Source organism: Melospiza melodia (assembly GCF_035770615.1).
Source record: "Melospiza melodia melodia isolate bMelMel2 chromosome 7 unlocalized genomic scaffold, bMelMel2.pri SUPER_7_unloc_1, whole genome shotgun sequence".
NCBI lineage: Eukaryota > Metazoa > Chordata > Aves > Passeriformes > Passerellidae > Melospiza > Melospiza melodia.
Genome location: NW_026948497.1, coordinates 666,779 through 738,424, shown reverse-complemented (window position 1 = coordinate 738,424; position 71,646 = coordinate 666,779).

The following is a 71,646-nucleotide window of genomic DNA, read 5'->3' as shown; positions in this document are numbered from 1 at the left end:
CAGGGACATCGAGGCTATCCTGAACGGGACAAACAAGGTGTCCCCTGATGTCCTTAAGGCCTTGATGGCCAAAGTGGCCAAGTTTGAGCAGCTGTGGGAGGCCAGCACCCGCCTTGCCAAGGATCACCTGCTGGAGGCACTTGGGGTCATTGACAAAATCCTCTTGAGTCCCTGTGGTGACCATGGTGGCTCCAGTAGCGCCGGCAGCTGTGCGGTGCCTGAGTGGTGCCAAAAAGCCATTGAGGATATCCCAAGGCTGCTGCAAGAAAGTTTCACATAGGGGCAGTGACATCATCAGGGACATCGCTGCTGTCACCTCTGCCCTACTCGTGATGAATTTGAGACAGACTTGGGGAATTTTCTGGGAATTTTCAATGATACTGTCCCAAATCCTGATGAGAATTCCTGGGGTGATGTTACTGGGGATCTCAGAGGCACGCTGGGACAGTCTGGGGACACTCAGAGACACTCAGGGAGAGGGGACATGGCTGAATGAGTCCCCTCAAGAGCTTCCAGCTTTCCCCTGTGCCTGCAGCTCAGTCGAGTCTTTAATGACAATTTAATAATTGCCTTTTGCACAATATTATTGATAACCAGTAATTTGATATGGTGTTTGATAATGATATTGATTATTGGGGATTCCTTGTAGCTGCTGGTTGGTGCAATATAATCTATCAGTTCATGTGTGCAGCATAAATTAATTAATTAATTAATATCCTCTATATAAATCAGACTAGGCTGATCAAAGTCTGTGTCAGACACATCACTGACCCCATTGAGAGATGAGTGGTCAATAAATCCATCCCAACGTTCCTTGAGGGGAGAACAGCCAGGGAGCTGCTTCAAGGTGCTGTCGCTGAGATATTTTCCCTTGGAAACCCTGGGTGGGATGCAAATACACCCAAGCAGACGGCAAAATTAAAATGATATCAAAGCCTCGTGAAATGTGGGTTAAAACATGGGGTCTGGTCTCTAAAGCCATAAATTGGTCCAAGCTTTACCAAGTGAGGCAAAATGATGATGAATCACCCTCTGATTTTTTAAACAGGTGAAGAGAAACTGCCATCAAATATACAGATCCAGATCCTGAATCAGCACATGGTAAAGCATATCTGGTTTTGTTTTGTGTGGGCCAGGCTTCAAATGATGTAAGAAGAAACTATAAAGGGAGTTCAAGACTTGGATAAACTGCTGGAGGTATCCTGGAAGGTGTTTTGAGACAGGGGCCCAACTGAAAGAGTTAGCAAGAAGGCAACTCAGGAAAAGTGACCCAAGAAAGCTTCCCCTCCGGAGAAGGCTCAGAGTGCATCCTGTAAGAAATGGGAGCATTGGAAAAAGGACTGTCCAGTGCTGAAAGAAAAATCATCAGTCCCTCTTGTAGCAGCGGTGCCCAGCAGGGAATAATGAGCATTGACTCCATGATTGCAGCAGGATGATGAATCCGTTTGTTGTACCATCCTTTACTACTAAGAAAAACCCATGGCCCTTGCCAGATAGTCCCAACACACACGTGGATCCAATTGGCCAATCAAGCCAAGCAACCATCGCCAGTGGCCTGTTGTTCTGGTTTGAAAGTAAAACCAGTGAGAGATTCCAAGTCAGAAATACCGTTTATTAGGAAAAGGAAAAAACCTCAAAATACATGAAATACAAAAGAAAAAGATACATAAATGTATACTGCACATAATAATGTATATAAAAGATATATAGATGTATAGATATATATAAAATACAGAGTGAAACCTTACTATCAGATCCCACTTAAAATTAGGTCTCCTTGTGGTGCACAAGGGGTTTCCCTGTCCTTCTGCATTACCCACCAAGTGTAACCAGGTCCTTGAGCAAAAACCCTGTTGCCACACGTCGGGCGCCAAAAAAATGCTTTAGTTTGAAAGCAAAACTGGAGACTTAGATTCAGGAATGCAATTTATTAGGAAAAGGGGAAAAAACCCCCAAAAGACATGCAATAGTACAAAATAAAACCACTGTCAGAGTCAGAATACAACCTGAAACCCTGCTACTTAGCGTGGTGGTAGCAGTCCAGATGAAACGGTCTTGTTGAAGTGGTGATCCCGTAGAAAAGATCTGGTAGTGTTTGTCCTCTGGAAAGCAGTGGGTAAGGGCTACCTGTTCTGTCCCAAAGCCCAGATGACATCCAGGTAGGGATGCTGAGCTCCTCCCCCCTGGGTGAAGCGTCTCCTAATGGGCTGATATGGTTCTGAGTCATGATTGGTCCTTGGTTGCCCATCCAACAGAAATGGCTCCCGAGGGAGGTATCTCTGAGTCATGGGGCAAGGCATTGATGGGCCCATTAACAGGAGATAAGGAAAAAACAATGCTCTGTGGCACTGGTTTCATATGTTTTCTTAAGCCTTTTGATGTTTACATTCTTGTAACAAACTTTCTCACCCACTTTGTGTAAATACCTTATTGTTTTGCATTCTTCTATGGAGGAGGAGTGTTGCTGCCTGTACAGGGGGTATGGGTGTGGTTTCCCGGGTCAAGCATGGCTCTGTGGCAGCACCCCTGCCACAGGGACCAAGACACATGCTGACACCAATGTGGTGGACGGTGAAAAGGGGTTTATTAACTGCCAAGTGGGGCAATTTATTATAAGGGGTAACGGCAGGGCAACGGTGAAGGGAGACGGGTTAGGCATAATATCGTGAGATGTCCTAGATGACGTCATATCTTAAGCCCACATTTCCCCCCCCTCTTCATGACCTTATAAAAACGTAGAAAATGCTAAGGTTAAAACTGCCTAGTGGGACAGTAACAAACTTGTAACTGTAACAAAACAAACAACTGTAGTAAACTTGTAACAAACTTATGACTGTAGCTATTTAACAAATGAAAAGTTAAACAATGTAACGCACACCAAAAACTAACTATCTCTAACTGGTTTTCGATGAAAAAACAACACGGACTTATTAAAAATACAGGGCGATCAGCTGTGGGGCTGACTGAACCATGACTTCGGGCATTCTTGCAGGACTTTCTCAGCTTATCTGTTGACATCACAGCACCAAATTGTCCTCCCAGAATCTGCAATCTGTTTGACTTTAAAACCAGGGTGTTTTGGGGAGTCCATGTCCGGACCCATTTTCTCCCCAAAACACCCTTTTAGACCCCTTGGTGCAGGAAAAGTTCTGGGTTAACTGGTATTCCATCCAAGTAGAGTCAGAACTTGGCCAGAGTTCCAACTCCACCTGACGGATACCACTTAGAGCAAGTGCTGAGCTCTTTTTGTCTTTCCCCCAGTTCTTCTTTGCGCTGGCCTCTCACTGGGTTTTTTCACAACCCCGATGTAGTCGGCCATCAGGCTGCCTGATGACTCGGCACTGCCTTCTGGGAGTGGGGTATGCGGGCCATGGGGGTGTCTGAGGGTCCAGTCCTGCAAAAGAAGCCTTTCAGATTTCATTAGTTCTTGCCCTGAAGGTCTGGTTTTATTGATTTGAGCGGGCACCATTTAATTTTGCTATCTTTCTTTACAGCTGCATACCCTTGCCCCGTGAATATCAGCCTCCAACCTGCTTCCCACTTTCCTAACTCATTTTTGATTATTACTTGTGGGCCTGCCTCTAACGCCCGGATGGCCCAGTGCCTCTGGGCAGAACTTTTGATATCCTCTCCCCTTGGGAACTGAGTTAAAGCTAGTAGGGTGGTTGCTAGAATACGTGCTTGATCTCTTGGTGGGATGGAATTGGTGGCACCTTCTGCCTTTGTGAGCACCTCCAGTTTATTTTTTAGGGTTTGGATGGCCCGTTCGACTATGGCCTGTCCAGTGCTTTTATAGGGGATACCACGGTCTAACGTTATATCCCATTTTGACGCAAATGCTTGTATTGATTTTGAGGTGAAACTCGGACCATTATCTGTTTTAATTTGCCTCGGGATGCCTAGCCATGCCATGGCTGTTAACCAGTGATGGACCGTTGCTCTGGAATCAGCTCTTTGGTGTTGCGTGGCCATGATTATCCCACAATAAGTGTCTACTGTTACCACGAACCCCGCTTGGGGTCTCAGCAGCTGGCATAATGTAAAATCTGTCTGCCATATATCAGCGGCCTTGGTGCCGCTAGGATTGACACCGCTGGACCATAGTTGTGACCTCTGACAGTAGGGGCATGAGGCGACGACGTGCCTTGCATCAGGCACGGAGATCCCGCATTTTCTCGCGAGCGCTCTGGCTCCGACATGCAGGGATTCATGCAGCCAGCGGGCTTCTCTCAGGGTCCACAGCCCTCTCGCAGCGGCATCTGCTTTTTTGTTACCAACTTGAAAGAATCCTTTGACTGGACTGTGGTTGTTGACATGGATGATGGACACGGTGCCCTTTCACGAGTAAAGCACTTATTGCAGCATTGCTGCCACTGCGGACAGTGCCACACCAGCTCGGGTCATGGTTAGACGGAGTCAGGCCACGAATAATGAGTCTCTTACAATATTGAGGTGTTTGTCCGGGAACAGTCCACATGCCAGTGCCACGGCGGCTGGCTCGAGTTGTTGTACTGACAGCGCAAGATCTGTTGTTTTAATGCAATGCCACCACTCTCCTGTCTGCCACACTACCGCTGCAGTGGAAGTTAATGAAGATGTGTCGGTGAAAACTGTGGGTCCCTCGCGTGGCCAGTCAATTACCTTGGGTGGTAGGTCGATGTCGATGACCGCCAGCATCTGCGTCCACAGGGGTTTTGCCGCGTACCGAATCTCTCCCCCAAATCCAACGAGGGCCATGGCCAAGTGTTCTGATATCATTGGCGACCGTGCAGGAGGCAGTTTGCGGAAGGGTAGGTACACTCTGGTGGTTTCAGCGGCCCGGTGTCTCAGAGCGAGCTTCCTGCCTTTCATGATGAGGTTGCCAAGGCATTCAACTCCTGGGGAGAAGGCGCGCGATGGTTTACCCAGGACCACCCATTGTATTGGTTGGGCTTTATATGGGAGTCCCTGGGCTAGCACCACTACTCCCCCTCTCCTTGTGAGATGGACATATATTCAACCAGCACATTCGAGTCCCCACCTGTCGAGCATGGTTGCTGACATCTGATGCTTGATGAAGTCAAGTGAGCTCACTGCCTCTGGTGTCAGCACTTTGGTCTCCCATGGGTTCTTCCCTTTTAAGAGGTCGTTCAAGGCATCCACGATCTCAGGAGGAATCAGAATGATGTTGCGAAGTCACTGTAATGATCCCACTAGCTGCTGCATGTCATGCAGTGTTTTGATGTTCCAGTGAATTTTTATTTGGGGAGGGGTTATGTAAAGGTTCGAAATTCCCACTCCTAAAAAGTCACCCATGGTCCACTTTTTATCTTTGAGCTGGCAATTTCAAACCCATTTACTTTTAATACCTCTTAGACTGCAGATATTTGCCGGTCTACCTGGCTTGTCGATGTCGCAGTGATCACGATGTCATCCATTTATTGAATGATAGTTGCGGCGGAATCACTCTGCCCAAGTGGCGCTAGCACTCGGTCCACGGTTATCTGGCAAATGTCTGGGGAGTTGACCATTCCCTGAGGCAATACCCACCACTGGAAGTGCAAGTTTGATCACTGGCTGTTTGGGAAGGTAACCGAGAACGCAAACCGGTCTTTGTCCTCATCATATAAAGGGATGGAGAAGAAACAATCCTTGATATCCAGCACCACGCAAGTTTGCCCTTTTAGCACCATCGAATTAATCGGTAGTGATGTCTGCACAGGTCCCATCGGCTGGATTTTATTGTTTATCTCTCGCAGGTCATGCAGGTGGCGAAAAACTTCTCTGGATTGTTTGTGTATGACAAAAATTGGAGTATTCCACGGGCTTGTGGAGGGCTCAGTGTGGTTCTTCTGTAGCTCCCGGGTAATCAGTTCCAGGAGGGCAGTCATTCGAGGCTTCGACAGGGGCCACTGCTCAACCCACACTGGGTCTAGTGATTTCCATGTTAGTTTGATGGGCAGTTGTGGGTGTGTAGAGGTGGCCCTCAGAATAAATTTGTCATTTGGACATCTAACAGGGTTAGGGTATCCCTTCCTAGCAAAGGTGGGCATCCAGACGTCACATATGGGGATAGGGTGATGATTCTGCCTGGTCCCCTTTCAGTGCAGAGTGTTAGAGCCATGAGCTGTCTGCTTTTTTGGGCACGGGACAGCCCTCCAACCCCACCTACCATGGGGGCCTCTTCCAACATCCACTATGAAGGCCAGTGTATGTCGGGGATCACAGTGACATCTGACCCTGTATCAACCCAGAAAGGGATACAAACAGCAGAGCTATCAGAGCTGTTATGGAGAAGGCAGCCAGCCCACGCTATCAGTAGGTGCCTCCCCACCTTCGCAACGAACGCCACCTATGGGTCTTGCTCCCACACCTTCATGGCCAGGGCCACCCAGGGGCCTCATCCCCAGGGAGTCATTCTCGGCATTCCTGGGATGTGGATGGGCTTGTCTGGGCCATTGGCTGGGTTGGGAAGTTGACCGTGGGAGTGGGCAGCGGGTGCGGGAGTTCTGTGCCCCATTGACAGCTGGCACAACCAGGCCGCTTCGTGTTCCTGATAGGAGGAGCCTGTGCGCGGCCTGGGCGCCCCCTCTCCCTCCCGTTTCCTTGATCCTTTCTTTTGCACTCCCTAGCGAAATTCCCCTTCCTACCACATACCCAGCATGGCCATCTGGGTCCCGTCTGGCGTGGGGGAATGGCTGTCAGTGGGTATCCCGACTGAGGGCAGTTTGCTGCGATGTGCCCCTCCTGGCCACACCTAAAACAAGCCATCACATTGGTTATAGCAGCGTGGACAGCTGCTTGAATCAGGACTAGGTGTTCCGCTTTGACAACATGTCTTATCATATCTGCAGAAGTAGCGCCAGGAGGCAGCGACTGCAAAATGTCCTTTGTGGCGGTGTTACGCTGCTGGCGCAGGCACTCGGCCAGCACAGGGCCTTTTGCTTCTGACAGCGAAGTAGAAGATTGAATTGCTGCCTGTATGTGGTCCACAAACTGCGTGAAACCTCGCTTTGGTTCTGCTTTATAGTGGACCATGGCGATGGCCTGACAATGACTTTAGATGCAGAGCGAATAGCCTCTCTGGCAGCTCGGGTTGTTGCTACTACCTCGGGGGCCTGAAGGCCTTCTGCCTACGCCTGGGGGGTGATCGTAGTCAGGTCTGTGCCCATTAAATGCTGCAGGCTAGAGCCATGCAGCGGATGGTCTGTTCCAGACACCAAGGCTAGCTGCCTTGCACAGTTGTCCCCCCACTCTTGTTTAAAAACAATCATCCCTGCTCCACAAAAAATTAACCTGCATGTCTGCTTGATGTCAAAAGGGAGCATGTCGTCCCACCCAAAAACACTGTCAATAAGAGTGGAGACCATCACCAAATTAATTCCTCTGTCTGCAATTGCCTTCACAATTCCCTAGACATCCTTGGGGTCCACAGGTGTATAAGTTCTTTGATTCCCACCTGGCCCCCCACCCGGATGGGAAATGCTAGCTTGTCTGGAGGGGCCCACTCGGCACACGCTCTTATTATCTTCCTCCACTCCGTGAGAGGGGTTTGTTCCTTGACCCAAAGAGGAGGACTGTGGTGGATAGCCTTATGTGTCCTCACTCCCTCCTCCTCTGTCTCAGAAGAGCCAGAATAAGAATCGGGATCAGCAGTGGACCGCTTAGGAAACCACTCATCCCAGTCCGAGTCCGAGTCAGTCCCGGAACTCGACTGACTGGTGACTTCCAGGTTCCCGGACCTCCCTTCTGCCTTAGTCCTGGGCCGCTCTCTCCCTCTAAGCTCACCCCACCTCCTGCTGTAACGCAATCTCCGACACACACTCCGAGCAACGTCAGCCTTCCCTCCGTGCTCCTTCCCTCTGTAGTACCCACGCATGCCTGCGTTAACTTGCAGCCCTCCACTATCTCCGCCGATCACGGTCGCGTTGTCCCCTTTCAGGGGCGTGCCGCTCAGCGGCACGCAGGGCGGAGGCCCCTCCCAGTCTCCCCTGGAGCCCGAATCAATGATGGCCCCGCTCCCCGCTCCCAGCTTAATGGCCGGGCTCCACGCTCTTAGACTAACGGCCCCGCACGGCACTTCTGAATAAACAGCCGCCGCTTGAGCTTCCTCCAGCAGCCCGTCCCAAAAAGATCTTTTTTCTCTACTCGGGGGCATCCCCGCGGCTGCAAATCACCACCCTCTGTGGACTCACAATCACCCACATCCTGCCTGGGCCCCCTCCCGCAAGCAGTTCTGGGCGGCCCCCCACTCTCCCCACTCCTGCCCAAGAGCTCGCGTAACCCTGCCCCATAATTCAAAAATGACCTTGATAAGGGAGTCCATTCTCTCCCTCACTGGTACCGGTGCGAGCCCTCCGCTTTCGCTAGCCTGGTGTGAGCCTTTCTCCTTTGCCAATCATGACGCGACCCTTCCTCTTCTTTCGGCTGCGCTGTGAGCCCTCCTCCTTCGCCGATTTTCCAATGCAAGACTTCCTCTTCCACCACCCCGACATGAGCCTTCCTCCTTCGTCGCTCCTCTGGCACAAGACTTCCTCTTCCACCAGCCCTAGCGTGAGCCTTCCTCTTTCACTGATCTTCCAATGGGAGACTTTCCCACTTTCGTTGGTCTTCTGGGAGTGTCCTCCCTGTCGGAGACAGTCCTGCTGCTCCGGTTGCTGTTCCCTCGCCCAGGAGGTTCCCGCTTCCGGGTTTGATCCCGGGTTCTCGGCACCACTTGTTGCTGCCGCTACAGGGGCTATGGGTGTGGTGTCCAGGGTCGAGCATGGCTTGGTGGCAGCACCCCTGCTGCCTGTCCTGGTGTTTTGCATATGAAGCAAATGACATGTTGCAGTTGTTCTGGTGACACCTGTTGCTTCCTCCGTTCTGGAGATACAGCTGCCACCGTCTCTGGGTCTGTCAGCCTTGACCAAGCCTCCCGTGCAGCAAACAGTTCCGCCTTCCTAGCACAGGCTTCCATCATCTCTGCCAGTGTAGGTGGGGGCTTGAGAGGCAGTCCCAGGAGCACCCTGCTGCACACTTCATTGGCATTCCTCTGTGCCCTCACTTTCACTATCTCCTGTTGTATTCATATTGTTGTATAATTATATTTCCTGAGTCTCATACCTTCTGGGTGTTTTTCTCATGGCAGATCTTCACAGCAGTGGTGTTGTTGCTTCTTGGTCAGGGCTCCTCTCCCAGGCTCTCCCTGACCACCCCGCCCCCTTTTATCTCAGCTACCTCCATGGGCTACAGCTGCTGCCCAATCAAGGACATCACAGCTGCAGCCCATTTACAATAACCAGAATCAGGGCAGGGTCACTAATACAATAGAGAGATCTTTAACTGCCATACATATATTTACAATACATAAGTTAACTCAGGCCCCCACATTTCCCCCTTTACTTTTACCAATTTTACAATTACCATAGACATTTTTGTCCCAGCTCTCAGGCTGCCACAGCTCTCAGCTGTCTAGTCCCAGCTCTCAGGCTGCCACAGCTCATACATAGAATATATACATATCCTCCTTTTTTTTTTCTTTTTTTTTTTCTTTTTTCTTTTTTTCTCTTTTTTTCTTTTTTCTCTTTTACTTCTAGCAACCCTACAACTACAATACACATATCTGTCCCAACTCTCAGGCTGCCATACACATATCTGTCCCAGCTCTCAGGCTGCCACACACACATATCTGTCCCAGCTCTCAGGCTGCCACAGCTCGCAGCTGTCTTTACCTCTATAGTCCCAGCTCTCAGGCTGCCACAGCTCGCAGCTGTCCTTACTTCTATAGTCCCAGCTCTCAGGGTCCCAGCTCTCAGGCTGCCATACACATATCTGTCCCAGCTCTCAGGCTGCCACACACATATCTGTCCCAGCTCTCAGGCTGCCACAGCTCGCAGCTGTCCGGGGATTCCACACCTTTTTTCCTTGGCTGCATGTTCTTAATCACGTCGGGGTCACCAGATGTTGTATTCACATTGCTGTACAATTATATTTCCTGAGTCCCATACCTTCTCTCGATGGTCTTCTCACGGCAGATCTTCACAGCAGTGGTGTTGTTGCTTCTCGGTCAGGGCTCCTCTCCCAGGCTCTCCCTGACCACCCCGCCCCCTTTTATCTCAGCTACCTCCATGGGCTACAGCTGCTGCCCAATCAAGGACATCACAGCTGCAGCCCATTTACAATAACCAGAATCAGGGCAGGGTCACTAATACAATAGAGAGATCTTTAACTGCCATACATATATTTACAATACATAAGTTAACTCAGGCCCCCACATTTCCCCCTTTACTTTTACCAATTTTACAATTACCATAGACATTTTGTCCCAGCTCCCAGGCTGCCACAGCTCGCAGCTGTCTTTACTTCTATAGTCCCAGCTCTCAGGCTGCCACAGCTCTCAGCTGTCTAGTCCCAGCTCTCTGGCTGCCACAGCTCTCGGCTGTCCTATCTTCTATAGTCCCAGCTCTCAGGCTGCCACACACATATCTGTCCCAGCTCTCAGGCTGCCACAGCTCTCAGCTGTCTTTACTTCTATAGTCCCAGCTCTCAGGCTGCCACAGCTCTCAGCTGTCTAGTCCCAGCTCTCAGGCTGCCACAGCTCTCAGCTGTCTTTTCTTCTAGAGTCCCAGCTCTCAGGCTGCCACAGCTCTCAGCTGTCCTATCTTCTGTCCCAGCTCTCTGGCTGCCACAGCTCTCGGCTGTCCTATCTTCTGTCCCAGCTCTCTGGCTGCCACAGCTCTCGGCTGTCCTACCTTCTATCCCCCTTTTCTTTTAGCAACTTTACAATTACAATATACATATCTGTCCCAGCTCTCAGGCTGCCACAGCTCGCAGCTGTCTTTACTTCTATAGTCCCAGCTCTCAGGCTGCCATACACATATCTGTCCCAGCTCTCAGGCTGCCACAGCTCGCAGCTGTCTTTACTTCTATAGTCCCAGCTCTCAGCTGTCCAGGGGATTCCATACCTTCTTTCGATGTTTGTCCGCAGATCTTTACCACGTCGGGGTCACCAGATGTTGTATTCATATTGTTGCATAATTATATTTCCTGAGTCTCATACCTTCTGGGTGTTTTTCTCATGGCAGATCTTCACAGCAGTGGTGTTGTTGCTTCTCGGTCAGGGCTCCTCTCCCAGGCTCTCCCTGACCACCCCGCCCCCTTTTATCTCAGCTACCTCCATGGGCTACAGCTGCTGCCCAATCAAGGACATCACAGCTGCAGCCCATTTACAATAACCAGAATCAGGGCAGGGTCACTAATACAATAGAGAGATCTTTAACTGCCATACATATATTTACAATACATAAGTTAACTCAGGCCCCCACAATCTCCATCTGTGTCCTGGGGTCCCGTACTTGTCTCTCAACCTGTGCACAGAGCCAGGCAACAAATTGCTAGAAACTTTCTGAGGGAGACTGTTTAATGTTGAGGAAACTACCACTAGCTTCAGCAGTTGGTAGCTGGTGAAAAGCCTTATCTGCAGCATCTGAAATCTTATCTAGAATGAATTTTCACAACACCCAAGCTTGGTCCTCAGGCTTAGCCCACTCCCCCTCGCTGCACAAATGTTCATAAGTAATGTTATTATTTTCTAAATCTTTGGCACCTTGAGGGGTTTGTTTAAGTTCTTCCACAAGATCTCTGAGAGATCTCTTCCAGGAGCTTTCCCAGAGATCGAACTCTGACGGGGTAAGCAGGCACCGGAATAGATCTATGATGTCAGAAGGAACCAGTTCAAGGGATGTTAATGTAGCCTTCATCATGTTTCTAAAAATTTCACTATTTCTCCCCAATTCCAATTGACTTACATAGCTCCCACTTTGAATGACATAAGAAGGGTTGGTATGTTACAAGGCTTGCAAGGGTCTTTCAGGGTGAAGAGAGAGACGAGAATCTTGACCTCATGTTCAGAAGGTTTGATTTATTATTTTATGATATATATTACATTAAGACTGTACTAAAAGGAATAGAGAGAGAAGTTCTCAGAAATGCTAGCTAAGCTAAGAATAGAAAAGGAATGAATAACAAAGTTCTGTGTCCAGGCAGACGGCAAGAACAGCTCTGACGTGAGTGGTCAGTAAATCCAAACATTCACCCAAGACCAATCACGGATGCACCTGTTGCATTTCACAGCAGCACGTAACTATTGTTTACATTTTGTTTCTGTGGCCACAGCTTCTCAGAAAGGGGAAAAATCCTAAGGAAAGGATTTTTATGAAAAGATGTTGGTGACACTGGTAAGTTCTAGGACCAGTCCTACCACCCGTGTACTGAGTAGGGGCTACCAAGGGGATGACTTCTTCCTCCCTGTTTTGGACCCAGGATTCCTCCCTTCAGGCCCACCCCCATGGGACCCGGTGGGGGGACCACCACCTGCCCCAGCCCCCGTGCCTTGGGAAGCATGCGGGGAAACAGCCTTCACCCCACCCCCATGGAGAGTGGGAGGGGATACACCTCTTACCTCTGCCCCTCCCACCCTGGTGGCTTGGTGAGTGGGAGGAGAGACATCCCTTCCCCCTGCCCCACCCCTGTGAGAACCGTGCAGGGCCCCACTCCCCAGCCCTCAGCCCCACCCCCCAGCCTTCGGCCCCACTGTCTTGGGACCCAGGTAAGGCAGCGTGGGCTACAGGCAAGGGGGCGGGGCAACCATGGGAACCAGGGGTGAGGTTACAGGATGATGTAATGGGGGTGGGGACTCAAAGGGAGGGGGAGGAGCGTCCAAGGGAAGGAAGGGGTTGTGAGACCAGAAGGGGTTGGGGGAGGGGATAGGTGGGTGAAAGGGGTTGTGAGGAGAAGAAGGGCAGGTGGGGGGCTGAAACACGTGGCTGCCGCCTGTTTGGGCTCCAGCCATGTGGTCAGCCGTATCACAACTGCCAGGGCCGGGGTACTGGGAGAGAGGCAGAAGGCCAGGATAGCAACGGCAGTGCCCGGTACCCTGGAATTGCTGGGAAGCCTTGCTCAGTTCAGGGGCAGAGGGTTCTTGGGGAGGAGTATCGGAAACCGCAGGAGGGGTGATTTGCTCTGGCTGCCCTTTCAAATCCCTCTTGAGGAATTCTTCCCGAATTATCAGGAACACAGGGAAACATGTGGACACTGTCCCATCTCCCTGTTGAGCCTTTGCTGTTAACAAGGCCCCAATTTGGTCTTAGGCAGAGTCAGAGTTAACATTTATGTTGCCGCCGCTCAGGACGTGGTGTCCTGGGTTGAGGGCGACACAGTGGCAGCACCCTGCCACAGGATGAAGCACACGCTGACACCGATGTGCTGGGTGGTGAAATGGCCTTTATTAACAATTGAGCAGGGTAATTTATAGCAGGGGGTAACGGCAGGGCAACGGTGAAGGGAGAGGGGTTGGGCGTAATATCGCAAGATGCCCAAGATAACACTATATCTTGACCTCAAATTTGCCCCCCCTTTCATGACCTGTTAGAAACATAGAAAAACTTATGATTGTTGATATTTAACAAATGAAAGTTAAACAATGAAACGCAAACGAAAAGCTAACTATCTCTAACTGGTTTTCTAAAAAAGAAAACAACACGAATTTATTCACAATACAGGGCTTCTTGCTGACTAAAACGTGACAAAGTAGACAGAGGAAGGTGGAAGTCCAAAAGTTAATGTAATCCACAGATGGAAATACCAGCTACTTCGTGGCCGTCGCGGGAGATGAGACGTTGGGCGCCACCTGCGATATTCCATGGGTCTCTAGGCTTAATGCAATCCAGAGCTGGCTTGCTCAATACTCAAGTCCACACGAAATGGCATGAATGAGACAAAAGACGAGGAGCACTCTTCCCCACGTGGGAGCAAGTATCCTGTTTGTTGGCTCGTGTCAGGATACACCTGGAGATGGAGACCACCCAGGCAGGAAAGAGGCTGAACCTCACCTGTGGTAGGGTTTTATGCCCCAGGTGATGGCGGCGGAGAAAGGGGACCGCAGCCAATGGGATAACACTGGGGAGGGGCAAGGGGAGGGACCACCTGTGGGGCAGACCACCAGGGATACAGAGACCAGGAGGGTGAGGGAGGAACCACGTGAGGGGGAATACACCATCCATGTGACCCAATAACATTTTTTTCCAACACCCAGTGCAACCAAGTAAATAACTATCTAGTGCAATACAACAGAAGGGCTCTTGGTGACACAAGGAGCTGGTGGCAACTGAGTATCCACAAGTGTCCCCAGTGATACCTCATGACACATGACAGTAGTGACATCACTGTCCCCGCAGCAGCCTCGGGATATCCTTGATGGCTTTTCGGCACCGCTTGGCCACTGCGCGGCTGCAGGGGCCACCCGGGCCACCGGGGCCACCTGGGCCAGCGTAGGGACTCAACAGGAGGTTGTGGATATCCCACAGCGTCGGCAGCAGGTGATGCGAGGCCAGGCGAGCGCTGGCATCCCACAGCCGCTCAAACTCAGCCACGTCAGTCACCAAGGCCTCAAGGATATTGGGGGACATCTGCTTTGTCTTCAGGGTGTCCTCAATCTCTTCAAACTGGCATTGCATAACCCAGATGAACTCGATGGCTTTGTCACACGCATCCACCAAACGCTTCAGCGTCCCCACAGCCACCACTGCCCAGTGTCCCCTCCAGGTGGCCGCCCTCGCCCGGCTGGTGGCCACCACGGCCTCATCCATGGCCTCGCTGGTAGCTTCCTCTTCCTCAGTGACGGCTGCTGCCACCTGAGCATTGTGCATGGCCCCTGCCGAGGCCCCCTCGAGCCTGTCCAGGGTCACCGGCAGCCACCAGGGTGTGGCTACCAGGTTGTCCCCAGATCTCTCCCTGAAGGTGTTTAACCACAGGTCCTTGGCCCAGGAGGGGTTCGCATCCCAGCAGATGTTGCACATCTCATTGGCCTCCTTCTGCAGCCAGTCCCATCTCACCCTGAGCATGGCCAAAACCTCCTGCCAGGCCTTGGCCGCGGTGCTCACATCAGCCCAGGAGGTCCCAGGTGTGGCCCCAAGGGCGGCCAGGGCCCGGCCCAGGGATGGGACACCACGGTGGCCCAGGGAGGTGACATCCCCGTGGTCCAGGGTCTCACAGAGGCTCTGGGTGAATCTCCTCAGCACGGCATGCAGGAACTTTGGGGACACACGCTGCCGCACGTCCCTGTGTGACCCGGTCACGGCAGCCACCACCGTGCCCAGGGTGGCCACCACGGTGACTGGCCGATCCAGCAGCTGGAGAGAGGGCACCTGGGCAGGGGACAGGGGAGGTATCAGGGACCTGGTGGCATTTATGGCTTCCTCCGGTGGCCCCTGTGGCCTCCCGGGGTCCCCTTTGCTCCTCCCTGGAGGGCTCTGCTGTCCCCTCTGTCCTTCTGCCACCCCCCCCCTCCCCATCCCCTCTGCCATCCCCACCGTCCCCCCCCTCCATCCCCCACTGCCCCCTTTCACCACCCCGTGTTGTACCCCCCTTCCACCCCTCTGTCACCTCCCCCCTTCCTGCCACTCTCGCCTGCCCCCTTTGCCCCACCCTGTCCCCTCCCGCCACGTCCAGTGTCCCCCCCATCCCCCCCTGTTCCTTCTTCCCCATTATCTCCGCTACCGGCCGGGTCCCCTCCCCATCCCGTCCCTGCTGTCCTCTCCGTGTCCCCTCTCCCCTTTCCTGTCGCACCTCTTGGAGCTCCATCGTCACTGGGGACCCGGCCGGGACACCTCGGGGACGCTCGGGTGGGGAACGAGTCCCGGGACAGGCACCGGTCCAGGCACAGAACCGAACCCGCTGACGACGCGAGACGAAATGGCGGAGCCGCCTCACGAGGCGCGCCTAAAGCGGCGGGGCGGGGCCGAGGCTCGGGGGGAGGGGGCGGTGCGGGAATTTGCGGGCGCCGAGGGAGCCTCGGGCCACCCCCGGCAGCGCGGGATGGGCGACAGCGACCGCGGTCAGCACCGGGAGCGGGGGGGGAGGGACGGTGAGGAGGTGGTGGGGGGATTCAGGGGATTGGGGAGGGCTGAGGAGATGTGAGGGGATTTTGGGGGTCCTGAGGGGGTTTGGAGGGTGCGGAGGGTGAAACCGAGGGCGTGAGGGGATTTGGGGGATTCTGAGAGGGACTGGGGGGGTCCTGAGGGGATGTGAGGCGTTCCGACGGGATTTGGGGGATCTTGAGTGGGTTTGTGGGGTCCTGAGGGAGAGCCGGGGGTCCTGAGGGGTTTTTGGGGGATCTGAGAGGGCCTGGGGTGTCATGAGAGAGAATTTGGACTCCTGAGGAGAAATTGGGGGTCCTGAGGATATCTGGGGGATCCTGAGGGGGTTTGGGAGGCCCTGAAGGGGTCTCGGGGGTTGTGAGCAGGTTTAGGGATCTTGAGGGGATGTGAGGAGTCATGAGGGAGGATTTGGGCAATCCTGAGGGGTTTTGGAGGGGTTTTGGAGCGTTCTGAGAAAGTTTGAGGGATCCTGAGGGGGTGCTGGGGATCGTGAGGGGATTGGGGGAGGAACTGAGGTGTTTGGGAATCCTGAGGTGATCGGGGGAGGGGGGTTGTGGGGGCTCATGAGGGGATTTAGGAATTGCTGAGGGGATGTGGAGGCTTCTGAGGGGGTTTGGCAGGGGTCGTGAAGGGTTTTGGTGAGTCCTGAGGGAGAACTGATGGTCCTGAGGGGATGTGAGGGGTCATGAGGGGATTTGGGGAATCCTGAGGGGATTTGGGCGGTTTTGGAGAGTTCTGAGGGGAAATCGGGGGTCCTGAGTGGGTACACGGGGGGGGGGGCCGGTCCCAGTCCCGGTGCACAGGGGTGCTGGTGCCCGGGGGGTCCCGGTGCCCGGGCAGGTCCTGGCGTTCGAGAGGGGGTCCAGTCCCAGTCCCGGTGCTCGGTGAGTGGGGGGTCAATGTACGGGGGGTGTCCCGGTGCTCGTGCGTGAGGGGGGGTCCCGGTGCTCTGTGATTCGGGAGGGTCTCGGATGGTCTGGTGCCCGAGGCTGGCAAGGTTTGCGGGGGGGTCTGCTGGTCTCGGTGATTCGGGGTGGGGGTCTCCGGTTGTCCCAGTGCACGCAGGGGTTGTCCCGGTGCTTGGTGATATTCGGGAGGGGGTCTCTGGTGGTCCCGGTGCACGATGAGGGGGTCAATGCTCGAGAGGGGGGTCCCGTTGCTTGGTGATTTGGGGGGTCTCCGGTGGTCCTGGTGCTCAAGGGGGATCAATGCTCAAGGGCGGGTGGGAAGGGGGATGCGGTTTTTGGGGGTTTCCCAGTGCACTATGAGGGGAGGGTGCAGGTGCTCAAGGGGGTGTCAGGAGCACTGAAGGGGGTACAGGTGCGGTTTTTGGGGGATCGCAGTGCCCCCCCAGGGTGGGATCAGTGCTCAGAGGTGGGGACTGCCCAGGGACACTCCCAGACTCCCAAGTCCCAGCCGAGTCTGCTGCAAGGCACTGAGGGGGCTCACTCATTGAGACCTCTGCCCCAAGCTTGTCAAGAATGCCCTCAGAATGTCCCCAAGTCTCTGCGGTGGTGACACCGTAATGATGCCTTCATGGTGACAGGGGCATTCCTGCAGCAGCCTCGGGATTTCCTCCACGGCGCATTGGCACCGCTCACCCACCGTGCAGCCAGGGCCATCGTGGCCAGGAAGGGGACACAAGGAGAAGGGGTGCATGTCCCCAAGTGTCCACAGCAGGTGATGCGTGGCCAGGTGGCCGCTGGCATCCCACAGCCACTTGGCCTTGGCCACCACAGCCAGCAAGACTGCACAGAAATCAGGGGATGGCTCCTCTGTCCCCTTCATGGTGGCCTTGATGTGCTCAGCCTGATGCCGCAACTCCTGGAGGAACGCAGTGGCTTCTTCAAATGCGGGCGCCAAGGCCCTGGGGATATCGGGGGATGGCTCCTCTGTCCCCTCCAGGGCTAACTCGATGTCCCCGAGTTGGCGCTGCAGCTCCCGGGGGTACACTATGGCTCTGTCACACGTGGCCACCAAGTGCTCCAGCAGCCCCAGGGCCACCTCTGCCTGCTGTCCCCTCATGGTGACCTCCTCTGCCCAGGCATTGCGCAGCCTGCTGGCCTCCTCAGCCAGCCGGGACCAGATCTCCATGAAGGTGTCCACCGGCTCCTGCCAGGCCTTGGCTGCAGCTCTCACATCGGCCCAGGTGGTCCCGGGGTGGCCTCAAGGCTGGCCAGGGCCTGGCCCAGGGAGGGAACACGGCAGTGCCTCAGGGTGAGGACATCAAAGTCATCCAGGGAGAACGTGTAGGGGTCCGGAGAGGTGACCCTGCGGTGACACCAGAGGGTGACATCACTATGGGCCAGAAAGATGAAACTCTGGCCCACAGTGTCCTGGAGGTGATTGATGAAGGTCCTCAGGGACACGCGCAGGAAGGACCTTGGGGACACGGTCAGCAGCTGCCTGCCCCTGTATGGCCCAGTCACGGTGCCACCAGCTCGCCCAGGGTGGCCACTACGGCCACCAGAGCCTCCAGCAGCTGAGGAGGGGACAGGGGAGGCGTCAGGGACCTCGTAGCACTTGTGGCCTCCTGCAGTGGTGCCTGTGCCCTCCTGGGGTCCCCTATGTCCCCTCCCTGTAGGGCTGCGCTGTCCCCTCTGTCCCTTTTCCAGGCCCTCATCCCCTCTGCCACCCCCTGCCACCCTCCCACTGTCTCCTCTCTCTGCGAGTCTCAGTCCCGTCCACCCCTCTGTCACCTCACCACTTCCTGCCACACCCTCTTGTCCCCTCTGCCACCCCCATGTTCCCCCACGCCAGGATTGTCACACCCTGAGGGGCTCCGTGGCCACTGGGGAAATTCCGGGGACGCTCTGGGGACACTGAGGTAGTCCAGGTGACAAACACACCCAGGTGACAGTTTTGGACCCACAGGAATGGGGCACAGCCAGATGGAGGAAGCAGGAAGAGGTGACGTCACTGTCCCCTCTACCCCCCCCCCCCCACCTGTGGGGCCTGGGCAAGGCTCCCGAATGGGACCCCGATGTCCCTTGAGTGTCTCCACATGGCCCTGGTGTTGCCCCACTGTCCCCGACAAGGCTCAAGTGTCCCCCTGATGTCCAGCTGGGGACACCAGGGACTCACCGGGGCCCTGTTGGGGACTCTGGTGACACCCCCATGTACTTCCCTTCAGGATACCCCCATGCCCTTCCCTTGGGGACATCCCCATGTCCTTCCCTTGGGGACACCGGAGCCACCCTGACATCCCCTGTCCCGTTTTGGGTCACCACGATGTCCCCGATGTCCACACAGTGTTCCCAACAGGAGGGGGACACTGGGGCCCTGCCCTGGTTCCAGAGTGGGGGGAGGGAGGGCAGTGTCATCACCTCTTCCTGTTTCCTCCATCTGGCTGCGTCCCGTTCCTGCATGTCCCCAACCTTTACCCGGGCATGTTTGTCACCCGGAGAGTCCCAGGAGTGTCCCCAAGGCATCCCCGGAGTGTCTCTGGAGTGTCCCCAGCTGCCATGGAGACCCTCGAAGCCCGTCGAGGTGCGACAATCCCAGAGTGGGGGGGGGGGGAACAGAGGGGACACGCCAGTGACAGAGAGGACATGGGGAGGGTGGGGTGAAAGGAGGCAGTGGGGGACAGAGGGGACACAGGGGTGGCAGGGGTGACAGGAGGTCCCAAAAGGGACAGGAGGGCATAGGAGGAAGGGGGGAGGTGACACAGAGGTGAAGGGGGGAGACAAGAGTAGGTGGCAGGGGGGGAGCAGAGGGGTCGGGGGAGTGAAAAAGGGACAGAGAGCACAGCAGAGCCCTCCAGGGAGGGAAGAAAGGGGACCCCAGGAGGTCACATGGGCCAGCTTGGGCGGCCGTAAGTGCCACCAGGTCACTGACACCTCCCCTGTCCCCTCCCCAGCTGTCCCCGGCCCTGCTGCAGCCACAGGACAGCGCTGTGGCCATCCTGGGTGAGCTGCTGGCCGCCCTGCCCAGAGAGAACGAGATGCTGCTTGGGTCTGCAGTGAGCCTGCACCGGGACCTGGAGGAATTCACCAGGGAACTCCGTGCCACCCTGTACCGCACTGATGACACCTGGCGGCTCTGGAATGCCACCAACGATGATAATAACCCTCTCACCTCCCTGAGCCAGGACCTGGCTGCCTATGAGAGCACCTCAGGGACCCCCCAGAGGCGTGTGATATGGCCGTACATAAGCTGGTTCATGGCCCTGGATATTCTCAAGGACAGGTGGGCCAAGCTGGCCAGGAAAGCCACCAAGCTCCACAACAGCTGCAGGGAGGTGGCCACTGAGGCAGCCTCTGAGGAGGCCACGGGCACCACCTGGGCCAGGGAGCTGCAAGACGAGGCTGCCTGTTATGGGGCAGCTCAGGAAAACATGGTGGAGCTGGATCAGGCCCGGGGCAGGTAGGAGGGGGCCGAGGTGGTGGCTGGGCATGAAGGCCAGGTGAGGAGAGAGGCCATGGTGGCTGCCAGCGAGGCAACAAGGGCCAACATGGTGAGACAGCGGGTGGAGGCGTCCCTGGGGCATCTGGAGCGCTTGGTGGCCGCATGTGACGAAGACACGTCGTTCCCCCGGGAGCTTCAATGGCGGCTCAGGGAGACAGAGGCTGCACTGGAGGGGACAAATGAGACATCTCCTGATGTCCCTGAGGCCTTGGTGGCCCAGGTTGCCGTTGCAGAGCAGCTGTGGGCGGCCAACGCCTGCCTGGCCAAGGATCACCTGCTGAAGGCACTTGATGACATCTTCAAGTTCTATATCAATGATGATCCCACCAGCCCCAGTGTCTTTGGGGTGGCTGAGCAGTGCCAAAGAGCCACCAAGGACATCCCAAGGCACCTTCGACCCCCGGAGCGTTGCCAGAGCATGCCCAAGGTGTCCCCAGTGAGTGTAGAGCTCCAAAAGGTGCGACAGGGGGGTGGGGAGGGGGCATTGGGGGATGGAGAGGACACAGGGGCTGGCGGGGGGGCAGCGGGGACAAGACGCTGACAAAGGGGCAAAAGGGACCCGTCAGGGACAGGGGCCACCCCAGGAGGCCACTAGTGCCACCAGGTCCCTGACATCTCCCCTGTCCCCTCCTCAGGTGTCCCCTCCTCAGCTGCAGGTGCTGGTGGCCATGGTGAACGCCCTGGATGAGATGGTGGCCACCTTGATGGGGCCACACTGGGCCAAGTTCCCAGGCTCCCTGTATGAGGACCTGAATAACTTCACCCGGAGCCTCCGTTCGACCCTGAACAAAGGTGATGTCCGCTCGCTGGGCCACCATGGTGTCCCCTCCCTGGGCCAGGCCCTGGCCACCCTCTGGGCCACCCCCAGGACCACCCAGGCCAATGTGAGAGCCGCAGCCAGTGTCTGGCGGGAGTTGGTGGCCAAGCTCGTGGACAACTGGGACTGGCTGGCCAGGGAGGCCAACAAGCTCTGTGAGCAGCTGGTCACAGCCCAGCAGCTGATGGTGTCCCTAGACAAGGAGGAGGTGACCTTGGAAGTGGCCACTCACGGTGCCCCGGTGGTGGCAGCCAGCATTGAGGCCATGGGAGAGGCTGTGGTGGCCACCAGGAGGGGACATTGGGCAGATTTGGCCCTGGAGCCGCAGAAGCTCTTGGTGGCTGTTTGTCACAGCGCCACCTTGTTCAACTGGAACATGGAGTGGCAGCTCAGGGACATCGAGGCCATCCTGAAGGGGAGAAACAGGCGTCCCCTGATGTCCTTAAGGCCTTGATGGCCAAAGTGGCCAAGTTTGAGTAGCTGTGGGAGGCCAGCACCCGCCTTGCCAAGGATCACCTCCTGGAGGCACTTGGGGTCATTGACAAAATCCTCTTGAGTCCCTGTGGTGACCATGGTGTCCCCAGTAGCGCCGGCAGCTGTGCAATGGCTGAGCGGTGCCAAAAAGCCATTGAGGATATCCCCAGGCTGCTGCAGGAAGTTTCACATAGGGGCAGTGACATCATTAGGGACATCGTTCCTGTCATCTCTGCCCTACCCGTGATGTATTTGAGACAGATTTGTGGAATTTTCAGGGAGTTTTCAATGATATTGTCCCAAATCCTGATGGGAATTCCTGCGGTGACATCACTGGGGATCTCAGCAGCACGCTGGGACAGTCTGGGGACACTCAGGGACATTCAGAGACACTCAGGGAGAGGGGACATGGCTGAATGAGTCCCCTCAAGAGCTTCCAGCTTTCCACTGTGCCTGCAGCTCAGCCGGGTCTTAAATGACAATTTAATAATTGTCTTTTGCACAATATTATTGATCACCCGCAATTTGATATGTTGTTTGATACTGATATTGATTATTGGTGATTCCTTGTAGCTGCTGGTTGGTGCAATATAATCTATCAGTTCATGTGTGCAGCATACCACTATAAATTAATTAATTAATTAATATCCTCTATATAAATCAGACTGGGCTGATCAAACTCTGTCTCAGACATATTTCTGACCCCACTGAGAGACGAGTGGTTAATAACTCCATCCCAACGTTCCTTGAGGGGAGCACAGCCAGGGAGCTGCTTGAAGGCACTATCACTGAGATATTTCCCTTTAAAAACCCTGGGTGGGATGGAAATACACCTGAGCAGATGGCAAAATTCAAATGATATCAAAGCCTCGTGGAATGTGGGTTAAAACATGGGGTCTCTAAAGCTGTAAATTGGTCAAAGCTTTACCAAGTGAGGCAAAATTATGATGAATCACCCTCTGATTTTTTAAACAGGTGAAGAGAAACTGCCATCAAATATACTGATCTAGATCCTGAGTCAGCTGAGGGTAAAGCACATCTGGTTTTGTTTTGTGTGGGTCAGGCTTCAAATGATATAAGAAAAGATAAAGGGAGTTCATGACATGGATAAACTGCTGGAGGTTGCCTGGAAGGTGTTTTGAGACAGGGGCCCAACTGAAAGAGTTAATCCCAACCTAACAAGAAGGCATCTCGGGAAAAGTCACCCAAGAAAACTTCCCCTATGGAGAAGGCTCAGAGTGCATCCTGTAAGAAATGGGAGCATTGGAAAAAGGACTGTCCAGTGCTTAAAGAAAAATCATCAGTCCCTCTTGTAGCAGCGGTGCCCAGCAGGGAATAATGAGCATTGACTCCATGATTGCAGCAGGCTGATCAATCCCTTTGTTGTACCATCCTTTACTACTAAGAAAAACCCATGGCCCTTGCCAGACAGTCCCAACACACACGTGGATCCAATTGGCCAATCAAGCCAAGCAACCATTGCCAGTGGCCTGTTGTTCTGGTTTGAAAGTAAAACCAGTGAGAGATTCCAAGTCAGAAATACCATTTATTAGGAAAAGGAAAAAACCTCAAAATACATGAAATACAAAAGAAAAAGATACATAAATGTGTAATGTACAAAATAATGTATATAAAAGATATATGGATGTATAGATATATATAAAATAGAGAGTGAAACCTTACTATCAGATCCCACTTAAAATTAGGTCTCCTTGTGGTGCACAAGGGGTTTCCCCTTCCTTCTGCATTACCCACCAAGTGTAACCAGGTCCTTGAGCAAAAATCCTGTTGCCACACGTCGGGCGACAAAAAAATGCTTTAGTTTGAAAGCAAAACTGGAGACTTAGATTCAGGAATGCAATTTATTAGGAAAAGGGAAAAAAAAACCCCAAAAGACATGCAATAGTACAAAATAAAACCACTGACAGAGTCAGAATACAACCTGACACCCTGCTACTTAGTGTGGTGGTAGCAGTCCAGATGAAACGGTCTTGTTGAAGTGGTGATCCCATAGAAAAATCTGGTAGTGTTTGTCCCCTGGAAAGCAGTGGGTAAGGGCTGCCTGTTTTGTCCCAAAGCCCAGATGACATCCAGGTAGGGATGCTGAGCTCCTCCCCCCTGGGTGAATCATCTCCCAATGGGCTGATATGGTTCTGAGTCATGATTGGTCCTTGATTGCCCATCCAACAGAAATGGCTCCTGGAGGGAGTTATCTCTGAGTCATGGGGCAAGGCATTGATGGGCCCATTAACAGGAGATAAGGAAAAAACAATGCTCTGTGGCACTGGTTTTGTATATTTTCTTAAGCCTTTTGATGTTTACATTCTTGTAACAAACTTTCTCACCCACTTTATGTAACTACCTTATTGTTTTTCATTCTTTTATGCAGGAGGAGTGCTGCCGCCTCTACCGGGGCTATGGGTGTGGTGTCCCAGGTCGAGCAGGGCTCGGTGGCAGCAGCCCTGCCACGCAGACCAAGACACATGCTGACACCAATGTGGTGGACGGTGAAAAGGTGTTTATTAACTGCCAACAGGGGTAATTTATAACAGGGGGTAACAGCAGGGCAATGGTGAAGGGAGAGGGGTTAGGCCTAATGTCGCGAGATGTCCTAGATAATGTGATATCTTGACCCCAAATTTCCCCCCCCTCTTCATGACCTATTAAAAACGTAGAAAACGCTAAGGTTAAAACTGCCTAGTGGGACAGTAACAAACTTGTAACTGTAACAAAACAAACAACTGTAGCAAACTTGTAACAAACTTTTGACTGTAGATATTTAACAAATGAAAAGTTAAACAATGTAATGCATACAAAAAACTAACTATCTCTAACTGGTTTTCTATGAAAAAACAACACGAACTTATTTAAAATACAGGGCGATCAGCCGTGGGGCTGAGTGAACCATGACTTCGGGCATTCTTGCAGGACTTTCTCAGCTTATCTGTTGACATCACAGCACCAAATTGTCCTCCCAGAATCTGCAATCTGTTTGACTTTAAAACCAGGGTGTTTTGGAGAGTGCATGTCCGGACTCATTTTCTCCCCAAAACACCCTTTGGACCCCTTGGTGCAGGAAAAGTTCTGGGTTGACTGGTATTCCATCCAAGTAGAGTCAGAACTTGGCCAGAGTTTCAACTCCACCTGACGGATACCACTTAGAGCAAGCGCTGAGCTGTTTCTGTCTTTCCCCCAGTTCTTCTTTGCGCCGGCCTCTCACTGGGTTTTTTCACAACCCCGATGTAGTCGGCCATCAGGCTGCCTGATGACTCGGGACTGCCTTCTGGGAGTGGGGTATGCGGGCCATGGGTGTGTCTGAGGGTCCAGTTCTGCAAAAGAAGCTTTTCAGATTTCATTAGTTCTTGCCCTGAAGGTCTGGTTTTATTGATTTGAGCGGGCACCATTTAATTTCGCTATCTTTCTTTACAGTGCATACCCTTGCCCCGTGAATATCAGCCTCCAACCTGCTTCCCACTTTCCTAACTCATTTTTGATTATTACTTGTGGGCCTGCCTCTAACGCCCGGATGGCCCAGTGCCTCTGGGCAGGACTTTTGATTTCCTCTCCCCTTGGGAACTGAATTAAAGCTAGTAGGTTGGTTGCTAGAATACGTGCTTGATCTCTTGGTGGGATGGAATTGGTGACACCTTCTGCCTTTGCTAGCACCTCCAGTTTATTTTTTAGGGTTTGGATGGCCCGTTCGACTATGGCCTATCCAGTGCTTTTATAGGGGATACCATGGTCTAACGCTATATACCATGGTCTAACGTTATATCTCATTTTGATGTGAATGCTTGTATTGATTTTGAGGTGAAACTCGGACCATTATCTGTTTTAATTTGCTTAGGGATGCCTAGCCATGCCATGGCTGTTAACCAGTGATGGACTGTTGCTCTGGAATCAGCTCTTTCGTATTGCGTGGCCACGATTATCCCACTATAAGTGTCTACTGTTACCGCGAACCACGCTTCGGGTCTCAGCAGCTGGCATAACGTAAAATCTGTCTGCCATATATCAGCGGCCTTGGTGCCGCTAGGATTGACACCGCTGGACCATAGTTGTGACCTCCGACAGTAGGGGCATGAGGCGACGACGTGCCTTGCATCAGGCACGGAGATCCCGCATTTTCTTGCAACCACTCTGGCTCCGACATGCAGGGATTCATGCAGCCAGCGGGCTTCTCTCAGGGTCCACAGCCCTCTCGCAGCGGCGTCTGCTTTGTCGTTACCAACTTGAAAGAATCCTTTGAATGGACTGTGGCTGTTGACATGGATGATGGACACGGTGCCCTTTCACGAGTAAAGCGCTTCTTCCAGCATTGCTGCCACGGCGGACAGTGCCACATGGGGTCCGGCCATGGCTAGACAGAGTCGGGCCACGAATAATGAGTCTGTTACAATATTGAGGTGTTTGTCCAGGAACAGTCCGCATGCCAGTGCCACGGCAGCTGCCTCATATTGTTGTACTGACAGTGCAAGATCTGTTGTTTTAATGCAACGCCACCACTCTCCTGTCTGCCACACTACCGCTGCAGTGGAAATTAGTGAAGATGTGTCGGTGAAAACTGTGGGTCCCTCGCGTGGCCAGTCAATTACCTTGGGTGGTAGGTCGATGTCGATGACCGCCAGCATCTGTGTCCACAGGGGTTTTGCCACATATCAAATCTCTCCCCCAAATCCAGCGAGGGCCATGGCCAAGTGTTCTGATATCATTGGCGACCGTGCAGGAGGCAGTTTGCGGAAGGGTAGGTACACTCTGGTGGTTTCAGCGGCCAGGTGTCTCAGAGTGAGCTTCCTGCCTTTCATGATGAGTTTGCCAAGGCATTCAACTCCTGGGGAGAAGGCGCGCGATGGTTTTCCCAGGACCACCCATTGTATTGGTTGGGCTTTATCTGGGGGTCCCTGGGAAACGCTAGCTTGGCTGGAGGGGCCCACTCGGCACACGCTATTTTCATTTTCCTCCATTCCGTGAGAGGGGTTTGTTCCTTGAACCAAAGAGGAGGACTGTGGTGGCTAGCCTTATGTGTCCTCACTCCCTCCTCCTCTGTCTCAGAAGAGCCAGAATAAGAATCGGGATCAGCAGCGGACCGCTTAGGAAACCACTCATCCCAGTCCGAGCCCGAGTCCAAGTCAGTCCCGGAACTCGACTGACTGGTGACTTCCAGGTTCCCGGACCTTCCTTCTGACTTCCTGTGCAGCTCTCTCCCTCTAAGCTCACCCCACCTCCTGCTGTAACGCAATCTCCGACACACACTCCGAGCAACGTCAGCTTTCCCTCCGTGCTCCTTCCCTCTGTAGTACCCACGCATGCCTGCGTTAACTTGCAACCCTCCACTATCTCCACCGATCACAGCCGCATTGTCCCCTTTGAGGGGCTTGCCGCTCCACGGCACGCTCCACTGGGAGGGTGGAGGCCCCTCCCAGTCTCCCCTGGAGCCCGAATCAATGATGACCCCGCTCCCCGCTCCCAGCTTAAAGGCCGGGCTCCACGCTCTTAGACTAATGGCCCCGCACAGCAGTTCTGAATCAACGGCCGCCACTTGAGCTTCCTCCAGCAGCCCGTCCCAAAATGATCTTTTTTCTCTACTCGGGGGCATTCCCACGGCTGCAAATCACCACCCTCTGTGGACTCACAAACACCCACATCCAGCCTGGGCCCCCTCCCGCAAGCAGTCCCTGGCGGCCCCCCACTCTCTCCACTCCTGCCCAAGAGCTCGCATAACCCTGCCCCATAATTCAAAATTGACCTTGATAAGAGTCTCCATTCTCTCCCTCACTGGTCCCTCGGTGCGAGTCCTCCTCTTTCGCCAGCCTGGTGTGAGCCTTTCTCCTTTGCCAATCATGACGCGACCCTTCCTCTTCTTTCGGCTGCGCTGTGAGCCCTCCTCCTTCGCCGATTTTCCAATGCAAGACTTCCTCTTCCACCACCCTGACATGAGCCTTCCTCCTTCGTCGCTCCTCTGGCACAAGACTTCCTCTTCCACCAGCCCTAGCGTGAGCCTTCCTCTTTCACTGATCTTCCAATGGGAGACTTTCCCACTTTCGTTGGTCTTCTGGGAGTGTCCTCCCTGTCGGAGACAGTCCTGCTGCTCCGGTTGCTGTTCCCTCGCCCAGGAGATTCCCGCTTCCGGGTTCGATCCCGGGTTCTCGGCACCACTTGTTGCTGCCGCTACAGGGGCTATGGGTGTGGTGTCCAGGGTCGAGCATGGCTTGGTGGCAGCACCCCTGCTGCCTGTCCTGGTGTTTTGCATATGAAGCAAATGACATGTTGGAGTTGTTCTGGTGACACCTGTTGCTTCCTCCGTTCTGGAGATACAGCTGCCACCGTCTCTGGGTCTGTCAGCCTTGACCAAGCCTCCCGTGCAGCAAACAGTTCCGCCTTCCTAGCACAGGCTTCCATCATCTCTGCCAGTGTAGGTGGGGGCTTGAGAGGCAGTCCCAGGAGCACCCTGCTGCACACTTCATTGGCATTCCTCTGTGCCCTCACTTTCACTATCTCCTGTTGTATTCATATTGTTGTATAATTATATTTCCTGAGTCTCATACCTTCTGGGTGTTTTTCTCATGGCAGATCTTCACAGCAGTGGTGTTGTTGCTTCTCGGTCAGGGCTCCTCTCCCAGGCTCTCCCTGACCACCCCGCCCCCTTTTATCTCAGCTACCTCCATGGGCTACAGCTGCTGCCCAATCAAGGACATCACAGCTGCAGCCCATTTACAATAACCAGAATCAGGGCAGGGTCACTAATACAATAGAGAGATCTTTAACTGCCATACATATATTTACAATACATAAGTTAACTCAGGCCCCCACATTTCCCCCTTTACTTTTACCAATTTTACAATTACCATAGACATTTTTGTCCCAGCTCTCAGGCTGCCACAGCTCTCAGCTGTCTAGTCCCAGCTCTCAGGCTGCCACAGCTCATACATAGAATATATACATATCCTCCTTTTTTTTTTCTTTTTTTTTTTCTTCTTTTTTTTTTTTTTTTTTCTTTTTTCTTTTTTTCTCTTTTTTTCTTTTTTCTCTTTTACTTCTAGCAACCCTACAACTACAATACACATATCTGTCCCAACTCTCAGGCTGCCATACACATATCTGTCCCAGCTCTCAGGCTGCCACACACACATATCTGTCCCAGCTCTCAGGCTGCCACAGCTCGCAGCTGTCTTTACCTCTATAGTCCCAGCTCTCAGGCTGCCACAGCTCGCAGCTGTCCTTACTTCTATAGTCCCAGCTCTCAGGGTCCCAGCTCTCAGGCTGCCATACACATATCTGTCCCAGCTCTCAGGCTGCCACACACATATCTGTCCCAGCTCTCAGGCTGCCACAGCTCGCAGCTGTCCGGGGGATTCCACACCTTTTTTCCTTGGCTGCATGTTCTTAATCACGTCGGGGTCACCAGATGTTGTATTCACATTGCTGTACAATTATATTTCCTGAGTCCCATACCTTCTCTCGATGGTCTTCTCACGGCAGATCTTCACAGCAGTGGTGTTGTTGCTTCTCGGTCAGGGCTCCTCTCCCAGGCTCTCCCTGACCACCCCGCCCCCTTTTATCTCAGCTACCTCCATGGGCTACAGCTGCTGCCCAATCAAGGACATCACAGCTGCAGCCCATTTACAATAACCAGAATCAGGGCAGGGTCACTAATACAATAGAGAGATCTTTAACTGCCATACATATATTTACAATACATAAGTTAACTCAGGCCCCCACATTTCCCCCTTTACTTTTACCAATTTTACAATTACCATAGACATTTTGTCCCAGCTCCCAGGCTGCCACAGCTCGCAGCTGTCTTTACTTCTATAGTCCCAGCTCTCAGGCTGCCACAGCTCTCAGCTGTCTAGTCCCAGCTCTCTGGCTGCCACAGCTCTCGGCTGTCCTATCTTCTATAGTCCCAGCTCTCAGGCTGCCACACACATATCTGTCCCAGCTCTCAGGCTGCCACAGCTCTCAGCTGTCTTTACTTCTATAGTCCCAGCTCTCAGGCTGCCACAGCTCTCAGCTGTCTAGTCCCAGCTCTCAGGCTGCCACAGCTCTCAGCTGTCTTTTCTTCTAGAGTCCCAGCTCTCAGGCTGCCACAGCTCTCAGCTGTCCTATCTTCTGTCCCAGCTCTCTGGCTGCCACAGCTCTCGGCTGTCCTATCTTCTGTCCCAGCTCTCTGGCTGCCACAGCTCTCGGCTGTCCTATCTTCTATCCCCCTTTTCTTTTAGCAACTTTACAATTACAATATACATATCTGTCCCAGCTCTCAGGCTGCCACAGCTCGCAGCTGTCTTTACTTCTATAGTCCCAGCTCTCAGGCTGCCATACACATATCTGTCCCAGCTCTCAGGCTGCCACAGCTCGCAGCTGTCTTTACTTCTATAGTCCCAGCTCTCAGCTGTCCAGGGGATTCCATACCTTCTTTCGATGTTTGTCCGCAGATCTTTATCACGTCGGGGTCACCAGATGTTGTATTCATATTGTTGCATAATTATATTTCCTGAGTCTCATACCTTCTGGGTGTTTTTCTCATGGCAGATCTTCACAGCAGTGGTGTTGTTGCTTCTCGGTCAGGGCTCCTCTCCCAGGCTCTCCCTGACCACCCCGCCCCCTTTTATCTCAGCTACCTCCATGGGCTACAGCTGCTGCCCAATCAAGGACATCACAGCTGCAGCCCATTTACAATAACCAGAATCAGGGCAGGGTCACTAATACAATAGAGAGATCTTTAACTGCCATACATATATTTACAATACATAAGTTAACTCAGGCCCCCACAATCTCCATCTGTGTCCTGGGGTCCCGTACTTGTCTCTCAACCTGTGCACAGAGCCAGGCAACAAATTGCTAGAAACTTTCTGAGGGAGACTGTTTAATGTTGAGGAAACTACCACTAGCTTCAGCAGTTGGTAGCTGGTGAAAAGCCTTATCTGCAGCATCTGAAATCTTATCTAGAATGAATTTTCACAACACCCAAGCTTGGTCCTCAGGCTTAGCCCACTCCCCCTCGCTGCACAAATGTTCATAAGTAATGTTATTATTTTCTAAATCTTTGGCACCTTGAGGGGTTTGTTTAAGTTCTTCCACAAGATCTCTGAGAGATCTCTTCCAGGAGCTTTCCCAGAGATCGAACTCTGACGGGGTAAGCAGGCACCGGAATAGATCTATGATGTCAGAAGGAACCAGTTCAAGGGATGTTAATGTAGCCTTCATCATGTTTCTAAAAATTTCACTATTTCTCCCCAATTCCAATTGACTTACATAGCTCCCACTTTGAATGACATAAGAAGGGTTGGTATGTTACAAGGCTTGCAAGGGTCTTTCAGGGTGAAGAGAGAGACGAGAATCTTGACCTCATGTTCAGAAGGTTTGATTTATTATTTTATGATATATATTACATTAAGACTATACTAAAAGGAATAGAGAGAGAAGTTCTCAGAAATGCTAGCTAAGCTAAGAATAGAAAAGGAATGAATAACAAAGTTCTGTGTCCAGGCAGACGGCAAGAACAGCTCTGACGTGAGTGGTCAGTAAATCCAAACATTCACCCAAGACCAATCACGGATGCACCTGTTGCATTTCACAGCAGCACGTAACTATTGTTTACATTTTGTTTCTGTGGCCACAGCTTCTCAGAAAGGGGAAAAATCCTAAGGAAAGGATTTTTATGAAAAGATGTTGGTGACACTGGTAAGTTCTAGGACCAGTCCTACCACCCGTGTACTGAGTACGGGCTACCAAGGGGATGACTTCTTCCTCCCTGTTTTGGACCCAGGATTCCTCCCTTCAGGCCCACCCCCATGGGACCCGGTGGGGGGACCACCACCTGCCCCAGCCCCCGTGCCTTGGGAAGCATGCGGGGAAACAGCCTTCACCCCACCCCCATGGAGAGTGGGAGGGGATACACCTCTTACCTCTGCCCCTCCCACCCCGGTGGCTTGGTGAGTGGGAGGAGAGACATCCCTTCCCCCTGCCCCACCCCTGTGAGAACCGTGCAGGGCCCCACTCCCCAGCCCTCAGCCCCACCCCCCAGCCTTCGGCCCCACTGTCTTGGGACCCAGGTAAGGCAGCGTGGGCTACAGGCAAGGGGGCGGGGCAACCATGGGAACCAGGGGTGAGGTTACAGGATGATGTAATGGGGGTGGGGACTCAAAGGGAGGGGGAGGAGCGTCGCAAGGGAAGGAAGGGGTTGTGAGACCAGAAGGGGTTGGGGGAGGGGATAGGTGGGTGAAAGGGGTTGTGAGGAGAAGAAGGGCAGGTGGGGGGCTGAAACACGTGGCTGCCGCCTGTTTGGGCTCCAGCCATGTGGTCAGCCGTATCACAACTGCCAGGGCCGGGGTACTGGGAGAGAGGCAGAAGGCCAGGATAGCAACGGCAGTGCCCGGTACCCTGGAATTGCTGGGAAGCCTTGCTCAGTTCAGGGGCAGAGGGTTCTTGGGGAGGGGTATCGGAAACCGCAGGAGGGGTGATTTGCTCTGGCTGCCCTTTCAAATCCCTCTTGAGGAATTCTTCCCGAATTATCAGGAACACAGGGAAACATGTGGACACTGTCCCATCTCCCTGTTGAGCCTTTGCTGTTAACAAGGCCCCAATTTGGTCTTAGGCAGAGTCAGAGTTAACATTTATGTTGCCGCCGCTCGGGACGTGGTGTCCCGGGTTGAGGGCGACACAGTGGCAGCACCCTGCCACAGGATGAAGCACACGCTGACACCGATGTGCTGGGTGGTGAAATGGCCTTTATTAACAATTGAGCAGGGTAATTTATAGCAGGGGGTAACGGCAGGGCAACGGTGAAGGGAGAGGGGTTGGGCGTAATATCGCAAGATGCCCAAGATAACACTATATCTTGACCTCAAATTTGTCCCCCCTTTCATGACCTGTTAGAAACATAGAAAAACTTATGATTGTTGATATTTAACAAATGAAAGTTAAACAATGAAACGCAAACGAAAAGCTAACTATCTCTAACTGGTTTTCTAAAAAAGAAAACAACACGAATTTATTCACAATACAGGGCTTCTTGCTGACTAAAACGTGACAAAGTAGACAGAGGAAGGTGGAAGTCCAAAAGTTAATGTAATCCACAGATGGAAATACCAGCTACTTCGTGGCCGTCGCGGGAGATGAGACGTTGGGCGCCACCTGCGATATTCCATGGGTCTCTAGGCTTAATGCAATCCAGAGCCGGCTTGCTCAATACTCAAGTCCACACGAAATGGCATGAATGAGACAAAAGACGAGGAGCACTCTTCCCCACGTGGGAGCAAGTATCCTGTTTGTTGGCTCGTGTCAGGATACACCTGGAGATGGAGACCACCCAGGCAGGAAAGAGGCTGAACCTCACCTGTGGTAGGGTTTTATGCCCCAGGTGATGGCGGCGGAGAAAGGGGACCGCAGCCAATGGGATAACACTGGGGAGGGGCAAGGGGAGGGACCACCTGTGGGGCAGACCACCAGGGATACAGAGACCAGGAGGGTGAGGGAGGAACCACGTGAGGGGGAATACACCATCCATGTGACCCAATAACATTTTTTTCCAACACCCAGTGCAACCAAGTAAATAACTATCTAGTGCAATACAACAGAAGGGCTCTTGGTGACACAAGGAGCTGGTGGCAACTGAGTATCCACAAGTGTCCCCAGTGATACCTCATGACACATGACAGTAGTGACATCACTGTCCCCGCAGCAGCCTCGGGATATCCTTGATGGCTTTTCGGCACCGCTTGGCCACTGCGCGGCTGCAGGGGCCACCCGGGCCACCGGGGCCACCTGGGCCAGCGTAGGGACTCAACAGGAGGTTGTGGATATCCCACAGCGTCGGCAGCAGGTGATGCGAGGCCAGGCGAGCGCTGGCATCCCACAGCCGCTCAAACTCAGCCACGTCAGTCACCAAGGCCTCAAGGATATTGGGGGACATCTGCTTTGTCTTCAGGGTGTCCTCAATCTCTTCAAACTGGCATTGCATAACCCAGATGAACTCGATGGCTTTGTCACACGCATCCACCAAACGCTTCAGCGTCCCCACAGCCACCACTGCCCAGTGTCCCCTCCAGGTGGCCGCCCTCGCCCGGCTGGTGGCCACCACGGCCTCATCCATGGCCTCGCTGGTAGCTTCCTCTTCCTCAGTGACGGCTGCTGCCACCTGAGCATTGTGCATGGCCCCTGCCGAGGCCCCCTCGAGCCTGTCCAGGGTCACCGGCAGCCACCAGGGTGTGGCTACCAGGTTGTCCCCAGATCTCTCCCTGAAGGTGTTTAACCACAGGTCCTTGGCCCAGGAGGGGTTCGCATCCCAGCAGATGTTGCACATCTCATTGGCCTCCTTCTGCAGCCAGTCCCATCTCACCCTGAGCATGGCCAAAACCTCCTGCCAGGCCTTGGCCGCGGTGCTCACATCAGCCCAGGAGGTCCCAGGTGTGGCCCCAAGGGCGGCCAGGGCCCGGCCCAGGGATGGGACACCACGGTGGACCAGGGAGGTGACATCCCCGTGGTCCAGGGTCTCACAGAGGCTCTGGGTGAATCTCCTCAGCACGGCATGCAGGAACTTTGGGGACACACGCTGCCGCACGTCCCTGTGTGACCCGGTCACGGCAGCCACCACCGTGCCCAGGGTGGCCACCACGGTGACTGGCCGATCCAGCAGCTGGAGAGAGGGCACCTGGGCAGGGGACAGGGGAGGTATCAGGGACCTGGTGGCATTTATGGCTTCCTCCGGTGGCCCCTGTGGCCTCCCGGGGTCCCCTTTGCTCCTCCCTGGAGGGCTCTGCTGTCCCCTCTGTCCTTCTGCCACCCCCCCCCCCCCATCCCCTCTGCCATCCCCACCGTCCCCCCCCTCCATCCCCCACTGCCCCCTTTCACCACCCCGTGTTGTACCCCCCTTCCACCCCTCTGTCACCTCCCCCCTTCCTGCCACTCTCGCCTGCCCCCTTTGCCCCACCCTGTCCCCTCCCGCCACGTCCAGTGTCCCCCCCATCCCCCCCTGTTCCTTCTTCCCCATTATCTCCGCTACCGGCCGGGTCCCCTCCCCATCCCGTCCCTGCTGTCCTCTCCGTGTCCCCTCTCCCCTTTCCTGTCGCACCTCTTGGAGCTCCATCGTCACTGGGGACCCGGCCGGGACACCTCGGGGACGCTCGGGTGGGGAACGAGTCCCGGGACAGGCACCGGTCCAGGCACAGAACCGAACCCGCTGACGACGCGAGACGAAATGGCGGAGCCGCCTCACGAGGCGCGCCTAAAGCGGCGGGGCGGGGCCGAGGCTCGGGGGGAGGGGGCGGTGCGGGAATTTGCGGGCGCCGAGGGAGCCTCGGGCCACCCCCGGCAGCGCGGGATGGGCGACAGCGACCGCGGTCAGCACCGGGAGCGGGGGGGGAGGGACGGTGAGGAGGTGGTGGGCGGATTCAGGGGATTGGGGAGGGCTGAGGAGATGTGAGGGGATTTTGGGGGTCCTGAGGGGGTTTGGAGGGTGCGGAGGGTGAAACCGAGGGCGTGAGGGGATTTGGGGGATTCTGAGAGGGACTGGGGGGGTCCTGAGGGGATGTGAGGCGTTCCGACGGGATTTGGGGGATCTTGAGTGGGTTTGTGGGGTCCTGAGGGAGAGCCGGGGGTCCTGAGGGGTTTTTGGGGGATCTGAGAGGGCCTGGGGTGTCATGAGAGAGAATTTGGACTCCTGAGGAGAAATTGGGGGTCCTGAGGATATCTGGGGGATCCTGAGGGGGTTTGGGAGGCCCTGAAGGGGTCTCGGGGGTTGTGAGCAGGTTTAGGGATCTTGAGGGGATGTGAGGAGTCATGAGGGAGGATTTGGGCAATCCTGAGGGGTTTTGGAGGGGTTTTGGAGCGTTCTGAGAAAGTTTGAGGGATCCTGAGGGGGTGCTGGGGATCGTGAGGGGATTGGGGGAGGAACTGAGGTGTTTGGGAATCCTGAGGTGATCGGGGGAGGGGGGTTGTGGGGGCTCATGAGGGGATTTAGGAATTGCTAAGGGGATGTGGAGGCTTCTGAGGGGGTTTGGCAGGGGTCGTGAAGGGTTTTGGTGAGTCCTGAGGGAGAACTGATGGTCCTGAGGGGATGTGAGGGGTCATGAGGGGATTTGGGGAATCCTGAGGGGATTTGGGGGGTTTTGGAGAGTTCTGAGGGGAAATCGGGGGTCCTGAGTGGGTACACGGGGGGGGGGCCGGTCCCAGTCCCGGTGCACAGGGGTGCTGGTGCCCGGGGGGTCCCGGTGCCCGGGCAGGTCCTGGCGTTCGAGAGGGGGTCCAGTCCCAGTCCCGGTGCTCGGTGAGTGGGGGGTCAATGTACGGGGGGTGTCCCGGTGCTCGTGCATGAGGGGGGGTCCCGGTGCTCTGTGATTCGGGAGGGTCTCGGATGGTCTGGTGCCCGAGGCTGGCAAGGTTTGCGGGGGGGTCTGCTGGTCTCGGTGATTCGGGGTGGGGGTCTCCGGTTGTCCCAGTGCACGCAGGGGTTGTCCCGGTGCTTGGTGATATTCGGGAGGGGGTCTCTGGTGGTCCCGGTGCACGATGAGGGGGTCAATGCTCGAGAGGGGGGTCCCGTTGCTTGGTGATTTGGGGGGTCTCCGGTGGTCCTGGTGCTCAAGGGGGATCAATGCTCAAGGGCGGGTGGGAAGGGGGATGCGGTTTTTGGGGGTTTCCCAGTGCACTATGAGGGGAGGGTGCAGGTGCTCAAGGGGGTGTCAGGAGCACTGAAGGGGGTACAGGTGCGGTTTTTGGGGGATCGCAGTGCCCCCCCAGGGTGGGATCAGTGCTCAGAGGTGGGGACTGCCCAGGGACACTCCCAGACTCCCAAGTCCCAGCCGAGTCTGCTGCAAGGCACTGAGGGGGCTCACTCATTGAGACCTCTGCCCCAAGCTTGTCAAGAATGCCCTCAGAATGTCCCCAAGTCTCTGCGGTGGTGACACCGTAATGATGCCTTCATGGTGACAGGGGCATTCCTGCAGCAGCCTCGGGATTTCCTCCACGGCGCATTGGCACCGCTCACCCACCGTGCAGCCAGGGCCATCGTGGCCAGGAAGGGGACACAAGGAGAAGGGGTGCATGTCCCCAAGTGTCCACAGCAGGTGATGCGTGGCCAGGTGGCCGCTGGCATCCCACAGCCACTTGGCCTTGGCCACCACAGCTAGCAAGACTGCACAGAAATCAGGGGATGGCTCCTCTGTCCCCTTCATGGTGGCCTTGATGTGCTCAGCCTGATGCCGCAACTCCTGGAGGAACGCAGTGGCTTCTTCAAATGCGGGCGCCAAGGCCCTGGGGATATCGGGGGATGGCTCCTCTGTCCCCTCCAGGGCTAACTCGATGTCCCCGAGTTGGCGCTGCAGCTCCCGGGGGTACACTATGGCTCTGTCACACGTGGCCACCAAGTGCTCCAGCAGCCCCAGGGCCACCTGTGCCTGCTGTCCCCTCATGGTGACCTCCTCTGCCCAGGCATTGCGCAGCCTGCTGGCCTCCTCAGCCAGCCGGGACCAGATCTCCATGAAGGTGTCCACCGGCTCCTGCCAGGCCTTGGCTGCAGCTCTCACATCGGCCCAGGTGGTCCCGGGGTGGCCTCAAGGCTGGCCAGGGCCTGGCCCAGGGAGGGAACACGGCAGTGCCTCAGGGTGAGGACATCAAAGTCATCCAGGGAGAACGTGTAGGGGTCCGGAGAGGTGACCCTGCGGTGACACCAGAGGGTGACATCACTATGGGCCAGAAAGATGAAACTCTGGCCCACAGTGTCCTGGAGGTGATTGATGAAGGTCCTCAGGGACACGCGCAGGAAGGACCTTGGGGACACGGTCAGCAGCTGCCTGCCCCTGTATGGCCCAGTCACGGTGCCACCAGCTCGCCCAGGGTGGCCACTACGGCCACCAGAGCCTCCAGCAGCTGAGGAGGGGACAGGGGAGGCGTCAGGGACCTCGTAGCACTTGTGGCCTCCTGCAGTGGTGCCTGTGCCCTCCTGGGGTCCCCTATGTCCCCTCCCTGTAGGGCTGCGCTGTCCCCTCTGTCCCTTTTCCAGGCCCTCATCCCCTCTGCCACCCCCTGCCACCCTCCCACTGTCTCCTCTCTCTGCGAGTCTCAGTCCCGTCCACCCCTCTGTCACCTCACCACTTCCTGCCACACCCTCTTGTCCCCTCTGCCACCCCCATGTTCCCCCACGCCAGGATTGTCACACCCTGAGGGGCTCCGTGGCCACTGGGGAAATTCCGGGGACGCTCTGGGGACACTGAGGTAGTCCAGGTGACAAACACACCCAGGTGACAGTTTTGGACCCACAGGAATGGGGCACAGCCAGATGGAGGAAGCAGGAAGAGGTGACGTCACTGTCCCCTCTACCCCCCCCCCCCCCCACCTGTGGGGCCTGGGCAAGGCTCCCGAATGGGACCCCGATGTCCCTTGAGTGTCTCCACATGGCCCTGGTGTTGCCCCACTGTCCCCGACAAGGCTCAAGTGTCCCCCTGATGTCCAGCTGGGGACACCAGGGACTCACCGGGGCCCTGTTGGGGACTCTGGTGACACCCCCATGTACTTCCCTTCAGGATACCCCCATGCCCTTCCCTTGGGGACATCCCCATGTCCTTCCCTTGGGGACACCGGAGCCACCCTGACATCCCCTGTCCCGTTTTAGGTCACCACGATGTCCCCGATGTCCACACAGTGTTCCCAACAGGAGGGGGACACTGGGGCCCTGCCCTGGTTCCAGAGTGGGGGGAGGGAGGGCAGTGTCATCACCTCTTCCTGTTTCCTCCATCTGGCTGCGTCCCGTTCCTGCATGTCCCCAACCTTTACCCGGGCATGTTTGTCACCCGGAGAGTCCCAGGAGTGTCCCCAAGGCATCCCCGGAGTGTCTCTGGAGTGTCCCCAGCTGCCATGGAGACCCTCGAAGCCCGTCGAGGTGCGACAATCCCAGAGTGGGGGGGGGGGGAACAGAGGGGACACGCCAGTGACAGAGAGGACATGGGGAGGGTGGGGTGAAAGGAGGCAGTGGGGGACAGAGGGGACACAGGGGTGGCAGGGGTGACAGGAGGTCCCAAAAGGGACAGGAGGGCATAGGAGGAAGGGGGGAGGTGACACAGAGGTGAAGGGGGGAGACAAGAGTAGGTGGCAGGGGGGAGCAGAGGGGTCGGGGGAGTGAAAAAGGGACAGAGAGCACAGCAGAGCCCTCCAGGGAGGGAAGAAAGGGGACCCCAGGAGGGCACATGGGCCAGCTTGGGCGGCCGTAAGTGCCACCAGGTCACTGACACCTCCCCTGTCCCCTCCCCAGCTGTCCCCGGCCCTGCTGCAGCCACAGGACAGCGCTGTGGCCATCCTGGGTGAGCTGCTGGCCGCCCTGCCCAGAGAGAACGAGATGCTGCTTGGGTCTGCAGTGAGCCTGCACCGGGACCTGGAGGAATTCACCAGGGAACTCCGTGCCACCCTGTACCGCACTGATGACACCTGGCGGCTCTGGAATGCCACCAACGATGATAATAACCCTCTCACCTCCCTGAGCCAGGACCTGGCTGCCTATGAGAGCACCTCAGGGACCCCCCAGAGGCGTGTGATATGGCCGTACATAAGCTGGTTCATGGCCCTGGATATTCTCAAGGACAGGTGGGCCAAGCTGGCCAGGAAAGCCACCAAGCTCCACAACAGCTGCAGGGAGGTGGCCACTGAGGCAGCCTCTGAGGAGGCCACGGGCACCACCTGGGCCAGGGAGCTGCAAGACGAGGCTGCCTGTTATGGGGCAGCTCAGGAAAACATGGTGGAGCTGGATCAGGCCCGGGGCAGGTAGGAGGGGGCCGAGGTGGTGGCTGGGCATGAAGGCCAGGTGAGGAGAGAGGCCATGGTGGCTGCCAGCGAGGCAACAAGGGCCAACATGGTGAGACAGCGGGTGGAGGCGTCCCTGGGGCATCTGGAGCGCTTGGTGGCCGCATGTGACGAAGACACGTCGTTCCCCCGGGAGCTTCAATGGCGGCTCAGGGAGACAGAGGCTGCACTGGAGGGGACAAATGAGACATCTCCTGATGTCCCTGAGGCCTTGGTGGCCCAGGTTGCCGTTGCAGAGCAGCTGTGGGCGGCCAACGCCTGCCTGGCCAAGGATCACCTGCTGAAGGCACTTGATGACATCTTCAAGTTCTATATCAATGATGATCCCACCAGCCCCAGTGTCTTTGGGGTGGCTGAGCAGTGCCAAAGAGCCACCAAGGACATCCCAAGGCACCTTCGACCCCCGGAGCGTTGCCAGAGCATGCCCAAGGTGTCCCCAGTGAGTGTAGAGCTCCAAAAGGTGCGACAGGGGGGTGGGGAGGGGGCATTGGGGGATGGAGAGGACACAGGGGCTGGCGGGGGGGCAGCGGGGACAAGACGCTGACAAAGGGGCAAAAGGGACCCGTCAGGGACAGGGGCCACCCCAGGAGGCCACTAGTGCCACCAGGTCCCTGACATCTCCCCTGTCCCCTCCTCAGGTGTCCCCTCCTCAGCTGCAGGTGCTGGTGGCCATGGTGAACGCCCTGGACGAGATGGTGGCCACCTTGATGGGGCCACACTGGGCCAAGTTCCCAGGCTCCCTGTATGAGGACCTGAATAACTTCACCCGGAGCCTCCGTTCGACCCTGAACAAAGGTGATGTCCGCTCGCTGGGCCACCATGGTGTCCCCTCCCTGGGCCAGGCCCTGGCCACCCTCTGGGCCACCCCCAGGACCACCCAGGCCAATGTGAGAGCCGCAGCCAGTGTCTGGCGGGAGTTGGTGGCCAAGCTCGTGGACAACTGGGACTGGCTGGCCAGGGAGGCCAACAAGCTCTGTGAGCAGCTGGTCACAGCCCAGCAGCTGATGGTGTCCCTAGACAAGGAGGAGGTGACCTTGGAAGTGGCCACTCATGGTGCCCAGGTGGTGGCAGCCACCACTGAGGCCATGGAAGGGGCTGTGGTGGCCACCAGGAGGGGACATTGGGCAGATTTGGCCCTGGAGCCGCAGAAGCTCTTGGTGGCTGTTTGTCACAGCGCCACCTTGTTCAACTGGAACATGGAGTGGCAGCTCAGGGACATCGAGGCCATCCTGAAGGGGAGAAACTGGCGTCCCCTGATGTCCTTAAGGCCTTGATGGCCAAAGTGGCCAAGTTTGAGCAGCTGTGGGAGGCCAGCACCCGCCTTGCCAAGGATCACCTGCTGGAGGCACTTGGGGTCATTGACAAAATCCTCTTTAGTCCCTGTGGTGACCATGGTGGCCCCAGTAGTGCCGGCAGCTGTACGGTGGCTGAGCAGTGCCAAAAAGCCATTGAGGATATCCCCAGGCTGCTGCAAGAAAGTTTCACATAGGGGCAGTGACATCATTAGGGACATCGTTCCTGTCATCTCTGCCCTACCCGTGATGTATTTGAGACAGATTTGTGGAATTTTCTGGGAGTTTTCAATGATATTGTCCCAAATCCTGATGGGAATTCCTGCGTTGACATCACTGGGGATCTCAGCAGCACGCTGGGACAGTCTGGGGACACTCAGGGACACTCAGAGACACTCAGGGAGAGGGGACATGGCTGAATGAGTCCCCTCAAGAGCTTCCAGCTTTCCACTGTGCCTGCAGCTCAGCCGGGTCTTAAATGACAATTTAATAATTGTCTTTTGCACAATATTATTGATCACCCGCAATTTGATATGTTGTTTGATACTGATATTGATTATTGGTTATTCCTTGTAGCTGCTGGTTGGTGCAATATAATCTATCAGTTCATGTGTGCAGCATACCACTATAAATTAATTAATTAATTAATATCCTCTATATAAATCAGACTGGGCTGATCAAACTCTGTCTCAGACATATTTCTGACCCCATTGAGAGACGAGTGGTTAATAACTCCATCCCAACGTTCCTTGAGGGGAGCACAGCCAGGGAGCTGCTTGAAGGCACTGTCACTGAGATATTTCCCTTTAAAAACCCTGGGTGGGATGGAAATACACCTGAGCAGATGGTAAAATTCAAATGATATCAAAGCCTCGTGGAATGTGGGTTAAAACATGGGTTCTCTAAAGCTGTAAATTGGTCAAAGCTTCACCAAGTGAGGCAAAATTATGATGAATCACCCTCTGACTTTTCAAACAGGTGAAGAGAAACTGCCATCAAATATACTGATCTAGATCCTGAGTCAGCTGAGGGTAAAGCACATCAGGTTTTGTTTTGTGTGGGTCAGGCTTCAAATGATATAAGAAAAGATAAAGGGAGTTCATGACATGGATAAACTGCTGGAGGTTGCCTGGAAGGTGTTTTGAGACAGGGGCCCAACTGAAAGAGTTAATCCCAACCTAACAAGAAGGCATCTCGGGAAAAGTCACCCAAGAAAACTTCCCCTATGGAGAAGGTTCAGAGTGCATCCTGTAAGAAATGGGAGCATTGGAAAAAGGACTGTCCAGTGCTTAAAGAAAAATCATCAGTCCCTCTCATAGCAGCAGTTCCCAGTGGTGAATAATGAGCATTGACTCCATGATTGCAGCAGGCTGATCAATCCCTTTGTTGTACCATCCTTTACTACTAAGGAAAACCCATGGCCCTTGCCAGACAGTCCCAACACACACGTGGATCCAATTGGCCAATCAAGCCAAGCAACCATTGCCAGTGGCCTGTTTTTCTGGTTTGAAAGTAAAACCAGTGAGAGATTCCAAGTCAGAAATACCATTTATTAGGAAAAGGAAAAAACCTCAAAATACATGAAATACAAAAGAAAAAGAAACATAAATGTGTAATGTATATAATAATGTATATAAAAGATATATGGATGTATAGATATATATAAAATACAGAGTGAAACCTTAATATCAGATCCCACTTAAAATTAGGTCTCCTTGTGGTGCACAAGGGGTTTCCCCTTCATTCTGCATTACCCACCAAGTGTAACCAGGTCCTTGAGCAAAAACCTTGTTGCCACACATCGGGCGCCAAAAAAATGCTTTAGTTTGAAAGCAAAACTGGAGACTTAGATTCAGGAATGCAATTTATTAGGAAAAGGGAAAAAAAACCCCAAAAAGACATGCAATAGTACAAAATAAAACCACTGACAGAGTCAGAATACAACCTGACACGCTGCTACTTAGTGTGGTGGTAGCAGTCCAGATGAAATGGTCTTGTTGAAGTGGTGATCCCATAGAAAAGATCTGGTAGTGTTTGTCCCCTGGAAAGCAGTGGGTAAGGGCTACCTGTTCTGTCCCAAAGCCCAGATGACATCCAGGTAGGGATGCTGAGCTCCTCCCCCCTGGGTGAATCATCTCCCAATGGGCTGATATGGTTCTGAGTCATGATTGGTCCTTGATTGCCCATCCAACAGAAATGGCTCCAGAGGGAGTTATCTCTGAGTCATGGGGCAAGGCATTGAAGGGCCCATTAACAGGAGATAAGGAAAAAACAATGCTCTGTGGCACTGGTTTTGTATATTTTCTTAAGCCTTTTGATGTTTACATTCTTGTAAGAAACATTTCTCACCCACTTTATGTAACTACCTTATTGTTTTTCATTCTTTTATGCAGGAGGAGTGCTGCCGCCTCTACCGGGGCTATGGGTGTGGTGTCCCAGGTCGAGCAGGGCTCTGTGGCAGCACCCCTGCCACACAGACCAAGACAAATGCTGACACCAATGTGGTGGACGGTGAAAAGGTGTTTATTAACTGCCAACAGGGGTAATTTATAACAGGGGGTAACAGCAGGGCAACGGTGAAGGGAGAGGGGTTAGGCGTAATGTCGCGAGATGTCCTAGATAAGATAATGTGATATCTTGACCCCAAATTTCCCCCCCCTCTTCATGACCTATTAAAAACGTAGAAAATGCTAAGGTTAAAACTGCCTAGTGGGACAGTAACAAACTTGTAACTGTAACAAAACAAGCAACTGTAGAAAACTTGTAACAAACTTATGGCTGTAGATATTTAACAAATGAAAAGTTAAACAGTGTAATGCATACAAAAAACTAACTATCTCTAACTGGTTTTCTATGAAAAAACAACACGAACTTATTTAAAATACAGGGCGATCAGCCGTGGGGCTGAGTGAACCATGACTTTCGGCATTCTTGCAGGACTTTCTCAGCTTATCTGTTGACATCACAGCACCAAATTGTCCTCCCAGAATCTGCAATCTGTTTGACTTTAAAACCAGGGTGTTTTGGAGAGTGCATGTCCAGACTCATTTTCTCCCCAAAACACCCTTTGGACCCCTTGGTGCAGGAAAAGTTCTGGGTTGACTGGTAGTCCATCCAAGTAGAGTCAGAACTTGGCCAGAGTTCCAACTCCACCTGACGGATACCACTTAGAGCAAGCGCTGAGCTGTTTCTGTCTTTCCCCCAGTTCTTCTTTGCACCGGCCTCTCACTGGGTTTTTTTACAACCCCGATGTAGTCGGCCATCAGGCTGCCTGATGACTCGGGACTGCCTTCTGGGAGTGGGGTATGCGGGCCATGGGTGTGTCTGAGGGTCCAGTTCTGCAAAAGAAGCTTTTCAGATTTCATTAGTTCTTGCCCTGAAGGTCTGGTTTTATTGATTTGAGTGGGCACCATTTAATTTCACTATCTTTCTTTACAGTGCATACCCATGCCCCGTGAATATCAGCCTCCAACCTGCTTCCCACTTTCCTAACTCATTTTTGATTATTACTTGTGGGCCTGCCTCTAACGCCCGGATGGCCCAGTGCCTCTGGGCAGGACTTTTGATTTCCTCTCCCCTTGGGAACTGAATTAAAGCTAGTAGGTTGGTTGCTAGAATACGTGCTTGATCTCTTGGTGGGATGGAATTGGTGGCACCTTCTGCCTTTGTGAGCACCTCCAGTTTATTTTTTAGGGTTTGGATGGCCCGTTCGACTATGGCCTATCCAGTGCTTTTATAGGGGATACCATGGTCTAACGTTATATCCCATTTTGATGTGAATGCTTGTATTGATTTTGAGGTGAAACTTGGACCATTACCTGTTTTAATTTGCTTCAGGATGCCTAGCCATGCCATGGCTGTTAACCAGTGATGGACTGTTGCTCTGGAATCAGCTCTTTTGTATTGCGTGGCCACGATTATCCCACTATAAGTGTCTACTGATACCGTGAACCACGCTTGGGGTCTCAGCAGCTGGCATAACGTAAAATGCTTCTGCCATATATTAGCAGCCTTGGTGCCCCTAGGATTGACACCACTGGACCATATTATTGACCTCTGACAGTAGGGGCATGAGGCGACGACGTGCCTTGCATCAGTGACGGAGATCCCGCATTTTCTCGCAAGCGCTCTGGCTCCGACATGCAGGGATTCATGCAGCCAGCGGGCTTCTCTCAGGGTCCACAGCCCTCTCGCAGCGGCGTCTGCTTTGTCGTTACCAACTTGAAAGAATCCTTTGAACGGACTGTGGCTGTTGACATGGATGATGGACACGGTGCCCTTTCACGAGTAAAGCGCTTCTTCCAGCATTGCTGCCACTGCGGACAGTGCCACATGGGGTCCGGCCATGGCTAGACAGAGTCGGGTCACGAATAATGAGTCTGTTACAATATTGAGGTGTTTGTCCAGGAACAGTCCGCATGCCAGTGCCACGGCAGCTGCCTCATATTGTTGTACTGACAGTGCAAGATCTGTTGTTTTAATGCAACGCCACCACTCTCACGTCTGCCACACTACCGCTGCAGTGGAAATTAGTGAAGATGTGTCGGTGAAAACTGTGGGTCCCTCGCGTGGCCATTCGATTACCTTGGGTGGTAGGTCGATGTCGATGACCGCCAGCATCTGCGTCCACGGGGGTTTTGCCGCATATCAAATCTCTCCCCCAAATCCAGCGAGGGCCATGGCCAAGTGTTCTGATATTATTGGCGACCGTGCAGGAGGCAGTTTGCGGAAGGGTAGGTACACTCTGGTGGTTTCAGCGGCCAGGTGTCTCAGAGCGAGCTTCCTGCCTTTCATGATGAGGTTGCCAAGGCATTCAACTCCTGGGGAGAAGGCGCGCAATGGTTTTCCCAGGACCACCGATTATATTGGTTGGGCTTTATCTGGGGGTCCCTGGGCTGGCACCACTACTCCCCCTCTCCTTGTGAGATGGACATACAGTTCAACCGGCACGTTCGAGTCCCCACCTGGCGAGCGTGGTTGCTGACATCTGACGCTTGATGAAGTCAAGTGAGCTCCCTGCCTCTGGTGTCAGTACTTTTCTCTCCCATGGGTTCTTCCCTTTTAAGAGGTCGTTCAAGGCATCCATGATCTCAGGAGGGATCAGAATGATGTTGCGAAGTCACTGTAATGATCCCACTAGCTGCTGCATGTCATGCAGTGTTTTGATGTTCCAGTGAATTTTTATTTGGGGAGGGGTTACGTAGAGGTTCGAAATTCTCACTCCTAAAAAAGTCACGCATGGTCCCCTTTTTATCTTTGAGCTGGCAATTTCAAACCCATTTACTTTTAGTACCTCTTAGACTGCAGATATTTGCCGGTCTACCTGGCTTGTTGATGGCGCAGTGATCAAGACATCATTCATTTATTGAATGATAGTTGCGGCGGGATCACTCTGCCAGACTGGCACGAGCGCTCGGTCCACGGTTATCTGGCAAATGGCTGGGGAGTTGACCATTCTCTGAGGCAATACCCACCACTGGAAGTGCAAGTTTGATTACTGGCTTTTTGGGAAGGTAACTGAGAACGCGAAACATTCTTTGTCCTCATCATATAAAGGGATGGAGAAGAAACAATCCTTGATATCCAGCACCATGCAAGGTTACCCTTTTGGCACCATCGAATTCATCGGTAGTGATGTCTGCACAGGTCCCATCGGCTGGATTTTCTTGTTTATCTCTCGCAGGTCGTGCAGGAGGCAAAAAACTTCTCCGGATTGTTTGGGTATGACAAAAATTGGAGTATTCCACAGGCTTGTGGAGGGCTCGATGTCGTTCTTCTGTAGCTCCCGGGTAATCAGTTCCAGGAGGGCAGTCATTCGAGGCTTCGACAGGGGCCACTGCTTGACCCACACTGGGTCTAGTGATTTCCATGTTAGTTTGATGGGCAGTTGTGGGTGTGTAGAGGTGGCCCTCAGAATAAATTTGTCATTTGGACATCTAACAGGGTTAGGGTATCCCTTCCTAGCAAAGGTGGGCATCCAGACGTCACATCTGGGGATAGGGTGATGGTTCTGCCCGGTTCCCTTTCAGTGCAGAGTGTTAGAGCCACAAGCTGTCTGCTTTTTTGGGCACGGGACAGCCCTCCAACCCCACCTACCATGCGGGCCTCTTCCAACATCCACTGTGAAGGCCAGTGTATGTCGGGGATCACAGTGACATCTGACCCTGTATTGACCCAGAAAGGGATACAAACAGCAGAGCTATCAGAGCTGTTATGGAGAAGGCAGCCAGCCCACACTATCAGTAGGTGCCTCCCCACCTTCGCAGCGAATGCCACCCATGGATCTCGCTCCCACGCCTTCATGGCCAGGGCCACCCAGGGGCCTCCTCCCCAGGGAGTCATTCTCGGCATTCCTGGGATGTGGATGGGCTTGTCTGGGCCATTGGCTGGGTTGGGAAGTTGACCGTGGGAGTGGGCAGCGGGTGCGGGAGTTCTGTGCCCCATTGACAGCTGGCACAACCGGGCCGCTTCGTGTTCCTGATAGGAGGAGCCTGTGCGCGGCCTGGGCGCCCCCTCCCCCTCCCGTTTCCTTGATCCTTTCTTTTGCACTCCCTAGCGAAATTCCCCTTCCTACCACATGCCCAGCATGGCCATCTGGGTCCCGTCTGGCGTGGGGGAATGGCTGTCAGTGGGTATCCCGACTGAGGGCAGTTTGCTGCGATGTGCCCCTCCTGGCCACACCTAAAACAAGCCATCACATTGGTTATAGCAGCGTGGACAGCTGCTTGAATCGGGACTAGGTGTTCCACTTTGACAACATGTCTTATCATATCTGCAGAAGTAGCGCCAGGAGGCAGCGACCGCAAAATGTCTTTTGTGGCGGTGTTACGCTGCTGGCGCAGGCACTCGGCCAGCACAGGGCCTTTTGCTTCTGACAGCGAAGTTGAAGATTCAATTGCTGCCTGTATGTGGTCCACAAACTGTGTGAAACCTCGCTTTGGTTCTGCTTTATAGTGGACCATGGCGATGGCCTGACAATGACTTTAGATGCAGAGCGAATAGCCTCTCTGGCAGCTCGGGTTGTTGCTACTACCTCGGGGGCCTGAAGGCCCTCTGCCTACGCCTGGGGGGTGATCGTAGTCGGGTCCGTGCCCATTAAATGCTGCCGGCTAAGCCGTGCAGCGGATGGTCTGTTCCAGACACCAAGGCTAGCTGCCTTGCACAGTTGTCCCCCCACTCTTGTTTAAAAACAATCATCCCTGCTCCATCAAAAACTAATCTACATGTCTGCTTGATGTCAAAAGGGAGCATGTCATCCCACCCAAAAACACTGTCAATAAGAGTGGAGACCATCACCAAATTAATTCCTCTGTCTGCAATTGCCTTCACAATTCCCTAGACATCCTTGGGGTCCACAGGTGTATAAGTTCTTTGATTCCCGCCTGGCCCCCCTGCCTGGACAGGAAACGCTAGCTTGGCTGGAGGGGCCCACTCGGCACACGCTCTTATTATCTTCCTCCACTCCGTGAGAGGGGTTTGTTCCTTGAACCAAAGAGGAGGACTGCGGTGGCTACCCTTATGTGTCCTCACTCCCTCCTCCTCTGTCTCAGAAGAGCCAGAATAAGAATCGGGATCAGCAGTGGACTGCTTAGGAAACCACTCAGCCCAGTCCGAGTCCGAGTCCAAGTCAGTCCCGGAACTCGACTGACTGGTGACTTCCAGGTTCCCGGAACTTCCTTCTGCCTTAGTCCTGGGCCACTCTCTCCCTCTAAGCTCACCCCACCTCCTGCTGTAACGCAATCTCCGACACACACTCCGAGCAACGTCAGCTTTCCGTCCGTGCTCCTTCCCTCTGTAGTACCCACGCATGCCTGCGTTAACTTGCAGCCCTCCACTATCTCCACAGATCATGGCCACGCTGTCCCTTTTAAGGGGCTTGCCACTCAGCGGCACGCAGGGCGGAGGCCCCTCCCAGTCTCCCCTGGAGCCCGAATCAATGATGGCCCCGCTCCCCGCTCCCAGCTTAATGGCCGGGCTCCACGCTCTTAGACTAATGGCCCCGCATGGCACTTCTGAATCAACGGCCGCCGCTTGAGCTTCCTCCAGCAGCCCGTCCCAAAAAGATCTTTTTTCTCTACTCGGGGGCATTCCCGCGGCTGCAAATCACCACCCTCTGTGGACTCACAATCACCCACATCCTGCCTGGGCCCCCTCCCGCAAGGAGTCCTGGGCGGCCCCCCACTCTCCCCACTCCTGCCCAAGAGCTCGCGTAACCCTGCCCCATAATTCAAAATTGACCTTGATAAGGGACTCCATTCTCTCCCTCACTGGTCCCTCGGTGTGAGCCCTCCTCTTTCGCTAGCCTGGTGTGAGCCTTTCTCCTTTGCCAATCACGACGCGACCCTTCCTCTTCTTTCGGCTGCGCTGTGAGCCCTCCTCCTTCGCCAATTTTCTAATGCAAGACTTCCTCTTCCACCACCCCGACATGAGCCTTCCTCCTCCATAGCTCCTCTGGCATAAGACTTCCTCTTCCACCAGCCCTAGCGTGAGCCTTCCTCTTTCACTGATCTTCCAATGGGAGACTTTCCCACTTTCGTTGGTCTTCTGGGAGTGTCCTCCCTGTCGGAGACAGTCCTGCTGCTCCGGTTGCTGTTCCCTCGCCCAGGAGGTTCCCGCTTCTGGGTTCGATCCCGGGTTCTCGGCACCACTTGTTGCTGCCGCTACAGGGGCTATGGGTGTGGTGTCCAGGGTCGAGCATGGCTTTGTGGCAGCACCCCTGCTGCCTGTCCTGGTGTTTTGCATATGAAGCAAATGACATGTTGCAGTTGTTCTGGTGACACCTGTTGCTTCCTCCGTTCTGGAGATACAGCTGCCACTGTCTCTGGGCCTGTCGGCCTTGACCAAGCCTCCCGTGCAGCAAACAGCTCCGCCTTCTTAGCACAGGCTTCCATCATCTCTGCCAGTGTAGGTGGGGGCTTGAGAGGCAGTCCCAGGAGCACCCTGCTGCACACTTCATTGGCATTCCTCTGTGCCCTCTCTTTCACTATCTCCATCTGTGTTCTGGGGTCCCATACTTGTCTCTCAACCTGTGCACAGAGCCAGGCGACAAACTGCAAGAAACTTTCTGAGGGAGACTGTTTAATGCCGAGGAAACTACCACTAGCTTCAGCAGTTGGTAGCTGGTGAAAAGCCTTATCTGCAGCATCTGAAATCTTATCTAGAATGAATTTTCACAACACCCGAGCTTGGTCCTCAGGCTTAGCCCACTCCCCCTCGCTGCACAAATGTTCATAAGTAATGTTATTATTTTCTAAATCTTTGGAACCTTGATGGGTTTGTTTAAATTCTTCCACAAGATCTCTGAGAGATCTCTTCCAGGAGCTTTCCCAGAGATCAAACTCTGATGGGGTAAGCAAGCACCGGAATAGATCTATGATGTCAGAAGGAACCAGTTCAAGGGATGTTAATGTAGCCTTCATGATGTTTCTAAAAATTTCACTATTTCTCCCCAATTCCAATTGACTTACATAACTCCCACTTTGAATGACATAAGAAGGGCTGGTATGTTACAAGGCTTGCAAGGGTCTTTCAGGGTGAAGAGAGAGACGAGAATCTTGACCTCATGTTCAGAAGGTTTGATTTATTATTTTATGATATATATTACATTAAGACTATACTAAAAGGAATAGAGAGAGAAGTTCTCAGAAATGCTAGCTAAGCTAAGAATAGAAAAGGAATGAATAACAAAGTTCTGTGTCCAAGCAGAAAGCAAGAACAGCTCTGCTGTGAGTGGTCAGTAAATCCAAACATTTACCCAAGACCAATCACGGATGCACCTGTTGCATTCCATGGCAGCGCATAACTATTGTTTACATTTTGTTTCAGCAGCCACAGCTTCTCAGAAAGGGGAAAAATCTTAAGGAAAGGATTTTTATGGAAAGATGTCGGTGACATTTCACCCTTGAAATTCTAAAAAATGAAAAATAAAAATGCTGGTGTGGAATGAACAGGGAATTTCTTCACCTGTAAAACATAAAATTCTATGAAATCACTAAGACAATTTTACAGTATAAGAAAATGCAAAAAACAACGCAAAGAAAATTCGAGTCTCAGCAGCTGAGTTTCAGGAAAAAGGTCCATGGACTTAAAAGGTCCATGGACCTCTTGACATATCTGAAAGTCCTTTTTGGTTCTGAAACAGGCTTGCTGCAGAAAAGTCCATCAATAGTTATCACAAACCATTGACAGTCACAAACAATTTCAAAGAATTTGAAACAACTTCTGGAATGTCCTTTTCTGGCCCTTCAATGCTTCAGAGCTGCTGCCTGCTATTTCAATTATTTTTTATTCAATTTTAATTGTTTTTTTCATGGTTGAAAAGAGCAGCAGCAGCAGAGCAGAGCCAGAGAAAGGCCCTGGGGGGCCCTGGCCCATGGACGGACCAGGAAACCCAGATCTGGCCCACAAAAGGCGGGCCAGGACCGGTAGGGGAAAGCAAAACCCCCAAATCCATCAGGAGGCCGGCCGGTGGCCCTGGGCCAGGGACCTCCTGAGCCCAACAGCCCAAACCCACGAGGCAGGCTCTGCCTTGCCACAGGCTTGCACTCTGCTGCCAGTACAATGGCAGAACGGGTGGTGAGACGCTTCTTTTCCCCAAAATCACTGAGGAATTCCAGTACTGAGGGAATAGAATCAGCCCCAAAAATCCTCATCTCGGATTTCGGAATGTTTGTTTCCCACAGCAACCAAGCCATGGTCTCCTCCAGCTGTGCCCTCTGCAATGCAAATGCAACAGGTGTGTCTCCCATCTGCCTGAGGGCACCACCCCCTCTGGACTGGGGACCAAAGGTAGAACTTTCAGAACCCACTTACCTCTCGCCACTGTGGGCGCAAAAGGGGTTGCAGAGATGACAACCTCCATGGGGCAGCAACTGAGCAAACACGGCCCAATCCGCTGAGAACGCTGATCTTGAACGCAGGCAGGCGAGCTGTACCCACAGCCAGCTGGCGAGCACCGCACCCCCACGGAAGGAGAGGCCCGCCGCCGCCGCTGCTGCAAAGGCAACCGGCCTGGGACAGTCCGAGCTCGAACAAGCCGCCAGTTCCAGGGCAGCCTCTGATGCAGACATGGAGGACAAAGTCCCCAACGGAGGAAGAACTGCTGTGGCGGCCGGTGGAAGCGGCGGCGGGGCTGAGGGGGCTGGTGGAGGGGCGAGGCCGGAGACAATGCCTCCCCTGCTTTGCCGGAAGCAGCAGCCGTGTCCTCTTCACCCTAGCAACAGTGGCTCAGCTGCGGGAAATGGCGTTTCTCAGCTCACAGGTGGGGAAGCTGCCAGAGGGACGGCCACGGGAGAGGCCATGCGGGAATGCGCCCGCACCCACGGGGCGGGTTGAGGCGGCGCTCTCGGTGCTCACGGGGCTGGCCGAGGAGGCAGGACAGCCAGGGGGGACGGCACCGAATTGCTGTTGTCGCCAAGAGCGTCTCCTATCAACACGGGCGGCGCAGGCGCAGAGAGCAGTGTTTCTGAGCTCTCAGGTTCAGGCGTGGAAGCCGGTGAAGGCGCGGACAGGACTACAAGTGTTAGCTGCTGCGCCGGCTCGGCAGGCGGGGCCTCGGGGGCCAGTGCCACCCCCCTCTCTGAGTGGGGCAGGGTCCGAGAGGCCGGCTGTGGCGGGGACTGCCAGGCTTCCAGGGGCGGCACACGCAGCACTGGCTGGGGCGGTGCCCCCCACTCCCATCCCCCCGGAGAGAGAGAAGGGGGGGAAGGAGGACCGCTCCATCTGAGCATGCTCTGGAGACGCAGTAAAAAAAACTTTTTCAGCTCGCGGCAAAATTTCACCCCCCCAGTGCATTCAGGGGGGCTGGAAAGCAGCAGATCATCCCCCAAAGGGTCTTCTCCCGCTGAATTCGGGGGGAATGGAGCTTGCCCTGTAGAGTTTGCAATCCAGGGAAAAACAGCTGCTCTCCGCTTCAAAACTGGAAAGAGCTTTCTAAATGCTGGATAGATACCGGGGTAACTATACCCACAGTCCAAAACAAATTGGAAAATGGAGTCCATGCACTCCCATACAAAAACATCCAGAGCATATAGCACATTCGTAAAGAACCCAAAAAGCTTTGCCCATGGAAAAAACTCATGGAGATCTGTCTCGGACAGGAAAAGTCCATCCTCTTCAGCCCATTTTTGCCAGAGGGCAATAACTTCTCCTCTGAAGGGGAGAAATGAACCTCATCCTCTATGGGGGGCGTCCCCCATATCAGCAGCCACAAACTATGAAAGGCTGCATCTTCAGGAAGGGAAAAGCCAACAGTACCTTTTGAAAGAGTCCAGCATGCACTGGCCAGCTCCAGTGTGCTGCTGCGCTTTCCAAACATCTTCATGGAGGCTTTTCAGAAGGTTCTCTTTGTGGTCAGCCTTGCTGTGAACTCTGTCCAAATCAGGATCTTCAGTTCTTCAGCTCCTGGCTAGAATGCACTTCTGTGGTCACTTGTGAAGCAACCATCAATGCCACACATTTGGGGTTTACCCAGTGCAGCTCTTGCTCCTCTTGGGTCTCATCAAATGATGGTTTTTGTCCTGATCAGTCGGGGTTCACCAGATGTTACAGGGCTTCAAGGGTCTTTCAGGGTGAAGAGAGAGACGAGAATCTTGACCTCATGTTCAGAAGGTTTGATTTATTTTTTTATGTTATATATTACCTTAAGACTATACTAAAAGGAATAGAGTGAGAAGTTCTCAGAAATGCTAGCTAAGCTAAGAATAGAAAAGGAATGAATAACAAAGTTCTGTGCCCAGGCAGACGGCAAGAACAGCTCTGCTGTGAGTGGTCAGTAAATCCAAACATTCACCCAAGACCAATCACGGATGCACCTGTTGCATTTCACAGCAGCACGTAACTATTGTTTACATTTTGTTTTTGCGGCCACAGCTTCTCAGAAAGGGGAAAAATCCTAAGGAAAGTATTTTAATGAAAAGATGTTGGTGACACTGGTAAGTTCTAGGACCAGTCCTACCACCCGTGTACTGAGCAGGGGCTACCAGGAGGATGACTTCTTCCTCCCTGTTTTGGACCCCAGGATTCCTCCCTTCAGCCCCACCCCCATGGGACCCGGTGGGGGGACCACCCCCTGCCCCAGCCCCCGTGCCTTAGGAGGCAGGCGAGGAAACAGCCTTCACCCCACCCCCATGGAGAGTGGGAGGGGATACACCTCTTACCTCTGCCCCTCCCACCCCGGTGGCTTGGTGAGTGGGAGGACAGACATCCCTTCGCCCTGCCCCACCCCTGTGAGAACCAGGCAGGGCCCCACTCCCCAGCCTTCGGCCCCACTGTCTTGGGACCCAGGTAAGGCAGCGTGGGCTACAGGCAAGGGGGCGGGGCAACCATGGGAACAAGGGGTCGGGTTACAGGATGATGTAATGGGGGGTGGGGACTCAAAGGGAGGGGGAGGAGCGTCCAAGGGAAGGAAGGGGTTGTGAGACCAGAAGGGGTTGGGGGAGGGGACAGGTGGGTGAAAGGGGTTGTGAGGAGAAGAAGGGCAGGTGGGGGGCTGAAACACGTGGCTGCCGCCTTTTGGGCTCCGGCCATGCGGTCAGCAGTATCACAACTGCCAGGGCCGGGGTACTGGGAGAGAGGCAGAAGGCCAGGATAGCAACGACAGTGCCCAGTACCCTGGAATTGCTAGGAAGCCTCGCCCAGGTCAGGGGCAGAGGGTTCCTGGGGAGGGGTATCGGAAACCGCAGGAGGGGTGATTTGCTCTGGCTGTCCTTTCAAATCCCTCTTGAGGAATTCTTCCCGAATTATCAGGAACACAGGGAAACATGTGGACACTGTCCCATCTCCCTGTTCAGCCTTTGCTGTTAACAAGGCCCCAATTTGGTCCCAGGCAGAGTCAGAGTTAACATTTATGTTGCCCGGGACATGGTGTTCCGGGTTGAGGGCGACACAGTGGCAGCACCCTGCCACAGGACCAAAGCACACGCTGACACCGATGTGCTGGGCGGTGAAATGGCCTTTATTAACAATTGAGCAGGGAAATTTATAACAGGGGGTAACAGCAGGACAACGGTGAAGGGAGAGGGGTTGGGCATAATATCGCGAGATGCGCAAGATAAGGCTATATCTTGACCCCAAATTTGCCCCCCCTTTCATGACCTGTTAAAAACAGAAAATAGTAGGGTTCAAACTGCCTAGTGGGACAGTAGAAACTTGCAAGTGTAACAAAACAAACAACTGTAGCAAACTTGTAACAAACTTATGATGGTAGATATTTAACAAACTAAAGTTAAACAATGAAACGCAAACGAAAAGCTAACTATCTCTAACTGATTTTCTAAAAAAGAAAACAACACGAATTTATTCACAATACAGGGCTTCTTGCTGACTAAAACGTGACAAAGAAGAGAGAGGAAGGTGGAAGTCCAAAAGTTAATGTAATCCACACATGGAAATACCAGCTACTTCGTGGCCGTCGTGGGAGATGAGACGTTGGGCGCCACCTGCGATATTCCATGGGTCTCTAGGCTTAATGCAATCCAGAGCCAGCTCACTCAATACTCAAGTCCACACGGAATGGCATGGACGAGACAAAAGATGAGGAGCGCTCTTCCCCACGTGGGAGCAAGTATCCTGTTTGTTGGCTCATGTCAGGATACACCTGGAGATGGAGACCACCCAGGCAGGAAAGAGGCCGAGCCTCACCTGTGGTAGGGTTTTATGCCCCAGGTGATGGGGGCAGAAAAGGGGACCGCAGCCAATGGGATAACACTGGGGAGGGGCGAGGGGAGGGACCACCTGTTGGGCACACCACCAGGGATACAGAGACCAGGGGAGTGAGGGAGGAACCCTGTGATGGGGAATACACCTTCCACGTGACCCAATAACATTTTTTTCCAACACCCAGTGGAACCAACTAAATAACTATCTAGCGCAATACAACAGAAGGGCTCTTGGTGACACAAGGAGCTGGTGGCAACTGAGTATCCACAAGTGTCCCCAGTGATACCCCATGACATGACAGTGGTGACATCACTGTCCCCGCAGCAGCCTCGGGATGTCCTTGATGGCTTTTCGGCACCGCTTGGCCACTGCGCGGCTGCCGGGGCCACCCGGGCCACCGGGGCCACCTGGGCCAGCATAGGGACTCAACAGGAGGTTGTGGATATCCCACAGCGTGGGCAGCAGGTGATGAGAGGCCAGGCGAGCGCTGGCATCCCACAGCCGCTCAAACTCAGCCACGTCAGTCACCAAGGCCTCAAGGATATTGGGGGACATCTGCTCTGTCTTCAGGGTGTCCTCAATCTCTTCAAACTGGCATTGCATGTCCCAGATGAACTCTATGGCTTTGTCACACGCCTCCACCAAACGGTTCAGCGGCCCCACAGACACCACTGCCCAGTGTCCCCTCCAGGTGGCCGCCCTCGCCCGGCTGGTGGCCACCAGGGCCTCATCCATGGCCTCGCTGGTAGCTTCCTCTTCCTCAGTGATGGCTGCTGCCACCTGAGCATCGTGCATGGCCCCTGCCGAGGCCCCCTCGAGCCTGTCCAGGGTCACCAGCAGCCACCAGGGTGTGGCCACCAGGTTGTCCCCAGGTCTCTCCCTGAAGGTCTTTAACCACAGGTCCTTGGCCCAGGAGGGGGTTGCGTCCCAGCAGATGTTGCACATCTCATCTGCCTCCTCCTGCAGCCGGTCCCATCTTACCCTGATCATGGCCAACACCTCCTGCCAGGCCTTGGCCGCGGTGCTCACATCAGCCCAGGAGGTCCCAGGTGTGGCCCCGAGGGCAGCCAGGGCCCGGCCCAGGGAGGGGACACCACGGTGGCCCAGGGAGGTGACATCCCCGTGGTCCAGGGTCTCACACAGGCTCTGGGTGAATCTCCTCAGAGCGGCATGCAGGAACTTTGGGGACACACGCTGCCGCACGTCCCTGTGTGACCCAGACACGGCAGCCACCACCGTGCCCAGGGTGGCCACCACAGTGACCGGCCGATCCAGCAGCTGGAGAGGGGGCACCTGGGCAGGGGACAGGGGAGGTATCAGGGACCTGGTGTTATTTGTGTCTTTCTGCGGTGGCCCCTGTGCCCTCCCGGGGTCCCCTTTGCTCCTCCCTGGAGGGCTCTGCTGTCCCCTCTGTCCTTTTGCCACTCCCCCCCTCGTCTCCTCTGCCATCCCCACCGTCCCCCCCCTCCATCCCCCACTGCCGCCTTTCACCACCCCGTGTTGTACCCCCCTTCCACCCCTCTGTCACCTCCCCCCTTCCTGCCACTCTCGCCTGTCCCCTTTGCGACACCCTGTCCCCTCCCGCCACCTCCAGTGTCCCCCCCATCCCCCCCTGTTCCTTCTCCCCCATTGTCTCCGCTACCGGCCGGGTCCCCTCCCCATCCCGTCCCCGCTGTCCCCTCCCTGTCCCCTCTCCCCTTTCCTGTCGCACCTCTTGGAGCTCCATCGTCACTGGGGACCCGGCCGGGACACCTCGGGGACGCTCGGGTGGCGAACGAGTCCCGGGACAGGCACCGGTCCAGGCACAGAACCGGCCACGCTGACGACGCGAGACGAAATGGCGAAGCCGCCTCACGAGGCGTGCTTAAAGTGGCGGGGCGGGGCCGAGGCTCGGGGGGAGGGGGCGGTGCGGGAATTTGTGGGCGCTGAGAAAGCCCCGGGCCGCCCCCGGCAGCGCGGGATGGGCGACAGCGACCGCGGTCAGCACCGGAGCGGGGGGGGGGGCGACGGTGAGGAGGTGGTGGGGGGATTAGAGAGGATTGGGGAGGGCTGAGGAGATGTGAGGGGATTTGGGGGTTCCTGAGGGAGTTTGGAGGGTGCGGAGGGTGAAACCGGGGTCGTGAGGGGATTTGGGGGATTCTGAGAGGGACTGGAGGGGTCCTGTGGGGATGTGAGGTGTTCTGAGGGGATTCTGAGTGGGACTGGGCGGTCCTGAGGGGATGTGAGGGATTCTGAGGGGATTTGGGGGATCTTGAGAGAGAACCGGGGGTAGTGAGGGGATTTAGGGGATTCTGAGAGGGACTGGGGAGGTCCTGCGGGGATGTGAGGGGTCATGAGTGGATTTGGGCGATCTTGAGTGGGTTTGTGGGGTCCTGAGGGAGAACTGGGAGTCCAGAGGGGATTTTGGGGGATCTGAGAGGGACTGGGGTGTCATGAGAGAGAATTTGGACTCCTGAGGAGAAATTGGGGGTCCTGAGGATATCTGGGGGATCCTGAGGAGGTATGGGAGGCCCTGAGGGGGCTTGTGAGGAGGTTTAGGGATCCTGAGGGGATGTGAGGAGTCATGAGGGAGGATTTGGGCAATCCTGAGGGGATTTGGAGGGGTTTTGGAGCGTTCTGAGAAAGTTTGAGGGATCCTGAGGGGGTGCTGGGGATCGTGTGGGGATTGGGGGGGAACTGAGGTGTTTGGGAATCCTGAGGTGATCGGGGGGGGGGTTGTGGGGGCTCATGAGGGGATTTAGGAATTGCTGAGGGGATGTGGATGGTTATGAGGGGGTTTGGCAGGGGTCGTGAAAGGTTTTGGTGGGTCCTGAGGGAGAACTGATGGTCCTGAGGGGATGTGAGGGGTCATGAGGGGATTTGGGGAATCCTGAAGGGATTTGGGGAGTTTTGGAGAGTTCTGAGGGGAAATCGGGGGTCCTGAGTGGGTACACGGGGGGGGTCCGGTCCCAGTCCCGGTGCACAGGGGTGCTGGTGCCTGCGGGGTCCGGGTGCCCGGGCGGGTCGCGGGGTTCAAGGGAGGGTCCAGTCCCAGTCCCGGTGCTCGGTGAGGGGGGTCAATGTACGGGGGGTGTCCCGGTGCTCGTGGACGAGGGGGGGTCCCAGTGCTCTGTGATTCGGGAGGGTCTCGGATGGTCTGGTGCCCGAGGCTGGCGAGGTTTGCGGGGGGGTCTGCTGGTCTCGGTGATTCGGGGTGGGGGTCTCCGGTTGTCCCAGTGCACGCAGGGGTTGTCCCGGTGTTCGGTGATATTCGGTAGGGGGTCTCCAGTGGTCCCGGTGGACGATGAGGGGGTCAATGCTCGAGAGGGGGGTCCCGTTGCTTGGTGATTTGGGGGGTCTCTGGTGGTCCTCGTGCTCAAGGGGGATCAATGCTCAAGGGCGGGTGGGAAGGGGGATGCGGTTTTTGGGGGTGTCCCAGTGCACGATGAGGGAAGGGTGCAGGTGCTCGAGGGGGTGTCAGGAGCACTGAAGGGGGTTTTTGCAGGTGCGGTTTTTGGGGAATCCCAGTGCCCCCCCAGGATGCCACCAGCTTGCCCAGGGTGGCCACCACAGCCACCAGAGCCTCCAGCAGCTGAGGAGGGGACAGGGGAGGTGTCAGGGACCTCGTAGCACTTGTGATCTCTTGCTGCGGTGCCTGTGCCCTCCTGGGGTCCCCTGTGTCCCCTCCCTGGAGGGCTGTGCTGTCCTCTCTGTCCCTTTTCCAACCCCTCATCCCCTCTGCCACCCCCTGCCACCCTCCCACTGTCCCCTCTCTCTGCCAGTCTCAGTCCCCTCCACCCCTCTGTCACCTCACCACTTCCTGCCACACCCTCTTGTCCCCTCTGCCACCCCCATGTTCCCCCACGCCAGGATTGTCACACCCTGAGGGGCTCCATGGCCACTGGGGACATTCCGGGGACACTCTGGGGACACTCTGATGTAGTCCAGGTGACAAACACACCCAGGTGACAGTTGGGGCCCACAGGAATGTGGCACGGCTGGATGGAGGAAGCAGGAAGATGTGACGTCCCTGTCCCCTCTACCCCCCCCCCCACCTGTGGGGCCTGGGCAGGGGTCCCCAATGGGACCCCGATGTCCCCTGAGTGTCCCCACATGGCCCTGGTGTTGCCCCAATGTCCCCGACAAGGCTCAAGTGTCCCCCTGATGTCCAGCTGGGGACACCAGGGACTCACCGGGGTCCTGTTGGGGACTCTGGGGACACCGCCATGTATTTCCCTTCAGGATACCCCCATGCCCTTCCCTTGGGGACATCCCCATGTCCTTCCCTTGAGGACACCGGAGCCACCCTGACATCCCCTGTCCCATTTTGGGGCACCACGATGTCCCCGATGTCCACACAGTGTCCCCAACAGGAGGGGGACACTGGGGCGCGGCCCTGGTTCCAGAGTGGAGGGAGAGAGGGAGGGCAGTGTCGTCAGCTCTTCCTGTTTCCTCCATCTGGCTGTGTCCCATTCCTGCGTGTCCCCAAGCTTTACCCGGGCATGTTTGTCACTCGGAGAGTCCCAGGACTGTCCCCAAGGCATCCCCGGAGTGTCGCTGGAGTGTCCCCAGCTGCCATGGAGCCCCTCGAAACCTGTCGAGGTGCGACAATCCCAGAGTGGTGGTGGGGGGGGAACAGAGGGGACACGCTGGTGACAGAGGGGACATGGGGAGGGTGGGGTGAAAGGAGGCAGTGGGGGACAGAGGGGACACAGCGGGGGCAGGAGAGTCAGGAGGTCCCAAAGGGGACAGGAGAGCATAGGAGGAAGGGGGGAGGTGACACAGAGGTGAAGGGGGGGGACAACAGGAGGTGGCAGGGGGGAGCAGAGGGGTCGGGGGAGTGAAAAAGGGACAGAGAGCACAGCAGAGCCCTCTAGGGAGGGAACAAAGGGGACCCCAGGAGGGCACATGGGCCAGCTTAGGAGGCCATAAGTGCCACCAGGTCACTGACACCTCCCCTGTCCCATCCCCCGCTGTCCCCGGCCCTGCTGCAGCCACAGGACAGCGCTGTGGCCATCCTGGGTGAGCTGCTGGCCACCCTGCCCAGGGAGAACGAGATGCTGCTTGGGTCTGCAGTGAGGCTGCACCGGGACCTGGTGGAATTCACCAGGGAACTCCGTGCCACCCTGTACCGCACTGATGACACCTGGCGGCTCTGGAATGCCACCAATGATGATAATAACCCTCTCACCTCCCTGAGCCAGGACCTGGCTGCCTATGAGAGCACCTCAGGGACCCCCCAGAGGCGTGTGATATGGCCGCACATAAGCTGGTTCATGGCCCTGGATATTCTCAAGGACAGGTGGGCCAAGCTGGCCAGGAAAGCCACCAAGCTCCACAACAGCTGCAGGGAGGTGGCCACTGAGGCAGCCTCTGAGGAGGCCACGGGCACCACCTGGGCCAGGGAACTGCAGGACGAGGCTGCCCGTTATGGGACAGCTCAGGAAAACATGGTGGAGCTGGATCAGGCCCGGGGCAGGTAGGAGGGGGCCGAGGTGTTGGCCGGGCATGAAGGCCAGGTGAGGAGAGAGGTCATGGTGGCTGCCAGCGAGGCAACAAGGGCCACCATGGTGAGACAGCGGGTGGAGGCGTCCCTGGGGCATCTGGAGCGCTTGGTGGCCGCATGTGACGAAGCCACGGCGTTCCCCTGGGAGCTTCAGTGGCGGCTCAGGGACACAGAGGCTGCCCTGGAGGGGACAAATGAGACATGCCCTGATGTCCCTGAGGCCTTGGTGACCCAGGTTGCCATTGCAGAGCAGCTGTGGGCGGCCAATGCCTGCCTGGCCAAGGATCACCTGCTGAAGGCACTTGATGACATCTTCAAGTTCTATATCAGTGGTGATCCCACAAGCTTCAGTGTCTGTGGGGCGGCTGAGCAGTGCCAAAGAGCCACCAAGGACATCCCTAGGCACCTTCAACCCGTGGAGCGTTGCCAGAGCATCCCCAAGGTGTCCCCAGTGAGTGTAGAGCTCCAAAAGGTGCAACAGGGGGGAGGGGGCTTTGGGGGATGGAGAGGACACAGGGGCTGACGGGGAGTGCAGCGGGGACAAGACGCTGACAAAAAGGATCCGTTGGGGACAGGGGCCACCCCAGGAGGCCACTAGTACCACCAGGTCCCTGACACCTCCCCTGTCACCTCCCCAGGTGTCCCCTCCACAGATGCAGGTGCTGGTGGCCATGGTGACCGCCCTGGACAAGATGGTAGCCACCGTGACGGGGTCACACTGGGTCAAGTTCCCAGACTCCCTGTATGAGGACCTGAAGAACTTTACCCAGAGCCTCTGTGCGATACTGAACAAAGGTGATGTCACCTCCCTGGGCCTCCATGGTGTCCCCTGGCTGAATGAGTCCCCTCAAGAGCTTCCAGCTTTCCCTTGTGCCTGCAGCTCAGTCGAGTCTTTAATGACAATTTAATAATTGCCTTTTGCACAATATTATTGATAACCAGTAATTTGATATGGTGTTTGATAGTGATATTGATTATTGAGGATTCCTTGTAGCTGCTGGTTGTTGCAATATAATCCATCAGTTCATGTGTGCAGCATAAATTAATTAATTAATTAATATCCTCTATATAAATCAGACTAAGCTGATCAAAGTCTGTGTCAGACACATCACTGACCCAATTGAGAGATGAGAGGTCAATAAATCCATCCCAACGTTCCTTGAGGGGCGCACAGCCAGGGAGCTGCTTCAAGGTGCTGTCACTGAGATATTTTCCCTTGGAAACCCTGGGTGGGATGCAAATACACCCAAGCAGACGGCAAAATTAAAATGATATCAAAGCCTCGTGAAATGTGGGTTAAAACATGGGGTCTGGTCTCTAAAGCTATAAATTGGTCCAAGCTTTACCAAGTGAGGCAAAATGATGATGAATCACCCTCTGATTTTTTAAACAGGTGAAGAGAAACTGCCATCAAATATACAGATCCAGATCCTGAATCAGCTCATGGTAAAGCATATCTGGTTTTGTTTTGTGTGATCCAGGCTTCAAATGATGTAAGAAGAAAATATAAAGGGAGTTCAAGACGTGGATAAACTGCTGGAGGTATCCTGGAAGGTGTTTTGAGACAGGGGCCCAACTGAAAGAGTTAGCAAGAAGGCAACTCAGGAAAAGTGACCCAAGAAAGCTTCCCCTCCGGAGAAGGCTCAGAGTGCATCCTGTAAGAAATGGGAGCATTGGAAAAAGGACTGTCCAGTGCTGAAAGAAAAATCATCAGTCCCTCTCGTAGCAGCGGTGCCCAGCAGGGAATAATGAGCATTGACTCCATGATTGCAGCAGGCTGATCAATCCCTTTGTTGTACCATCCTTTACTACTAAGAAAAACCCATGGCCCTTGCCAGACAGTCCCAACACACACGTGGATCCAATTGGCCAATCAAGCCAAGCAACCATTGCCAGTGGCCTATTGTTCTGGTTTGAAAGTAAAACCAGTGAGAGATTCCAAGTCAGAAATACCATTTATTAGGAAAAGGAAACAACCTCAAAATACATGAAATACAAAAGAAAAAGATACATAAATGTATACTGTACATAATAATGTATATAAAAGATATATAGATGTATAGATATATATAAAATACAGAGTGAAACCTTACTATCAGATCCCACTTAAAATTAGGTCTCCTTGTGGTGCACAAGGGGTTTCCCCTTCCTTCTGCATTACCCACCAAGTGTAACCAGGTCCTTGAGCAAAAATCCTGTTGCCACACGTCGGGCGCCAAAAAAATGCTTTAGTTTGAAAGCAAAACTGGAGACTTAGATTCAGGAATGCAATTTATTAGGAAAAGGGAAAAAAAACCCCCAAAAGACATGCAATAGTACAAAATAAAACCACTGTCAGAGTCAGAATACAACCTGACACCCTGCTACTTAGCGTGGTGGTAGCAGTCCAGATGAAACGGTCTTGTTGAAGTGGTGATCCCGTAGAAAAGATCTGGTAGTGTTTGTCCTCTGGAAAGCAGTGGGTAAGGGCTGCCTGTTCTGTCCCAAAGCCCAGATGACATCCAGGTAGGGATGCTGAGCTCCGCCCCCCTGGGTGAAGCATCTCCCAATGGGCTGATATCGTTCTGAGTCATGATTGGTCCTTGATTGCCCATCCAACAGAAATGGCTCCTGAGGGAGTTATCTCTGAGTCATGGGGCAAGGCATTGATGGGCCCATTAACAGGAGATAAGGAAAAAACAATGCTCTGTGGCCCTGGTTTTGTATGTTTTCTTAAGCCTTTTGATGTTTACATTCTTGTAACAAACTTTCTCACCCACTTTGTGTAAATACCTTATTGTTTTGCATTCTTCTATGGAGGAGGAGTGTTGCTGCCTGTACAGGGGGTATGGGTGTGGTTTCCCGGGTCAAGCATGGCTCTGTGGCAGCACCCCTGCCACAGGGACCAAGACATATGCTGACACCAATGTGGTGGACGGTGAAAAGGGGTTTATTAACTGCCAACTGGGGCAATTTATTATAGGGTGTAAGGGCAGGGCAACGGTGAAGGGAGACGGGTTAGGCGTAATATCGTGAGATGTCCTAGATGACGTCATATCTTAAGCCCACATTTCCCCCCCCTCTTCATGACCTTATAAAAACGTAGAAAATGCTAAGGTTAAAACTGCCTAGTGGGACAGTAACAAACTTGTAACTGTAACAAAACAAACAACTGTAGTAAACTTGTAACAAACTTATGACTGTAGCTATTTAACAAATGAAAAGTTAAACAATGTAACGCACACCAAAAACTAACTATCTCTAACTGGTTTTCTATGAAAAAACAACACGGACTTATTAAAAATATAGGGCGATCAGCTGTGGGGCTGACTGAACCATGACTTCGGGCATTCTTGCAGGACTTTCTCAGCTTATCTGTTGACATCACAGCACCAAATTGTCCTCCCAGATTCTGCAATCTATTTGACTTTAAAACCAGGGTGTCGGTGAGTCCATGTCCGGACTCATGTTCTCCCCAAAACACCCTTGTCATGGTTTAGGCCTGGCAGAGCCAGAGCCCCCATGAAAATACACCTTCTCTGGTGTCTGCACTGAGATTTTGACCAGGAATAAACAAAGCAGGCTCTCTCTTGAAAAAAAGAAAATTTATTAAATAAACTTCAAAAAGAATTAGTAAACTACACATAAAAGAAAAAAAAAGAAAACACAAGGAAAATGAAAACCTCACAAAAACACTCTCCTCCTCCTCCCCACTAAATTCCCAATACAATACATCCTCCAAAATCACCAGTTCTGGGTCCAGCACCACCCTTTAGAATGCTCAACTTTCAGTTCCTCAAGAGGAGAGGGAGTCCTTCCATGTGTCGTGGTGGCCTTTTCCGTCCTTGTTCCAGCGCTCTCACCACCGAACAAGAACCAGAGCTGCTTCCAGGGTTGTCTTTTTAAGGATGCTTTGTCCAGTTCCAGAAAAGCACAGTCTTCCACCTTTGGGACATCTGTCCCCCCCCCCCCATATTTTGTATACCCCCTGGGGCCGATGGGTACCCACACTGAATCTTCTTTGGCTCTGGGACATTTCTCCCCCTGGACTCAGTCTCTTTATCACATGGAAACATGGCTCTGCCCATGGCTACACAATAGTGTCCAGCATAAAATGCCACACCCTCTTCTCCATTCTTCCAACATTTCTCACTCTCTTTCCCTCTGGTCCAGACCTTCATCACTCGTCTAGGAAGGGTTAATGTTCTGTAAGGTTTTCATTGTCCAAGAAGGGTTAAAACTCCTCCAAGCGGCTGGACTCCTGGCTGCACCCCCCCCATCTCCTCAGCCGGGCTGCCTGCTGCCAGCACATGTTTACTAAATTTCCAGATAACGGCCACAAACACAGGCTGCACTCTCTCTCTCTCTCTCTGTCTCCAAGGAGGGGGGAACAGTCTGCACATTGCTTCCCGGCATTTCTTTACTTCTTCCTTCCACCCTTGGGGGGCGCCAGGCCTACCTCTCTTGGGCCGGGCTGCATGGCTTTTCCCCTCCCCCCGCCCAGCCAGCAACTGGGCCGGGGGAGAGACCCAACTCCTTCCCGCCGGAAATCCAAAGAGGGACTGCCAGGGGGAGACCCCTGCTTTTACCCTGTGTTCTCAGAGGTGGATCCAATGCCCAGTGCTTGGGCCAAATGGCAATATTCAAATCTGAGCACTCATTGGCCCTATCTACAGCATCCCAGAAATCCTGTTTCCGGGTCAAACCATGACAACCCTTTGGACCCCCTGTCGCAGGAAAAGTTCTGGGTTGACTGGTATTCTATCCAAGTAGAGTCAGAACTTGGCCAGAGTTCCAACTCCCCTTGACGGATACCACCCAGGACAAGTGCTGAGCTCTTTTTCTCTTTCCCCCAGTTCTTGTTTACACCAGCCTCTCACTGGGTTTTTTCACGACCCCAATATAGTCTGCCATCGGGCTGCCTGATGACTCGGCACTGCCTTCTGGGAGAGGGGTATGCGGGCCATGGGGGTATCTGAGGGTCCAGTCCTGCAAAAGAAGCTTTTCAGATTTCGTTAGTTCTTGCCTTGAAGGTCTGGTTTTATTGATTTGAGCGGGCACCATGTAATTTCGCTATCCTATTTACGGCTGCGTACCCTCACCCCGTGAGTATCAGCCTCCAACCCGCTTCCCACTTTCCTAACTCATTTTTGATTATTACTTGCGGGCCTTCCTCTAAAGCCCAGATGGCCCAGTGCCTCTGGGCAGGACTTTTGGTTTTGTCTCCCCTTGGGAACTGAGTTAAAGCTAGTAGGGTGGTTGCTAGAATATGTGCTTGATCTCTTGGTGGGATGGAATTGATGGCACCTTCTGCCTTTGCTAGCACCTCCAGTTTATTTTTTAGGGTTTGGATGGCCTGTTTGACTATGGCCTGTCCAGTGCTGTTATAGGGGATACCGAGGACTAACGTTATATCCCATTTTGATGCGAATTCTTGTACTGATTTTGAGGTGAAGCTCAGACCATTATCTGTTTTAATTTGCCTCAGGATGCCTAACGAAGCCATGGCTGTCAACTAGTGATGGAGCGTTGCCCTGGAAACAGCTCTTTGGTGTTGTGTGGCCACGATTATTCCACTATAAGTGTCTACTGGTACCAATAACCACGCTCAAGGTCTCAGCAGGTGGCATAATGTAAAATCTGTCTGCCATATATCAGCGGCCTTGGTGCCACTAGGATTGACACCGCTGGACCATAGTTGTGACCTCTGACAGTAGGGGCATGAGGCGACGACGTGCCTTGCATCAGGCACGGAGATCCCGCATTTTCTCATGAGCGCTCTGGCTCCGACATGCAGGGATTCATGCAGCCAGCGGGCTTCTCTCAGGGTCCACAGCCCTCTCGCAGCGGCATCTGCTTTTTTGTTACCAACTTGAAAGAATCCTTTGACCGGACTGTGGCTGTTGACATGGATGATGGACACGGTGTCCTTTCATGAGTAAAGCGCTTCTTCCAGCATTGCTGCCACTGCGGACAGTGCCACACCAGCTCGGGTCATGGTTAGACAGAGTCAGGCCACGAATAATGAGTCTCTTACAATATTGAGGTGTTTGTCCGGGAACAGTCCACATGCCAGTGCCACGGCGGCTGGCTCGAGTTGTTGTACTGACAGCGCAAGATCTGTTGTTTTAATGCAACGCCACCACTCTCCTGTCTGCCACACTACCGCTGCAGTGGAAGGTAATGAAGATGTGTCGGTGAAAACTGTGGGTCCCTCGCGTGGCCAGTCAATTACCTTGGGTGGTAGGTCGATGTCGATGACCGCCAGCATCTGTGTCCACAGGGGTTTTGCCGCGTACCGAATCTCTCCCCCAAATCCAGCGAGGGCCATGGCCAAGTGTTCTGATATCATTGGCGACCGTGCAGGAGGCAGTTTGCGGAAGGGTAGGTACACTCTGGTGGTTTCAGTGGCCCGGTGTCTCAGAGCGAGCTTCCTGCCTTTCATGATGTGGTTGCCAAGGCATTCAACTCCTGGGGAGAAGGCGTGCGATGGTTTTCCCAGGATTGTATTGGTTGGGCTTTATCAGGGGGTCCCTGGGCTAGTGCCACTACTCCCCCTCTCCTTGTGAGATGGACATACAGATCAACCGGCACGTTCGAGTCCCACCTGGCGAGCATGGTTGCTGACATCTGACGCTTGATGAAGTCAAGTGAGTTCACTGCGTCTGGCGTCAGTGCTTTACTCTCCCATGGGTTTTTCCCTTTTAAGAGGTCGTTCAAGGCATCCATGATCTCAGGAGGGATCAGAATGATGTTGCGAAGCCACTGTAATGATCCCACTAGCTGTTGCATGTCGTGAAGTGTTTTGATGTTCCAATGAATTTTTATTTGGGGAGGGGTTATGTAAAGGTTCGAAATTCCCACTCCTAAAAAAGTCACGCATGGAACCCTTTTTATCTTTGAGCTGGCGATTTCAAACCCATTCACTTTTAGGACCTCTGAGACCGCAGATACTAGCCTGTCTACCTGGCTTGTTGATGGCGCAGTGATCAAGATGTCATATCCATTTATTGAATGATAGTTGCGGCAGAATCACTCTGCCAGACTGGCGCTAGCACTCAGTCCATGGTGATCTGGCAAATGGGTGGGGAGTTGACCATTCTCTGAGGCAATACCCACCACTGGAAGGACAAGTTTGGTCCTGGCTGTTTGGGAGGGTAACCGAGAACACGAACTGCTCTTTGTCCTCATCATGTAAAGGGATGGAGAAGAAACAATCCTTGATAGCCAGCACTGTGCAAGGCTGCCCTTTTGGCACCACTGAATTCATTGGTAGTGACGTCTGCACAGGTCCCATCGTCTGGATTTTCTTGTTTATCTCTCGCAGGTCGTGCAGGAGGCAAAAAACTTCTCCAGATTGTTTTGGTATGACAAAAATTGCAGTATTCCATGGGCTTGTGGAGGGCTCAATGTGGTTCTTCTGTAGCTCCCAGGTAATCAGTTCCAGGAGGGCAGTCATTTGAGGCTTCGACAGGGGCCACTGCTCAACCCACACTGGGTCTAGTGATTTCCATGTTAGTTTGATGGGCAGTTGTGGGGTGTATAGCAGTGGCCCTCAGAATAAATTTGTCATTTGAACATCTAACAGGATTAGGGTATCCCTTCCTAGCAAAGGTGGGCATCCGGACATCACATACAGGGGGGATAGGGTGATGGTTCTTCCCGGCCCCCTTTCAGTGCAGTGTTAGAGCCATGAGCTGGGTGCTTTTTCAGGCAAGGGACAGCCCTCCAACTCCGCCTACCATGGGGTCCTCTTCCAACATCCACTGTGAAGACCAGTGTATGTCAGGGATCACAGTGACATCTGACCCTGTATTGACCCAGAAAGGGATACAAATAGCAGAGCCATCATACCTGTTATGGAGAAGGCAGCCAGTGCACACTATCAGTGGGTGCCTCCTCACCTTCGCAGCGAATGCCACCCATGGATCTTGCTCCCACGCCTTCATGGCCAGGGCTACTCAGGGGCCTCGTCCCCAGGGAGCCATTCTTGGCATTCCTGGTGTGTGGATGGGCTTGTCTGGGCCGTTGGCTGGGTTGTGAAGTTAACTGTAGGAGGGGGCAGCGGGTGCGAGAGTTCCGCGCCCCACTGACAATTGGCAAAACCGGGCCGCTTCACATTCCAGGTGGTTGGGGGCTGTGTGCGGCCCTGGTGCCCCCTCCCCCTTCCGTTTCCCTGATTCTTCGTTTTGCACTGCCTAGTGAAATGCCCCCTCCTACCACATGCCCAGCATGGCCCTCTGGGTCCCGTCTGCCACAGGGGAACGGCTGTCAAGGGTATCCCGACCGAGAGCAGTTTGCTACGATGCAGCCCTCCTGGCCACACTTAAAAAAGCCATTACATTGGTTATAGCAGCATGGACAGCTGCTTGAATTGGGGCTAGGTGTTCCTCTTTGACAGCATGTCTTATCATATCTGCTAAAGTAATCCCGGGCGGTAGCAACTGCAAGATGTCCTTTGTGGCGGTGTTACCCTGCTGGCACAGACACTCCGCCAGCACAGGGCCCTTTGCTTCTGACGGCAAAGTAGAAGAATCAATTGCGGCCTGCAGGTGGTCCACAAACTGCGAGAAACCCTCGCTTTCATTCTGTTTCATGGTGGACCATGGCGATGGCCTGATAATGACTTCAGACACAGAGCGAATAGCCTCTCTGGAAGCTCAGGTTGTTGCTACTACCTCGGGGGCCCGAAGGCGCTCAGCCTGCGCTAGGGGGTGATCATAGTCAGGTCCGTGCCCATTAAATGCTGCAGGCTGGAGCCATGCAGCGGATGGTCTGCTCCAGACACCAAGGCTAGCTGCCTTGCACAGTTATCCTCCCACTCTTGTTTAAAAACAATCATTCCTGCGCCATCAAAAATTTTCCTGCACGTCTGTTTGATGTCAAAAGGGAGCATGTCGTCCCCCCCAAAACCACTGTCAATAAGAGTGGAGACCATCACCAAATTAATTCCTCTGTCTGCAATTGCCTTCTCAATTGCCTGGACATCGTTGTGGTTTACAGGTGTATAAGGTCTCTGATACACGCCTGGCCCCCCTGCCTGGACAGGAAACACTAGCTTGGCTGGAGGGGCCCACTCGGCACAGGGTCTTTTTATTTTCCTCCACTCCGTGAGAGGGGTTTGGTCCTTGACCCAAAGAGGAGGACTGCGGTGGCTACCCTTATGCGTCCTCACTCCCGCTTCCTCTGTATCAGAAGAGCCAGAATAAGAATCGGGATCAGCAGCGGACCGCTTAGGAAACCACTCATGCGAGTCTGCGTCCGAGTCAGTCCCAGAACTCGACTGACTGGTGACTTCCAGGTTCCCTGGCCTTCCTTCTGCCTTAGCCCTGGGCCACTCTCTCCCTCTAAGCTCACCCCACCTCCTGCTGTAACGCGATCTCCGACACAAACTCCGAGCAACATCAGCTTTCCCTCCGTGCTTTTTCCCTCTGTAACACCTGCGTATGCCTGTGTTAACTTGCAGCCCTCCACTGTCTCCACCTATCGTGGCCACATTCTCCGCTTTCAGAAGCTCACCATTTTGCAGGACGCAGGGCGGAGGCCCCACCCAGGCTCCCTTGGAGCCCGAATCAATGGTGGCCCCGCTCCGCGGTCCTGCGTTAACGGCCATGCTCCCCGCTCCTAGCTTAATGGCCGGGCTCCACGCCCTTAGGCTAATGGCCCTGCATGGCACTTCTGAATCAACGGCTGCCACTCGGGCTTCCTCCAGCAGCCCGTCCCAAAATAATCATTTTTTCTCTATTCGGGGGCGTTCCTGTGGCTGCAAATAATCACCCTCTGTGGAATCAAAATCACCCACATCCTGCCTGGGTCTCCTCCCACAAGCAGTCCTGGGCGGCCTGTGGAGAGTCAGGGATCTGCGTGCCGAAAAATCAGGCTGTACAGTCAGTCAGGATATCCCCCCCTTCAGTCAGACCTTTGCTCCGTACCTGGCTGCACCCAGCTGGACGTGAGCAGAAGGAAATGACACTGACTGCCCAAGCTATAAAAACCCTTGACCTCTCAATAAATGCCATTTGCTGTCCACCACGTTGCTGTCTGGAGCATATGGACCGAGTGACCCTGGGGTTAGGGCCACCGTACCGGACTAAGAACCAGGTAGCAACGTATTGAAGGCAACATCTGGTGCCGAAAACCCGGGACACGATCACCGCCATGGGTTCGGGGATTGCCTGGACGAGGAACCGGTGGCTGCACAGCTGGCCTAGTGTAGCGGGGGGAACGCCCCCGGACCAGCGAGGAGCATGGACGCTATTGAGAAGGTCATAAGTCAGATCCACGCTCAGTAGGGTATCGAGTGTAAGCATAAAGATTTATGTCTTGCAATACCGAGACTGATTAAGCTTGGGGCAATAGAAAGCCCGGTAGAAAGTCTCCATCCGGAGATATGGGATAACTACACAAAGGCTCTGGCCCAGGAAACCATGTCCTCAGGCTCAGGGAAAGCCCTCCAATCGTGGGGCAGCGTTATCCAGGCTCTGCAAAAAGCTCAGCAGAAGCAAGAAACCGGGAAAGTCACCTGAACTTGTTTATTAGCCACGCCACTGCTGAGGATAGGGGCAGCGACGCAAACCACGGAGGATTTTGACCCGGTCGGGCGCGTGGAGGTACGAACGCCGTAACCCTTTAAGAGACCGGACTCACCATCGGAGGGGGAGGAGCGTGCGTGCATGTTTTGGCAGGGGCTAGCAGAGGAGGTGCGGGAAGCTGCCATAATTTTGGACCCCGAAGCGGTTGATAAAACCGCACCCTGGCCATATGCGTTTGAAAATGGCACCGGAGCGTGTGACCAGGGCTGGAAGGATGACATGGGGGATGGAAATGCAGAAGGCTTGCGGAACAGCGCAAGCG